At 38.6% G+C, this 72,089-nt stretch overlaps 1 protein-coding gene and 1 long non-coding RNA gene across 2 annotated transcripts; one reads left to right on the forward strand and one right to left on the reverse strand.

Annotated features, from left to right (window-relative positions):
• Positions 1–2,062: 2,062 nt before the first annotated feature.
• On the forward strand, positions 2,063–23,953 carry LOC116595381. The gene is made up of 4 exons (XR_004287649.1): positions 2,063–2,144; positions 6,006–6,012; positions 8,131–8,135; positions 23,941–23,953. It is a non-coding gene; the product is annotated as an uncharacterized LOC116595381 (long non-coding RNA).
• Positions 23,954–49,001: 25,048 nt separating this feature from the next.
• LOC116596350 (ubiquitin-60S ribosomal protein L40-like) lies at positions 49,002–49,511 on the reverse strand. Its single transcript, XM_032353679.1, has one exon. The coding sequence runs from the start codon at positions 49,446–49,448 to the stop codon at positions 49,002–49,004; it is 447 nt and encodes a 148-aa protein (XP_032209570.1). The 5' UTR covers positions 49,449–49,511.
• Positions 49,512–72,089: the final 22,578 nt, after the last annotated feature.

Consider the following 72,089-nt stretch of genomic DNA (forward strand, 5'->3'; position numbering starts at 1 on the left):
GTGTTCTGGGCATGGTACTGAGGGACTGGTTGGGTCCAGTTCAGTGCCTCTCTATCTCTCAGCCTCCTTGAAGGAGGACATGTTCTAGTAGTGATGGCCGGATGTGAGAGTACATTTTAAGCCTTTGCTTGCATCATGTGTACTTACACACTATTGGCCAAACCCAAACTCCCATCTCTAGTAAGAGTGCTTGTTACAATTCCACATGGTCACTGATCAAATATAGGGAGAAGTGAAGACTCAGGAACTCATAATAGAATCTACTACAGATGGTGGGGAACCCGTAATACAATCTACTAGTCATGATTGGGAACCCATGATACAGTCTGGTATAGAAGGTCACATCATGCTCCGTTAAATGACCTCTATCTTATGATCATGGAATTTCAAGAAATGTGTCTGTAAACAAAATCAATTATGTTTCATTCCTGTAGAATGAACTTTTAGTCTGGAGAAGGGGGAAAGTTTTGTGATTCTCCAAAACAGGGAGGTGGATTTTTATACAATATTTCTTACATTTGGGATATAGATGCCCCTTCTCTGCATCACTGCAGGAAAGGATCTACAAAGTGAGGGTTGTGTGCTGATATTCAAGACCATTGGTGTGGAATGAAAGTCATGTCATTACAACAGTCCACATATGTGTTCCATGTCATTTTTTGGTAGCTGTTGTTGGACCACTAATTCAGCTCACTCAGCCAGGACTTAGACTGTGAGAGAGGACAACTTTACAGATGGCTGAATGACTCTACAAATGCCCTGAACCCCAAAATCAGGTCATGATCTGGAATGCTATCACTTGCACCTCTCACTTCTATTCCACCAGTATCCACAGTGCTGTCTCTTATCTACATTTTTAAATAGCTTATTTCTCTGCTTAAAAGTTGTTTTAAGATAAAAACAGAGAGGAAGGCAAACCATAAGAGACTCTAAACGACAGGAAACAAACTGAGAATTAATGGAAGGGTTTGGGGAGTTGGGGTAATTGGGTAATGGACATTAGGGAGGGCACTTGATGTAATGACCACTGGGTGTTATAGACAACTGATGAATTACTAAATTCTACTTCTCAAACTAGTAATACACCATATGTTAACTAAATTTAATTTAACTAAAAATAAATAAATACACATAAAAGTTGTTTTTGAGGGATGCCTTGGTGGCTCAGTTGGTTAAGCAGCTGCCTTCGGCTCAGGTCATGATCCCAGCGTCCTAGGATTGAGTTCCGAATCGGGCTCCTTGCTCCGCAGGAAGCCTGCTTCTCCCTCTGCCACTCTGTCTGCCTGTGCTCTCTCTCTCTCTCTCTCTCTCTGAGACAAATAAATAAATAAAATTAAAAAAAATAAAATTGTTTTTGTCCTCATTGTTCATGGCCCTGCTGTCACCATGCACTGTCCCTCCTCCAGTATGACAATTTCCACAATGAAGTCTCTGTATGTTCCTAGATACTGTGCTCTCTCTGGCCTGCTTTCTTGTCCTGGGTCTGGAATAGCACCTGAGTCTGGAATGAGTCTCTTTCTCATCATATGCCCTAGCCTAGGATTGCAGCACAGGTGGGATCACCTGCAGACAGGTAATCCTCCTGAGCTAGGGTAGGTGTCTACTCTGTGGCCCCCGCCATAAGGAAATCTCAGGTCCTTGTAATCACTTCTGTCTGTCTTTAGCCTCCCCAAAGCTGTGCCTGGCACACAGTAGGTAAGATTTCTTGGAAGAGGATATGAACTGATGGCCAAGAGGTGGGACAGAAAAGAGATTGTGCCTAGTGTTTATTTTGCATCATTACTATTGGTTTATGTATATATTTTAATATCAGGTATGACAGGTATTTTCTAAATGTTCTTAAGTATTTCTGTTTATTCTTCTGAATGACTTATCATCTTGAAAATGGTTAAATGCCCTTTGAATGGAACAATTTGAAACAAGTTAACATCTTTACCATATTTCTCCTTCTCATAAAAATACTGTGAAGCTGTAGTTATATAAATCACATTATCTTTCTTCTCAATAAAGTTTTCTTGTTCTTCATAAAGAACTCACATGTTTTTTTAAAAATTTTTTATAGTAAATTACACATAGCATAAAGTTTTCCATTTCAACCATTTTTAAGTGTCCAGTTCAATGGCATTAATTACATTCACACTGTTGTACAACCATCACTACCATCCTTTCCTAGAGCTATTTTATTTTTCCATCCTGAAACTGGATATCCAGTAAACACTAACTCCCCGTTCCCCCTTAATCCACCTCCTCCATCCCCTGGCATGCAACATTCCACTTTTTGTCTCCATGAATTGGACTACTCTAGCCATCTCATATAAGTGGAATCATACTGTATTCATCATTTTCTGTTTGACTTATTTCAGCATAATACTTCATCCATGCCATAGCTTATCTCAGAACTCCATTCCTTTTTCAGGCTGAATAATATTCCAATGTACAAATAGACATGTACGTATATGCTCATGTGCTCATCTGCTTGTGGACATCTGGGTTGCTCTTGCCTTTTAGCATATTATGAACTATACTGCTATGCATATTTCTGTGCAAGGCAGATTTATTTTTAAGGATATTTCTAGGCATCTTGTTGACACTTAAAAGTAGATTTTTTTTTTTTATAGATTCTAATTGGGTTTTGCTAGTGTCTAGGAAAGGTATTGTGATGTTTGGATTTTTGCTATTGATTCAGCCTTGTTACACAACACCTATATTGATTCTCATAATTTTTGATTTTTCTGAGCTTCATAGACTTATAAGAAAATCTTCTAAGATAATGATCATCTGTCTTTTCCTTTCCCATATTTGTAGCTAACTGGGTTATAGATCTGTTTGCATTTGCAGGAGGCCATGACTTGTGTGTCTATTCTAGGACTCAAAACAGTACAAGACAAGTAGAGTCAGTTAACAAGCATTCACGGAGTAACTCTGTGCCTCACATAGGGGCATGTTAAATGCCTTGTGATGCTAATTTTATTTCCTTTGTCATAAGCATTTTTAATCAACATAAATTAAATAATATCTTTGGTAATCAATTCCATTTTTCACAAACATTCTTTCATTTACTTCATTTATTTCTAAATAACAATATGCAGTAATAGATTTAAGTCTCCCCATTATACAGAGGAGTTGATGGAGCCTCAGAGAGATGTTATCACTTGCTTTGTCCAGTAGCCCCTGTCTTACACTGTTTCCTGCTCACCGATAGGTCTCCATTTTCTCAGCTGCTGGGAATATGGCTACTGATTACTTACAGATAAATCCTTCTGTGGGCATTAATCTGAGCTGGAGAAAGATGCCTTGCCAGGATCATGCCCTTGCCCTGTCACTACCTTTCTCTGATGAATGGCCTATGTGGGGGAACAAAGCCTGACTCTTGCCTGCACATGTAACAAGTCTGGGCGGCATGTCCCTCAGAGTTCCAGACTCTTCCTGGGGCTAGTGGTGGCCCCTGTGGAGCTGTATCCCTGTGTCCCTGAATCTGGAGAACACTCTGCCATCAGCCTCCTGCATGTGGATCTCCACCCTGAAGTATGTCTCTAGAGAACCCTTGGGCCCAAACCATGTCCCACAACCCTTTTAAGTACAGTGTGTGTTTGGTCACCTTGGAAGACAAGGTAACTCTTGTCTAGGCCATCCCATATTTCCTTTCTAGGGATGATAGGTGTAATTATTCAAATGTTCTCACACCTGAGACTTGCTCAAGGGAAAATGCCTCATCTGGGAAGCTACTTATTTTCAAAAATCTTTCACTCATCCTGGTTGTTTACCCCTTTTATATCTTCTGTAAAATAATAACCAAAGCTTCAATCTGCCTTGGACTTTGCAGATATCTTCACTCACTCAATCTCATTTGACCCATGAAATGAGGAAGGCTGATCTGGTACCTTGAAAACCTTTCACTCATGAGGAAATAAGTGGAAGGGAGGTTAAGGTAGGGCCTATGATTTTCTTTAAGGCACCCCTCACTCACTGCACAGTAAGCGTCAATGAATTCTCTGGCACTGGAACAGTAAAGTAGGGTGTGTCACCTCCATCTCTCATAGTAATGTCTTGACTGACAGGGGCAGAAATCCTAGAAAAACTGACCCCCCTCCCCATGAGGATACTGGTCATTGGCCAACAACCCAGAGGAATGTGGTAGCCTTAGAGCTTAGCAGATGGGGCAATGTGGTCAGCAGGGTTCCAGGCTGTTTCCTTCCATCACCTCCATTCTGCTCCTGGCATAATGCACATGGCTGAAAGTTGGCTGCCATAGGCCTAGGCATCCTGTACACACTGTAGCTTCCACAGGCCAGGAGGAGTAGGAGGTAATCACGTGGGGCAGAAGAAATGAATAGAAAAAGCCTTTCCCCAAGGTCTCTCTCTTCATCCAGAATAGATACTTTCTTAGAAGATTCTCAGTAGACTTCCTAGGTATCATTGGCTGGAGTTGGATCCTAGGTTCCCAGGGGTGACGAAGGGAAGAAATCAATATTTTGGTACTGTTAGCTTTTGCACTGGGGGATGGGCATGGAGAAGGAAATTGGGAATTTTTGGCTTGGTTTGCATACCAGAGTTTCTTAGTATTACAATCCATAGAGGGCATTTAGAAATACCAGTGAGCTCTGAAAATTTTGAATGTGTGTTTGCACATACATACATATACACACAATACACACATGCACACACACATATGCACACATACCCACACACATATATACATATATGCACACACACACATATTTCCAGAGATGACGTCCCACAGCTTTAACTGGATTTCCTGATAGGATCAGTGACAGCAAACTATGACCACTTTTTAGTAGCAGTACTGAAATGTAAATGTAACACCTTGAGATTGCCCTGAAATTAAATGCAGGCCATCATCTAGAGACATATATCCTTTATTTCAAATGCACTGAGCAGCAGGTGATTTCCTTTTTAACATTCATCAGGAATAAAAATAAGAGGATGAAATTGAACACTGTGGAGCCACACAAGAGGCCACCTGCTAATCCCAGCCATTTAGCCAGCAACAGTGATGTGCTCTTGCTGAGATGGGTAATGTGGGGACTGTGAACAGGTTCCCTGTCCCCCAGGGACACACTATATCACTGGGAAAGGACATACCCTAAAACATTCAGTGCCACTAAAAACTAGGGGAGACATATTGAACACTAAGTGAATGCCATAATTCAAGGAGCATATGTAGATACTTTATGTTAAAAACCATCTCACGGGTTAATTTCTACTTAATTTAAGACACCATTAAACATATAAAGCATATAAACCACAAAACATTCAGCTGTAACATTTGTTAGTTTGTAAGATACAGATATACAGAGGGGTGCCTGGGTAGCTCAGTGGGTTAAAGCCTCTCCCTTCAGCTCAGGTCATGATCTCAGAGTCCTGGGATTGAGCCCTGCATCAGGCTGTCTGCTCAGCAGGGAGCCTGCTTCCACCCCCACCGCCCCCCCCCCGCCAGCCTCTCTGCCTACTTGTGATCTCTGTGTGTCAAATAAATAAATAAATAAATAATCTTTTTTAAAAAAGATACAGATATACAGAGAAGAAGATGAACAATAACCTATAATGTCATCACCCAAACACCGTTGGCTGAATTAAAAACACTTAAGCATTGCTCTAAATTTCAAATAAGACCAAAAGGTGAAATTTTTAAAAAGAAGACAAACAAATGGCTAACAGACAAGTGGAAAAAATGTTCATCATCATTAGTCATCAAGGGACTTCAAATCAAATCCACATTGAGATATCATCTTTCACCAGTTAGAATGGCAAAAATTGACGAGGTAAAAAACAACAAATGTTGGTGAGGATGTGGGGAAAGGGAACCCTCTTACACTGTTGGTGGGAAAGCAAGTTGGTACAGCCACTTTGGAAAACAGTGTGGAGGTTCCTCAAAAAGTTAAAAATAGAGCTATTCTATGTCCTAGAAATTGCACTACTGGGTATTTACCCCAAAGATACAGATGTAGTGAAAAGAAGGGCCACATGCATGCCAGTGTTCATAGCAGCAATGTCCTCAGTAGCCAAACTGTGGAAGGAGCTGAGATCCCTTCAACAGGTGAATGAATAAAGGAGATGTGGTCCATATATACAATGGACCATCCTCTTGTGACAATACCAGGGACAGACTCCATGATGTTGCAAGAGCAGGGTGGGCAGTGGTAATACAAGTGATGATACATATCCACCAGCCACAAAAGTGGGAAAAGGCCTGAGGAAGAAGTAAGGGTAGGAGAAAACCTTGCAGGAGAGAAGTTCACAGGCAACAGACAAGGCGAGAGGCATTCGGGATGCTTGTAAAAGAAAGCTTATGTGCTTCCAGCCCCTAAATTAACCACTGTTAGGAATAAAATCATAGATATGATCACCAACACTCAGTAACATGAGTAGATCAAGACTGCAGTATTATCATAAACTGATGTTATCACTGGGGCCAGGTTAAAGAAATGAAAGTTCACACATATGATAGAACTGTACACAGCCAGAGAAAGAAGTAGATAAGTTGTATAAAACTGGAAGAACTGTTAAATAATTTACTGAAGCAAGGCATATAGAAAGTGTTAATATAATGTAACCAAGAAAATGGGCTGGGGAAGGGGTGGTAAACTAGCATTTCTCATTTCCTAGAAGAAAGCAAATGGAATTATTAAAGGCACATACATTTGAAAACAGGTAGAGTGGTAGAAGAATGGGTAGTAAGATTTTTTTAACTTACATTATGTTAGTCACCATACAGTACGTCATTTGTTTTTGATGTAGTGTTCCATGATTCATTGTTTGTGTATAACACCCAGTGCTCCATGCAATACGTGCCCTCCTTAATAACCATTACTGGACTAACCCATCCCCGAACACCCCTCCCTTCTGAAACCCTCAGTTTGTTTCCTGGAGTCCATAGTCTCTCATGGTTCATCTCCCCTCTGACACCCCTCCTTCAATTTTCCCTTCCTTCTCCTAATGTCCTCCTTGCTATTCCTTATGTTCCACATATAGTAAAACCATATGATAATTGACTTTCTCTGCTTGATTTATTTCACTCGGCATAATCTCCTCCAGTCCCATCCATGTAGTTGCAAATGGTGGCTATTCATCTTTCTTGATGGTGGAGTAATATTCCACAGTGTAGAATGTCCTCCAGACACAACACTGCCCTCTACTTGGGTTTTGACCCAAAGGAACAGGGTCAGAAGGTGGATCATGGTTAGGAAGTGTCTTATAGCACCGCATCAGGGAAGTATAGGCTTCCCTGCTATGGGAAAGCAGAGGATTGCTGCAGAAACTTTTGTACACTGAAAAGGTATAAGATAAAGAAGCACTTGACATTGACTTATATGGAAAAAGATTTGAGCATTCCCAGAGCCAACAAAGAACCTCTCTTCGGCTTTTCTGATACCTCAGGACACACCTTGCTAAAAGATGCACAAGATAAATCAAGACAAAACACTGATGCTCACAGGCAAAGTTTAAAGCTATGGCAGCTCAGTGCTGAGGTGCTGATCGTGGTTCAGAAGTAATGGATCATAGCAGAGCAAAAGCCAAACATGATTTTTTCTTTCTGCCATTTTCATGAAAACAAAATCCACTTAGGATTTCTATCAGTTAGTGAAAACAGGCTCGAATGTAGGTCTTTTGTAGATGTGAAATGGTATGCATTACATGGAGCCCTGGGTGTGGTGCATAAGCAATGAATCTTGGAACACTGAAAAATAAAAAGTGAAATGGTATAACTTGAACTTTCAAAGTGGAAGGGATACCTGTATGTGATTAGTGGAGAGAACAAAGTTTGAAATGCATGAAACAAGAAGCTGGTGTGTGGAAAGTTCTTCCCGTCCCAAAACATGTAAACTTAGGAGTGGAAGATTTAGTCCTTTTTGATGCCTGGTCAAAAATGTATTTTCTCTTATGTAAATATATGCACTAATTATGGCATATACAATCATTTACGTATCTTGCATTTTAAATTTTTTCATGGTAATTAGATGAAGTAGAATTTCTCAGACTTCCTCACTGTAGGGTGCAGACCTGTAGAGTGTAACCATCCACAGCAAGGATATGTGTGTGTGAAGTGGCATAGATCCAATATTTGGGGTTTGTCTTCTCACATCCCCTTCTCCTAGGGAATTCTGGCAGTTCCAGTCAGGGCAGGTGTAAAGTCATAACCTTCACAGACAGATGTCCTGAAGAAATGCTTGTATCACTACAAAATCATCTTGCAGATCCACTAAACTAATCAGCACAGTGTCAGATTTTGTAACTACATAATTCTGATACTCAAGACAATGTGACAATTTAAAAATGCCGTGTTTAGTGAGCTTTGTCAATATAGAGTGTCTTTAAGATTTACCAGTTTGAAGTAAAAAAAAAAAAAAAAACAACAAACAAACCTTAGGAAGTTCTAGAATCTTAGAGCTCGCATATCTAAGAAAACTGACAGAAGCTTGTCCCCCTCAATCATATGTGATATTACCCATTATGAATTTTGAAGAAGAAAGAAAACATTATATACCATCAATTTTTAAAAACTGATCAACCATGTTGTGGAAACATTGGTTTAGCTTTCCCTTATAGTTATAGTAAACAATGTTACAAAATCAAGGTCATATGATGAGGCAATCCATTAGTCATTAATTAACTGAGAGTGGAAATGTAAATTTTAAAGAGTTGTGTCAAGAAGTTACTTAATAAAATATTTTGTAAGAAGGTAAAAACAGCATGGTTCAAGGAAAAATCTACCCTTTCATCTACAGCATGGGTGAATGGGTAAAAGGAAAAGTCATTGGCAACAATAACAGGAAGTAGTGATTTTCCCATCTGCAGTTTTAAAATATCAAAACAATGTCTTCTTACTCAATGAAAGACCTTGTGCTCTAGACTCAGGGACTTTTAGAAATTTCTGTTATCAGTAAGAAAACATCCCACTACCAGGAGTACCTAGTCAATTCCACCTGAAAAAGTAGCCTGCACACTCAGATGCACAGAATATCAGAAAATAGTTCTGGACAAAATGCCCCCCATCTGACTGCACTTGATGGTTTCCTAGAAGATAGGAGCTGGGTGCATTTTGCACTGCAGACCTAACATTGGCACTTTTACACACAGCTGTGCTTTATTATGTGTCTTTCAAAATATTCCTTCAAAGTCCCTTTCCCAAAGCCTGTAATAACTCTTTTCTGTGCTTGGTGAGGTACTCCAAGTTGCTCTGGTATGACTTCATTCCATTATTGTGCAACCTTAATAATTGTAACTTTGTTGACTCTAGGCTGGATGGGGAGCTGACTGTGTTACAACATATGTTACTTTTTTGGATATGGTGAGGTTTGTAGTATTTATGAGCATTTTAGAATTTGTAATATATCATGATTTATCTTCTATTATAAATTTATATAACTTCTGTCCTTAGTTTTATATTGGTAATATTGTGGCTTTTTCTTTCCTTTTCTTTTCTTTTCATCTTTTCTTTTCTCTTTTCTCTTTTCTTTTCTTTTTTTTTCTCTCTCTCTCTCTTTCTTTCTTTTTTTTTTTTGTATATTTTTTTAAATTTTTTATTTTTTATAAACATATATTTTTATCCCCAGGGGTACAGGTCTGTGAATCACCAGGTTTACACACTTCACAGCACTCACCAAAGCACATACCCTCCCCAATGTCCATAATCCCACCCCCTTCTCCCAAACCCCCTCCCCCCAGCAACCCTCAGTTTGTTTTGTGAGATTAAGAGTCACTTATGGTTTGTCTCCCTCCCAATCCCATCTTGTTTCATTGATTCTTCTCCTACCCACTTAAGCCCCCATGTTGCATCACCACTTCCTCATATCAGGGAGATCATATGATAGTTGTCTTTCTCTGCTTGACTTATTTCGCTAAGCATGATACGCTCTAGTTCCATCCATGTTGTCGCAAATGGCAAGATTTCATTTCTTTTGATGGCTGCATAGTATTCCATTGTGTATATATACCACATCTTCTTGATCCATTCATCTGTTGATGGACATCTAGGTTCTTTCCATAGTTTGGCTATTGTGGACATTGCTGCTATAAACATTCGGGTGCACGTGCCCCTTTGGATCACCACGTTTGTATCTTTAGGGTAAATGCCCAATAGTGCAATTGCTGGGTCATAGGGCAGTTCTATTTTCAACATTTTGAGGAACCTCCATGCTGTTTTCCAGAGTGGCTGCACCAGCTTGCATTCCCACCAACAGTGGAGGAGGGTTCCCCTTTCTCCGCATCCTCGCCAGCATCTGTCATTTCCTGACTTGTTGATTTTAGCCATTCTGACTGGTGTGAGGTGATATCTCATTGTGGTTTTGATTTGTATTTCCCTGATGCCGAGTGATATGGAGCACTTTTTCATGTGTCTGTTGGCCATCTGGATGTCTTCTTTGCAGAAATGTCTGTTCATGTCCTCTGCCCATTTCTTGATTGGATTATTTGTTCTTTGGGTGTTGAGTTTGCTAAGTTCTTTATAGATTCTGGACACTAGTCCTTTATCTGATATGTCGTTTGCAAATATCTTCTCCCATACTGTCAGTTGTCTTTTGATTTTGTTAACTGTTTCCTTTGCTGTGCAAAAGCTTTTGATCTTGATGAAATCCCAATAGTTCATTTTTGCCCTTGCTTCCCTTGCCTTTGGCATTGTTCCTAGGAAGATGTTGCTGCGGCTGAGGTCGAAGAGATTGCTGCCTGTGTTCTCCTCAAGGATTTTGATGGATTCCTTTCGCACATTGAGGTCCTTCATCCATTTTGAGTCTATTTTTGTGTGTGGTGTAAGGAAATGGTCCAATTTCATTTTTATGCATGTGGCTGTCCAATTTTCCCAGCACCATTTATTGAAGAGGCTTTCTTTTTTCCATTGGACATTCTTTCCTGCTTTGTCGAAGATTAGCTGACTGTAGAGTTGAGGGTCTATTTCTGGGCTCTCTATTCTGTTTCATTGATCTATGTGTCTGTTTTTGTGCCAGTACCATGCTGTCTTGATGACGACAGCTTTGTAATAGAGCTGGAAGTCCGGAATTGTGATGCCACCAACTTTGGCTTTCTTTTTCAATATCCCTTTGGCTATTCGAGGTCTTTTGTGGTTCCATATAAATTTTAGAATTATTTGTTCCATTTCTTTGAAAAAGATGGATGGCACTTTGATAGGAATTGCATTAAATGTGTAGATTGCTTTAGGTAGCATAGACATTTTCACAATATTTATTCTTCCAATCCAGGAGCATGGAACATTTTTCCATTTCTTTGTGTCTTCCTCAATTTCTTTCATGAGTACTTTATAGTTTTCTGAGTATAGATTCTGTGCCTCTTTGGTTAGGTTTATTCCTAGGTATCTTATGATTTGGGGTGCAATTGTAAATGGGATTGACTCCTTAATTTCTCTTTCTTCTGTCTTGCTGTTGGTGTAGAGAAATGCAACTGATTTCTGTGCATTGATTTTATATCCTGACACTTTACTGAATTCCTGTACAAGTTCTAGCAGTTTTGGAGTGGAATCTTTTGGGTTTTCCACATATAGTATCATATCATCTGCGAAGAGTGATAATTTGACTTCTTCTTTGCCAATTTGGATGCCTTTAATTTCCTTTTGTTGTCTGATTGCTGAGGCTAGGACTTCTAGTACTGTGTTGAATAGCAGTGGTGATAATGGACATCCCTGCCATGTTCCTGACCTTAGCGGAAAAGCTTTCAGTTTTTCTCCATTGAGAATGATATTTGCAGTGGGTTTTTCATAGATGGCTTTGATGATATTGAGGTATGTGCCCTCTATCCCTACACTTTGAAGAGTTTTGATCAGGAAGGGATGCTGATCAGCATCTATTGAGAGTATCATATGGTTCTTGTTCTTTCTTTTATTGATGTGTTGTATCATATTGACTGATTTGCGGATGTTGAACCAACCTTGCAGCCCTGGAATAAATCTCACTTGGTCGTGGTGAATAATCCTTTTAATGTACTGTTGAATCCTATTGGCTAGTATTTTGTTGAGTATTTTCGCATCTGTGTTTATCAAGGATATTGGTCTATAGCTCTCTTTTTTGATGGGATCCTTGTCTGGTTTTGGGATCAAGGTGATGCTGGCCTCATAAAATGAGTTTGGAAGTTTTCCTTCCATTTCTATTTTTTGGAACAGTTTCAGGAGAATAGGAATTAGTTCTTCTTTAAATGTTTGGTAGAATTCCCCCGGGAAGCCGTCTGGCCCTGGGCTTTTGTTTGTTTGGAGATTTTTAATGACTGTTTCAATCTCCTTACTGGTTATGGGTCTGTTCAGGCTTTCTATTTCTTCCTAGTTCAGTTGTGGTAGTTTATATGCTTCTAGGAATGCATCCATTTCTTCCAGATTGTCATATTTATTGGCGTAGAGTTGCTCATAGTATGTTCTTATAATAGTTTGTATTTCTTTGGTGTTAGTTGTGATCTCTCCTCTTTCGTTCATGATTTTATTTATTTGGGTCCTTTCTCTTTTCTTTTTGATAAGTCGGGCCAGGGGTTTATCAATTTTATTAATTCTTTCAAAGAACCAGCTCCTAGTTTCGTTGATTTGTTCTATTGTTTTTTTTGGTTTCTATTTCATTGATTTCTGCTCTGATCTTTATGATTTCTCTTCTCCTGCTGGGCTTAGGGTTTCTTTCTTGTTCTTTCTCCAGCTCCTTTAGGTGTAGGGTTAGGTTGTGTACCTGAGACCTTTCTTGTTTCTTGAGAAAGGCTTGTACCGCTATATATTTTCCTCTCAGTACTGCCTTTGTTGTGTCCCACAGATTTTGAACCGTTGTATTTTCATTATCATTTGTTGCCATGATTTTTTTCAATTCTTCTTTAATTTCCTGGTTGACCCATTCATTCTTTAGAAGGATGCTGTTTAGTCTCCATGTATTTGGGTTCTTTTCAAACTTTCTTTTGTGGTTGAGTTCTAGCTTTAGAGCAGTGTGGTCTGAAAATATGCAGGGAATGATCCCAATCTTTTGATACCGGTTGAGTCCTGATTTAGGACCGAGGATGTGATCTATTCTGGAGAATGTTCCATGTGCACTAGAGAAGAATGTGTATTCTGTTGCTTTGGGATGAAATATTCTGAATATATCTGTGATGTCCATCTGGTCCAGTGTGTCGTTTAAGGCCTTTATTTCCTTGCTGATCTTTTGCTTGGATGATCTGTCCATTTCAGTGAGGGGAGTGTTAAAGTCCCCTACTATTATTGTATTATTGTTGATGTGTTTCTTTGATTTTGTTATTAATTGGTTTATATAGTTGGCTGCTCCCACGTTGGGGGCATAGATATTTAAAATTGTTAAATCTTCTTGTTGGACAGACCCTTTGAGTATGATATAGTGTCCTTCCTCATCTCTTATTATAGTCTTTGGCTTAAAATGTAATTGATCTGATATAAGGATTGCCACTCCTGCTTTCTTCTGATGTCCATTAGCATGGTAAATTCTTTTCCACCCCCTCACTTTAAATCTGGAGGTGTCTTCGGGCTTAAAATGAGTTTCTTGGAGGCAACATATAGATGGGTTTTGTTTTTTTATCCATTCTGATAGCCTGTGTCTTTTGACAGGGGCATTTAGCCCATTAACATTCAGGGTAACTATTGAGAGATATGAATTTAGTGCCATTGTATTGCCTCTCTGTCTTTCTTTCTTTTTAAATAAAGACTGACTTGTTCATGCTTCAGGTCCCACAACACCTGGCCTGCCTTTGGCCATCACACCCATGTCCACCTACCCAAGGAAGGATCACATCTGCTTGTGTTCCCATCCTGCAGGGAACTCATGCCACCTTTGCCAGGGACTTGTGTGAATTGAAAGCATTTTAACCTCTTGAGTTTCAAATTTTTACAATTGACTTATGACATTATTTTTGCTCAAGGAATTCTAAGAAGAGGCATGATATTTCAAAAATGTTGACCAGATGGTTTCTCCCTTACATTACTCAAAAGACTTGATGATTCCAGAAGGCAGCTAAGCATGTGTAACCTTATAGGCCTGATGAAAGTTGCTTACCCTTTGGCCTCCCCTACCTCTTACTCCCCTCAGAGATCACAGCCCTGGGCCTCAGCCATGGGGCATTGCAGGCAACCTCCCAAACCTGCCATTACAGGTCTCTGCCTCTGCTGTATCATTTGTTTGGGGCATTGCAGGCAACCTCCCAAACCTGCCATTAGAGGTCTCTGCCTCTGCTGTATCATTTGTTTGGATTGATCTTGCTATCCGGGTAAGATTGCCTCTGTGTTGAAGAGCATCTTGGTTCTTGAGAGTCTTGGTTCTCATGAGAGACTATGGACTCTGAAAAACAATCTGAGGGTTTTGAAGGGGCAGGGGGTGGAAGGTTGGGGGAACCAGGTGGTGGGTATTAGAGAGGGCACATATTGCATGGAGCACTGGGTGTGGTGCAAAAACAATGAATACTGTTACGCTGAAAAGAAATTTTAAAAAATTTAAAAAAAAAACCTTATCACAATTAAGCCCTTGACATCTTCATCCCTGTCCATGTATGTTGCTTTCTTGTCCTGGTAACATTCTCAATTAATTAATGATTGTTTAATATCAGTTAATAACTCCACGATGGCTTAGTATTTCAACAACAGTTTCTGAATTCCTTGCATGGATGTAGAAGAAGGCACTAGATGGAAGTCAATGACATAGATATCCACCTGACTCAGCATGATACTGAGAAAAGCCGATTCCATGATTGCACAGCAGAGAGTTTACCTGAATTTAAAAGTCATTTCCAAGTCTTGATATTCTCTAATTCTTATGAACTCCAAAGATGTGTGAGATAATGTGCTTGGCTTCTGCAAGCAGAAACAGAATAGGAAAAATAATACCAGCCCTTGAGCAGGTTCAGCTAATGGATCCAATGCAATGCTCAGTGCTCTGCATCCAACACCTCATCTATTCCTCTTGGTGAGGTGGATGACATCATTGCTCCTGTTTATGGACACAGAAGCCAAGTCTTAAAATTATCCAGCTATCTGAGTTCAGCATCAACTTTCAGAGTCCAGGTCTTCACCTCCCCCCACCCTACCTTATAAAGAATTTGTCCCACAAGGAGTGAGGGGAAGTTATGATGATGACAATATTAATATTATTATCTACAATAATATTACCACCAGAGGAACAGAGTGAATCCCAATTTAATAATATGGATTTTTTAAAAATTGATAAAGGAAATTCAATTTTTCACAAATTGCACAAGGACTGTTGCTGTTTCTCTTTTTACTGAGTCTGACTCCCCAATATCTAATTGGCTCCTTGATACTTTCAACTAATAATGGTCTTAATAAATTTGATGCTAAAATAGTACCTTTTAGGACTAGGACTAAGTATTCCAGGCTATGAAAGAAGAGAAATGTAAGCAACTATCCCAATTTGGTGTAGGTTTGAAATGCTGCTTGACAAAAACAGATCATGTTCTAGCGTTTCTTAGACCTCCCAAGGTCACACAGAAGCAATCTTTTTTTTTTTTTTTTTAGTTCTTTAATTCACATGAGTTTATTTATTGATTGATTATTCTTTTGTTTTGGGGTTTTTAAAATAAATTAATTAATTTATTTTCAGAAAAACAGTATTCATTATTTTTTCACCACACCCAGTGTTTCATGCAATCCGTGCCCTCCATAATACTCACCACCCGGTACCCCAACCTCCCAGCCCCCCCCCCCCCCCCGCCACTTCAAACCCCTCAGATTGTTTTTCGGAGTCCATAGCCTCTCATGGTTCACCTCCCCTTCCAATTTCTCCTGTCAGAGGCAGGCCCCTGGCCAGGGCGGCCTCCGCCATTAAAAGATGGCGCCTGGCTAGTTGCCAGGTTAGGATTGTCTCGTGAGACTAAGCGGAACGCCCAAAGAGGAAGTAAACAGCATTGGTTGCTAGCGAAGTTGTTCATTTAGCCCCGCCACTTCAAACCCCTCAGATTGTTTTTCGGAGTCCATAGCCTCTCATGGTTCACCTCCCCTTCCAATTTCTCCCAACTCCATTCTCCTCTCTAACACCCCTTGTCCTCCATGCTATTTGTTATGCTCCACAAATAAGTGAGACTATATGATAATTGACTCTCTCTGCTTGACTTATTTCACTCAGCATCATCTCTTCCAGTTCCTTCCATGTTGCTACAAAAGTTGGGTATTCATCCTTTCTGATGGAGGCATAATGCTCCATAGTGTATATGGACCACATCTTCCTTATCCATTCGTCCATTGAAGGGCATCTTGGTTCTTTCCACAGTTTGGTGACCGTGGCCATTGCTGCTATAAACATCGGGGTACAGATGGCCCTTTTTTTTCACTCCATCTGTATCTTTGGAGTAAATACCCAGAAGTGCACTTGCAGGGTAATAGGGAAGCTCTATTTTTAATTTCTTGAAGAATCTCCACACTGTTCTCCAAAGTGGCTGCACCAACTTGCATTCCCACCAACAGTGTAACAGGGTTCCCCTTTCTCCACATCTTCTCCAACATATGTTGTTTCCCGTCTTACTAATTTTGGCCATTCTAACTGGTGTAAGGTGATATCTCAATGTGGTTTTAATTTGAATCTCCCTGAGGGCTAGTGATGATGAACATTTTTTTATGTGTCTGATAACCATTTGTATATCTTCATTGGAGAAGTGTCTGTTCATATTTTCTGCCCATTTTTTTTTATATGACTGTCTGTTTTGTGTGTGTTGAGTTTGAGAAGTTCTTTATAGATCCTGGATATCAACCTTTTGTCTGTACTGTCATTTGCAAATATCTTCTCCCATTCCGTGGGTTGCCTCTTTGTTTTCTTGACTGTTTCCTTTGCTGTGCTTTTGATCTTGAGGAAGTTCCAAAAGTTTATTTTCGCTTTTGTTTCCTTTGCCTTTGGAGACATATCTTGAAAGAAGTTTCTGTGGCTAATATCGAAGAGATTACTGCCTCTGTTCTCCTCTAGGATTCTGATGGATTCCTGTCTCACGTTGAGGTCTTTTATCCATTTTGAGTTTATCTTTGTGTACGGTGTAAGAGAATGGTCGAGTTTCATTCTTCTGCACACAGCTGTCCAGTTTTCCCAGCACCATTCATTGAAGAAATTGTCTTTTTCCCACTGTATATTTTTTCCTGTTTTGTCGAAGATTATTTACCCATAGAGTTGAGGGTCCATATCTGGGTCTCTACTCTGTTCCACGGTCTATGTGTCTGTTTTTATGCCAGTACTATACTGTCTTGGTGATCACAGCTTTGTAGTAAAGCTTGAAATCAGGTAACGTGATGCCCCCAGTTTTGTTTTTGTTTTTCAACATTTCCTTAGCAATTCGGGGTCTCTTCTGATTCCATACAAATTTTTGGATCATTTGCTCCAGCTCTTTGAAAAATACTGGTAGAATTTTGATTGGAATGGCATTAAAAGTATAGATTGCTCTAGGCAGTAGGAACATTTTAACAATGTTTATTCTTCTGACCCAAGAGCATGGAATGGTCTTCCATCTTTTTGTGTCTTATTCAATTTCTTTCATGAGTGTTCTGTAGTTCCTCGAGTAAAGATCCTCTACCTCTTTGGTTAAGGTTATTCCCAGGTATCTTATGGTTCTTGGTGCTATAGTAAATGGAATCTATTCTCTCATTTTCCTTTCTGTATTTTCATTGTTAGTGTATAAGAAAGCCACTGATTTCTGTAAATTGACTTTGTATCCTGCAACATTGCTGAATTGCTGTATGAGTTCTTAGTAGTTTGGGGGTGGAGCTTTTTGGGTTTTCCATATAAAGAATCATGTCATCTGCAAAGAGAGAGAGTTTTACTTCTTCATTTCCAATTTGGATACCTTTTATTTCTCTTTGTTGTCTGATTGCTGTTGCTAGGACTTCTAATACTATGTTGAACAGGAGTGGTGAGAGTGGGCATCCTTGTCTTGTTCCTGATCTCAACGGGAATGCTGAAGGCCTTTTCCCATTGAGGATGATATTTGCTGTGGGTCTTTCATAGATAGATTTGATGAAGTTCAGGAATGTTCCCTCTATTCCTATACTTTGAAGCGTTTTAATCAGGAATGGATGCTGGAATTTGTCAAATGCTTTTTCTGCATCAATTGAGAGGACCATGTGGTTCTTCTCTCTTCTCTTATTAATTTAATCTATCACATTGATTGATTTGTGAATGTTGAACCATCCTTGTAGCCCAGGGATGAATCCCACCTGGTCATGGTGGATAATATTTTTAATGTGCTGTTGGATCCTGTTTGCTAGGATCTTGTTTAGAATCTTAGCATCCATATTCATCAGTGATATTGGTCTGAAATTCTCCTTTTTGGTAGGGTCTTTGCCTGGTTTCAGGACCAAGGAAATGCTGGCTTCATAGAAAGTCTGGAAGTTTTCCTTCTGCTTCAATTTTTTGAAACAGCTTCAGGAGAATAGATGTTATTTCTTCTTTGAAAGTTTGGTAGAATTCCCCCAGGGAATTCATCAGGTCTTGGGCTCTTGTTTTTGGGGAGGTTTTTGATTACTGCTTCAATATCATTACTAGATATCAGTCTATTCAGGTTGTCAGTTTCTTCCTGGTTCAATTTTGGGAGTTTATAGTTTTCCAGGAATGCATTCATTTCATCTAGGTTGCTTAGCTTATTGGCATATAACTGTTGATAATAACTTCTGATGATTGTTTCTACTTCCTTGGTGTTAGTTGTGATCTCTCCCTTTTCATTCATAATTTTATGAATTTGGGCTCTCTCTCTTTCCTTTTGGATTAGTGTGGCCAATGGTTTATTGATCTTTTTGATTGTTTCAAAGAACCAGCTTCTAGTTTCATTGATATGTTCTACTCTATCTCTGGTCTACCTCATTGATCTCTGCTCTAATATTGATTATTTCCCTTCTTACATGTGGAGTTGGTTTGGTTTGTTGTTGATTCTCCAGTTCCTTAAGGTGTAGAGACAGCTGGTGTATTCTGGATTTTTCAATTTTTTTGAGGGATGCTTGGATGGCTATGTATTTCCCCCTTAGGATGAAATTTGCTGTATCCCATAGGTTTTGGATCAAAATGTCTTCATTCTCATTGGTTTCCATGAATTGTTTCAGTTCTTCTTTGATCTCCTGGTTGATACAAGCATTCTTAAGCAAGGTAGTCTTTAGCTTCCAGGTGTTTGAGTTCCTTCTGAACTTTTCCTTGTGATTGAGCTCCAGTTTCAAAGCAATCTGAGAATATGCCGGGAATAATCTCAGTCTTTTGGTATAGGTTGAGTACTGACTTCTGACCCAGTATGTGGTCTATTCTTGAGAAGGTTCCATGTGCACTTGAGAAGAATGAGTATTCTGTTGTTTTAGGATGGAATGTTCTGTATATATCTATGAGGTCCATCTGGTCCAATGTGTCATTCAATGCTCTTGTTTCTTTATTGATTTTCTCCTTTGATGATCTATTTCTGAGAGAGGCATGTGAAGATCTCCTACTATTAATGTATTCATATCAATATGACTCTTTATCTTGATTAATAGTTTTCTTAAGTAATTGGCTGCTCCCATATTGGGGGCATAACTATTTACAATTGTTAGATTATCTTGGTGGATAGTCCCTTTAAGAATTATGTAGTGTCCTTCTGTATCTCTGACTACAGTCTTTAAAATCTAATTTGTCTGATATGAGAATCGCTACCCTGGCCTTCTTTTGAGGCCCATTGGCATGAAAGATGCTTCTCCATCCCTTCACTTTCAGTCTGGGTGTATCTTTAGGTTCAAAATGGGTCTCTTGTAGACAACATATGGATGGATCCTGTCGTTTTGTCCAATCTGCAACCCTGTGCTATTTTATGGGTGCATTTAGGTCATTCACATTGAGAGTAATTATTGATAGATACGTTTAAAGACATCGTGTTACCTTTGAAGTCTTTCTTCCTGTAAATTGTCTCTATATTTCTGTTCAATGCTATTCTTGGGATTTTTCCTCTTTTATAGAACCCCCCTTAATATTTCCTGCAGTGTCAGCTTGGTGGTTGCATAGTCTTTTAAGCCTTGCCAATCTTGGAAACTCTTTATCTTCATCCATTTTGAATGTCAGTCTTGCTGGATAAAGTATTCTTGGCTGCATGTTCTTCTCATTTAGTGCCCTGAATATATCTTGCCAGCCCTTTCTGGCTTGCCAGGTCTCTGTGGACAGGTCGGACATTATTATGATGGGCTTTCCTCTGTATGTAAGGAGCCTCTTTGTCCTAGTGGCTTTCAAGAGATTGTATCTACAATTATGATTCCTCAATTTGACTACAAGGTGCCTTGATGTTTTTTTGGAATCTATAATCTTGGGTGGAGATCGTTCGGCCTCTAGTACATGAACACTGGTTCCATTTGCGAGATTGGGAAAATTTTCATGAAGAACTTGTTCCACTATATCTTCTAGACTTCTTTCTTTCTCTTCCCCTTCAGGGATTCCAATAATTTTGACGTTGGAACGTTTCCTGGCATCATTTATTTCCCTGATTCTGTTTTCGTGGCTTCTAAGCTGTTTGTTCCAGGCTTCCTCCTGATCCTTTCTCTCTGTTTGTCCTCCAGATCACTAATTCTATCTTCTGTCTCAGTTACCCTAGCTTTTAGAGAATTTAGATTAGATTGGAACTCATTGAGAGCATTGTGAACCTCATCCCTGGTGGCTTTCAGTTATGTCCTAACATGGTGAACACCATCCCTGGTGGCTTTCAGTTCTGCCCTAATCAATTCCATTTGGTCATCCATGGCTTTCTCCAACCTAGCTATTACCTGGATAATTGTTCTCCTGAATTCTCTTTCCAACATATTATCTATGTTGATAGCCATTAGCTCTGTTGCAGAAGGTCCATCCTCTGTATTTTTTTTCTGTTGGGCATTCCTCCTCCTAGTCATTTTGGTGAGAGATGACTGAATGGGTGTAGCTGGATGTATCGACCATAGTGCAGTCAAGGTGCATCCTGGAACACTTCTGAGCAATCAGGATTCCCCACCCAAGTGAGAGAAAAAAGAAAAGAAAAAGAAAAGAGAGAGAGAAAGAGAGAGAGAGAGACAGGGAAAAAAGGGAAGATAAAAGAGAAGGTTCAGCCCAAATGGGCCATAAGGTAAGATTTATGTAGTATACAAACAAAAACAAACAAAAAGACTGATAAAAGTATATGACAAGAGAAAAAAATATATATATAAGCAAAAAAAGGAAGAACCTCGTCAAAAGAACCCCAAGTATAAGATTTATATATTATCAGGACTAACACAAATACACAGAAACTCTGGCGGAAAAAAAAGATGGGAGAGTGGTTATGGTTATAAATTCTCAGTGTGGGTGAGGAAAGTTATTTTGATTCTTCCTGGATGTATGTTGATATCTTTGTTAAAGGACTCAACTTTCCTCAGATAAAGCATGATTAAAAATTGGTTTACCTATAGGGGTAGCATTAATTGGGGAAAAGGGATTACCTTGAAGTTTAACTCTATATGAATATTAGAAAATAAAAATAAAAAAGGAATAAACTAGACTAAACTAAACTAAAATTTAAAAAAATTTTAAAAAATAGAAATGCAAAAGAAAAACACAGGTGTATGTATCGAAACGTTCAGGTTAGAAGGTTATTATGGAATTTGATGTACTGGACATCTCACTGTGATGGTAAATAGGTTAAAAAATTACCTATATAAAAAATGAACTAGAAGAGTGGGAACGAGTTAAAAGTAAAAGTTGTATCTATGAAGTTGTATCATGGTTGTTCTCTTGTAGTCTTTTTTTTTTTTTTTTTCTTTCCTGGTTGGTTTTCTGGGGGAGGGGCCTGCCACATGGGTTTTCAGTCAGTGATGTTCCCTGAGTTAAGTCCTCTTGCCTCAAGGGGGTGGGCTCTGAGGAAACCGTTTTTTTTTTTTTTTTTCCAGGTTTTTGTTCTCTGGAGGTTTTTATGTCTGTTCACTTCTTTTCTCTTGCCTTGACTGCTTTTGATGGTTTTTGGAGGTGTAGAGGAAAGCAAACTGCACCCTGACCTCCCTCTCAGAGAGAAGCCTCAGTCTGCTCCAGTGTGGGTGCTGCAGAGCCCATATAAATTCCCCTTTGGCTGCTGGCAGAGCAGGTTCTGAGTCACAGACCCTGGGGACACAGGATCTTCTGCTTGTACCCAAAACCATGGCAGTGGCGGCTGTCTGGGCAGCTCCAGACTGCCAGAGAGGTTCCAAGCAGTGATCGCACACTGAGATTTTCCCGCTGGCCTGGGCTGGGAGTGCCTGGTCTTTCTGGGTCTAAGAGCCCTGGGCTTGCATGCACCTCTCTCAGGGGAATGTGTGGGTCACGTGTATCTCAGGCTCTGATACCAGTGCGTGGGTCTGAGAGCACCAGACTGGGCCTTTGCACACCTCTCTCAGGGGAGGGTGTGGGGCAGGTGTATGTCTCAGGCTCTGGTAGTATGGCACGGGTCTGAGAATGCCGGGCTGGGTCTTTGCGCACCTCTCTCATAAGAGGGTGAGGGGCTTGCGCGTCTCAGGCTCTGTTAGCTCGGCTCCTGCTCGGTGTTTTGCCATCTGGCAAGGCTCCCAGCCCCTCACAGGAGCCGGACCCCATGCGTTCTTGGGTGCGCTGGTGGCTCAGGGACCAAGACCTGGTTTCTCTGCTGCACTCTCTCTGGCTCAGAGCCAGGGGAGGCTGTCCTAGGTCTGGGGACTTAAGCTCCTGTCCCTAGCCACCCTGATTCCCACAATTTCCCCCTATGATCCTTTGCTCTTTTGAGTGCTTTCAACCAGAATCCAAGTTAATGCTGGTCCCCAGATGCAGGGCACTCTCGTATTGGGGTTTTACTTTCCAATAGGTCACCTCTGGTGGCTCCCTCCCCCTTTTGTTTATCTTCTGATATCAGTCCGGCATTCCCACTCCGCTTTACCTGCCCACTGGCATCTTCTGTCCCCATAGAGATCCAGACGTGTATAATTCTGATCTCAGGCTGATTTCATGGGTGATCGGAGTTCTTTGGTAGGTATTCAGCTCACTTTAGGGTACAGGTTGAAACAATGCCTCCTCCTACTTCCCCACCATCTTGTCTCCCTGTGATAAGGTTTTGATTTCAGCATGATGGTGGTACTTAGCTGGATGATCCTGGAGGATGCACACCTGCAATGCCATCATCCTACCAACAAAGTGTCATGTTCAGATATTTGAGTTTTCAATTTCCAGACCAGGAAGATCTGATTAAAAACTGGTGCTGTCACAAGTATTAAGGTTGAACAATATGGTGTCTTATTTTCATTCATCTGTAATCCAGCAGTACCTTGACTTCAGTATCAACATCTAATTTGTAAAATTTAAGAAAGGAAGGAGGAAAATTCTTGCCATCAGTCGTTCCAGAGAATCTTTCTCAAGGAGGCAAAATCATAAATTACGTGTTTCATTGTATTTAGTCATCAAAACAACCATAGATAAGTTCTATTAATAATCGACTTCCCCTCCCTTCCCCCAACACACGCAGAACAATTAAATAAGGCTCTCTCATGGAGGCTGGGTCTGAACCCCAGCCACCTGACTTTAGAGGTTATGTTATAAAACATTATTGAGTGTATAATTCTCTCAATTACTGTGCTTTTTAGACTTGACTTTTTTATGACTCCCTGGCCATAACCCCCTGTTCCTCAAAGTGCTCTGTCCTGTCAGGCCCTACCCTGTTCACTCCATCCCAAAGTTTTGTCAAAATGACTCCTAGCCATTGCTGAGACCCTGATTCCACCTGTCTTCATAACCCCTACTTTGTTCTTATGGAATTGTATATAATTATGCAATAATATTTATTCATTTTTTTAAAAGTACAGACTGATGATGCACTATGTGGATAAATATCAAATGTATGATGTCTAGTGAAAGAAGCCAGACTCCAGGCTCCATACTGTGTAGCTCCATTTACATGCCATTTTGGAAAAGCTAAAACTACATGGAAGAAAAACAGATCAGTGGTTTCAGAAACTGATGTGAGGAGGTCAGGATGACTGAGAAGCCCCTGAGGGAGTTTTTGGAGGTGGAGGAACTGTTCTTCATTGTGGTGATTTTATCACTGTGTATGGTCATTAAAACTAGAATAGTAGGCATCCATGTTAATGCACATAGTGGGTATTCATCCCTTCTGATGGCTGAGTAAAATTCCATTGTATATTTGTACCACATGTTTTTCTTTTTTATCCATTCATCTGTTCAAGGGATCTCAGCTCCTTCTACAGTTTGGCTGTTGTGGACATTGCTGCTATGAACACTGGGGTGCATGTGGCCCTTCTTTTCACTACATATTTGGGGTAAATGTCTAGCAGTGCAATTGCTGGGTCATAGAATAGCTCTATTTTTAACTTTTGAGGAACATCCATACTGTTTTCCAGAGTGGCTGTACCAGTTTGCATTCCCACCAACAGTACAGGAGGGTTTCCTTTTCTCCACATTCTCAACAACATTTGTTGTTCCCTGTCTTGTTAATCTTTTTGCCATTCTAATTGGTGTAAGTTTGTATCAAATTGTGGTTTTTGATTTGTATTTTCCTAGTGCTTAATGATATAGAACATTTTTTCATGTGTCCGTTACCCATTTGTATGTCTTCTTTAAAGAAGTGTCTGTTCATGTCTTCTGCTCACTTATTGACTGGATTATTTTTTTTGGGGTGTGTGTGTTGAGTTTGATAAGCTGATAATGAGATCAGTTTGATAAGCTGATACAGTCCTTTACCTGTAATGTCATTTGCATATATCTTCTCCCATTCTGTGAGTTGCCTATTAGTTTTGTTGACTGTTTTCTTTGCTGTGCAGAAGATTTTTATCTTTTCATCTTGATGAAGTCTCAAAAGTTCATTTTTTCTTTTGTTTCCCTTCTCTTTGGAGACCTGTCTTGAAAGAAGTTGCCATGGCCAATTTTAAAGAGGTTACTGTCTATGTTCTCCTCTAGGATTTTGATAGATTCCTATCTCACATTGAGATCTTTCATCCATTTTGAGTTTTTCTTTGTGTATGGTCTAAGAGAATGATCCAGTTTCATTCTTCTGCATGTGGCTATCCAATTATGTCAGCACCATTTGCTGTAGATAAAGTGTACTCAGAAACAACTTTTTCTCCCAGCTTACATTTCATTTTTTATTGTTTCTTTCAGAGTCTTTCTTAGTATAAAAACAATAAAGAAAATTGCAAACAATTGTCAGTGGCATTAACTTATGAAAGTGTTTTTGAAAATATTTGCAAAACATGACAGTTTCTATACGTGACTGTTTCTACATCTGAAGAGGTCATAAGAATCAATTAAGAAGAAACACTAACAACATAATGAAAAACATAAATGGAGGTCATGAATGTGGACTATCATTTCAAAAATGTCAGTAGTCAAATGTTTTGATCAGTTATATATTGTAATTAAACTTTTTACTTTTTATACTTTACTTTTAAACTTTTTATATACTTTACTTTTAAACTTTTTATATTGAGATAATTATAAATTAACATGCTGCTATAGGAAATAATAAGAGAACCAACAGGTCATCTTGACCTGTTGTGCTTATAGAACAGTATTACAACTAAGATACTAATAGCACTATGGTCAAAGTACAGAAGATTTCCATCACCCCAAGGATCCCTCTTGTAGTTTTCCCATAGAAACACTGACTTCCCTCAGTCCTCTATCTCCTTGTTAATTTAACACTTGCAACTTTTATTCCATTCTCTGTTTCTATAATTTATCATTTCAAAAATGTTATATCAAGAGAAAAGCTGTATTTTATACAATACGTCATCTTTGGTGATTGGCTTTTTTTTTTTCATGCAGTATAATTCCCTTGGGAATTCATTGGCATTGTTGCATATGTCAGTAATTGTTCCTTTTCATTTTTGAGTATGAATTCATCATATGTTTAAACATTCACCTATTAAAGGACAGATATTTAATTACTTCAGTTTGAGTGTATTGTGAGTAAGGTAGGTTGCTGCAAACATTCATCTACAGATTTATCTGTGAGCATAAATTTTCATCTTTCTGGTATAAGTGCCCAAGAGTGAAACTGTTGGATCATATGTAAGTTGTGTGTTTGGTTTGATAATAAGCTTCCCAATTGTTTTTGAGAGTGGTTGTATCATTTTTCTATTTCTACCAGCAATTCATGAGTGATCCAGTTCTCATGAACCTTGGTCAGCACTTATTAGTGACACTAATTTTTATTTCAGTTGTGAACAGTGTGTAGTAATATCTCATTGCATTTTTAATGGGCATTTTCTTATGGTTAAAAATTCTGAGCATCTTTTCATGTGTATTTTGGTTTCTATACATATCTTTTATGAAATGTTTGTTTATATATTTTGCCCATACTTTCATTGGATGTTTTAGTTTTTTACTGAGTTTTGAAAGGTCTCCTTATATTGTAGATGCTAGTTCTTTGCAGGGAAATGTGGGTAATTCACCTTGTCATCCTCTTAACAGAGTCATTCACAGCACAAATGCTTTTATTTTCCATATAGTTCATATTTTTCCCTTGTCATAATCATACATTTTTGGCAAGTCTAAGAAGTCTTAGACTAGCTCTACTTCTCAAAGATATACTCCTATGTCTTTTTTTCTATAACCTTTAGAGTTGTATGTTTATATTTAAGTCTGTGATTCATTTGGAGTTAATTTTTGTATATGATATGAGGTTTAGATTAAAGGTTTTTTTTCTTTTCTCTTTTGGCTTTTGGATATCAATTCCAACACTACTTATTGAAAAGGCTGTATTTCTTCTATGAGGTAGCTTTAGCACCTCAGCACCTTAGCCATCAGTTGGATATATTTGATGGATCTTTTTCTGGCTTCTCTATAATGTTCTACTGATCCATGAATCTATCCCTCAGCCAAACCTATCTTGCATGCCATACATATAGATTAGGCCTTAATATTGTGTCGAGTCTCCTTTTCACTTTGATATTACTTGTCAAGGGATGCCTGGGTGGCTCAGGTGGTTAAGCAGCTGCCTTCGGCTCAGGTCATAATCCTAGCATCCTAGGATCAAGTCCCACATCGGGCTCTCTGCTCAGCGGGGAGCCTGCTTCTCCCTCTGCTTCTGCCTGCCACTCTGTCTGCCTGTGCTCACTCTCTTTCTCTCTCTGACCAATAGATAAATAAAATCTTTAAAAAATATTGCTAGTCAAGATTTTCTTAGTTATTCTAGAGCCTTTGCTATTTCATACAAATTTTTAACAAGATTCTCTGTGTTTGCAAACAACCTTACTGAAGCTAGATTAACCAAAACAATCTTTGAAAAAGAAGAGCAAAATTGTAGCTCCCAGTTTTGAAAGTTACTACAAAACTACAGCATTAAGTCAGCATGGTAGTGGTAGAAAGGTATACGTACAGGTCAAAGGAATAGAATTAAATCTAGAAATAATACATTCTCTTACTTTCTGGTCTGTTGATTTTTGACTAGGGTGCCAAGATAATCCAGGGGTGAAAGAACAATGTTTTCAACAATTACTGCCAGAAAGACTGAATAATCATGGAAAAGAATAATGCTTATATTATATACAAAAATTGACACAAAATAAATCATAAACTTAACCATAGCAAAATCTATGACATTCTTAGAAGAAAAAAACATACCAGCAAATTTTTGTGACTTGGGTAAAGATATTTTAAAAAATATGACATCAAAAACACACACAACAAAAGTTAAAATATATAAACTGGCCTTCGTTAAATTAAACATTGTTTTTTCTGCAAACAAAAACAACAAGAAAGTGAAAAGACAACCCACAGAATTAAGGAGAGTGAATACAGAATATATAAATAACTTGTATTATGCAATAATAAAAATATAAATAATCCAATTAAATGTATGGAAGTGTTGAATCACTACATTGCACATCTGAAACTAATATTACACTATATGTTAATTGACTGGAATTGAAAAAAAACTTAAAAAATAAAAAAAATTGGGGCGCCTGGGTGGCTCAGTGGATTAAAGCCTCTGCCTTCGGCTCAGGTCATGATCCCAGGGTCCTGGGATCGAGCCCCGCATCGGGCTCTCTGCTCAGCGGGGAGCCTGCTTCCCTTCCTCTCTCTCTGCATGCCTCTCTGCCTACTTGTGTCTACTACTACTGTCTGTCCAATGGATAAATAAAATCTTTAAAAAAATAAAATAAAAAAATTAAGCATGATATTTGAATAGACATTTTTCCCAAAGATATATGCAAATTGCCAGTAAGCACATAAAAAGGTACTCAACATCATTAGCCAGTAAGAAAATGAAAACCAAGATTAAGATACTGTGTTTGTCAAGGGGTCACAAAAAGATGGCAGTGGAGTAGGAGGACCTTAGGAGTGTCTCATCCCATGAACACAACTAGATAACTATCAAATCATCCTAAATAGCCCAGAAATCAACTTCAAGACTGAAAGAACAAACTCCAGAACTAAAGGGAGAAAGGAGGCTACATCAAAGGAAGTAGGGAGTGTAGAGACATGGTTTGGGGGAGAAATGGATTATAGGTGCTATGGAAGGGAGGGAGCCATGGTCATGACAAAAAAGCAAGAGAAAGCAAAACATACAAGGGAATGCACAAGAGAACCTTTCACAAAGCCATTGGCTGGGAAATCAAGAGGGGCTGAATTTCATGAGTTATTGCAACCAGTGGGGCTTAAAGCCTAGAATTTTAAATGTCAGCAAGCTTGGCTGAGATAGAACCTGGAGTGCACTGTACTGCTCCTGGAGAGAAGGGGGGCAAACAACCTGGGAGAACATGGCATGGAAACAGTGATCTGAAGACTGTCTGGGCCACAAAGTGAGGAGATTATTAACTCTTCTTGGAGCATGTCCCTGAGAGACAGTATTCATGAAGATGCCTCTCTGGGGACAATGAAGCTGCATGGCACCATTTGATCCCCTGCCCCTCCACATAAAGAAAGAACCACTGCAGGAAATAGCACAATGCTGATACAGGCTGCCTTACTTACTTTCACCAAGTCCTATTCCCCTGTGCTCTGGCAAGACTTTCCTTTTCAGTCAAGCTTGCTTCAGTCCCAGTTCTGTTGACTCTTCCCCCAGAAGAACAGCAGAAAACCCTGCTCACATCATGTCTCCTGACAATTGAGCTCTGCGTGGCTTCAGCTCAAGTGAAAGTAGTATCAGATCTCATTTCACAAGCAGGCCAGAGTACATATAGTTAAAACTTGCCATGTTCTGGCCAAGGACCAACTGCTGGCCATTATAGGCAAGGAGGGGTTCTGAAGATGACTGGCTTGAAGGACAGAGCATCCAAAACACAGCAGCAGAGTACATCAGGCCCTGGATAGTACATAACCTCTTCATCATAAAACCATTTTTCTTAGGAGCAGGAAACATAACTGGCTTTCTTAACACACAAAGAAGAGACTTAGACAAAATGCCAAGATGGTGGAGCAAAATGATATAAGTAACATGCCTGATGGAGAAATTAATCATAAGGATACTCCCTGGGCTTGAGAAAAGAATGGAAGACTATAAGGAGGATCTTACCACAGAGATAAAAGAGTTAAAAAAGAATCAGACAGAAATGAAGAATGCAATAACAGATTGGAAACAGGTTTGATGCAATGAACAGCAGGCTGAAAGAAGCCAAGGAACAAATAAGTGATACAGAAGACAAAATAATAGGAAATAATAAAGCTGAACAAAAGAAATAATTTTGCAACACAAGAATAGACTTAGGGAATTCAGCGAATCCATCAAATACGATAATTCACAGTAGAGGAGTCCCAGAAGGAGAGGAGAGGGAAAAGCGTGCAGAAAATTTATTTGAGGAAATAATAGATGAAAAATTCACTAATCTGGGGGAGGTGAAAAAACATCCAGATCTGGGAGGCACAGAGAACTCCCATCAAAATCAACAAAAGCAGGGCAACACCAAGAGCATAATAATATAATATAATAATAACATAACAACCATATGTTATTATGGTAACATAATTACCATATTGTAATTAAATTTGCAAAATAAAGTGATAAAGAAAAAAATCTTAAATGTAGCTAGATAAAAGAAGCCCTTAACTTAAAAGGGAAGATCCATAAGGCTAACTGCAGATTTTGACACAGAAACTTAACAAGTCAAAAGAGTGTGGCATGCTATATTCAACGTGCTGAGTGGAAAAATTCTGGAGCCAAGAATACTCTATCCAGCAAGCTATAGTACAGGAAATAAAATGTTTCCCAGACAAATAAAAACTAAAGGAATTTCTGACTACTAAACCAGCCCTGCAAGAAATATTAAAGGAGACTGTTTGAGTGCAAAGAAAAGAAACTAAATGTGACAAAGACAAGAAAGGAACAGAGAGAATCTCCAGAAATACTGACAAAATAAGTCATAAAATGACCATGAATACATATCTATCAATAACCACTCTGAATGTAAATTAACTAAATGCTCCAATCAAAAGATATCGGGTGTCAGAATGGGTTAAAAAACAAGACCCACCTATATGCTGTCTACAAGAGACTCATTTTAGACCCAAAGACACCTGCAGTTTGATAGTTAGGCGATGTAAAATAATTTGTCATACAAACGAACATCAGAAGAAAACCAGAGAAGTAATACTTATGTTGGGCAAATTAGCCTGTAAAACAAAGACTGTAAAAAGATATGAGGAAAGGTGCTATATCATCATAAAGGGACAATCCAATAAGAAGATTTAACAATTGTAATATTTATGCACCCAATATGGGAGTATCCAGATATATAAAACAATTAATAAAAAAATGAAAGAAATATTTGATAATAGTACAATGATACTAGGGGACCTTGACACCCCACTTACATCTATGGACAGATCATCTAAACAGAAAATCAACAAGGAAACAATGTCTTTGAATGACACAGTGGACCAGATAGACTTAACAGATATATTCAGAACAATCCATCCTAAAACAGCAGAATACACATTCTTTTATAGTGCACATAGGACTTCCTTCAGAATAGATTACATAATAGGGCACAAATCAGGCCTCAACAAATAAAAAAAGAATGAGATCATACTATGCCTTTTTTTCTGACCACAACTCTATGAAACTTGAAGTCAATCACACAAAAAAATTTGGAAAAACTACAAATGCATGGACAATATGGTAGTAAATAATGAATGTTCAACCAGAAAATCAAAGAATAAATTAAAAAATACATGGACTGAGCATGACAATAACCCCCCCAATAAAAATAAAATGAAAATGAAATCACAATAGTCCAAAACCTTTGAGAGGCAGCAAAAGTGGTCCTAAAAGGGAAGTATATAGCAATATAGGCCTATTTTAAAAACAAAAAAAATCTCAAATTAAAAAACCTAAGGAGCTAGGTAAAGAACAACAAATGAAGCCTAAAACTAGCAGAAGGAAGGGAATAATAATAATTAGAGAAGAAATAGGTGATATAGAAACTAAAGAAACAAAACCAATAGAACATATCAATGGAACCAGGAGGTATTTTTTTTAAATTAATAAAACTGATAAACCTGTAGCCAGAATTATCAAAAAAGAAAAGATAAAGGACTCCAAAAAACAAATCATAAATGAGTGAAGAGACATAACAACCAACACCACAGAAATAAAAATAATTAGGAGAGAATATTAGGGAAAAATATATCCCAACAAACTGGACAACTTGGAGGAAATGGATAAATTCCTAGAAACATATAAAGTACTAAAACTGAAACAGGAAGAAATAGAAAATGTGAACAGACCAATAAGCAGAAAAGAAATTGAATCAATAATTAAAACAAAATCTTTCAAGAAACAAGAGTGCAGGGCCAGGTGGATTTATAGGAGAATTCTACCAAACATTTACAGAAGAATTAATATCTGTACTTCTCAAACTATTCCAAAAACTGGAAAAGGAAGGATAGCTTCCAAATTCATTTTATGAAGTCAGCATTACCCTGATACCAAAACCAGATAAAGACTCCACTAAACAGGAGAACCTCAAACCAATATCCCTGATGAATATTGATGCAAAAATTGTCAATAAAATATTAGCAAACCAGTGGCACCTGGGTGGCTCAGTCTGTTAAGTGTCAGACTCTTGATTTCTGCTCAGGTCATGATCTTGGGGTTGTGAGATCAAACATCATGCAGGGTCTGTGCTTAATATGGTATCTTCTTGAGATTCTCTCTCACTCCCTCTCTCTCTCCCCTCTCCACCCATGTGCTCTTTCTATCTCAAATAAATCTTTAAGAAGTATTAGTAAGAGGAGGAGTCCATAATGGCAGAGGAGTGGAAGACCTTAATTTCATTTGGTCCCAGGAATTCAGCTAGATAGCTATCAAACCATTCTTAATATCTGTGAATTCAACTGGAGATTAGAAAAGAATGGCTTCAATTCTATGAACAGAAAAGTGACCACGTTCTGCAAGGTAAGAGGTGCATAAGTGAATCCAAGGAGATATATAGGAAGTCAGACTGTAGGGGGAGGGAGAGTCTGTCAGCTGGCTACCAGCAATTGATAGAGCAGGGGAACACAAAATTGGAACTATTAGAAGTCTGCTCTGCTGAGGAATGTCACTCAGGCATCAAAGCAAGAGGTGGAATACTTGCTGGAAGAGTGTGGTCTCAGGATCCTGGGAGGTTATAGGAAAACTAGGGGTGCAAGAGTGTGGCAGAGATCTCAGGTATCAGAACAGGGAAGCTGGCCACAAAAAGTGAGCACAGGAGTGGGTTCTCAGCTAGGGGTTGCCATAAACAATGATCCATGGCACAGGTGGGCCCCTGCTTGAAGAGCAGGGGCCCCACACGTGGTAAAACCCCCTTCCTCTCCCCAGAGGAGTGACATGGGAGCATGCACTGAATGTGGCTAGAGAGTGCACAGAAGTGATTGAATGCTTTTCTCTGAAGGCTCACAGAGGAGTGGGGTCCCAAACTCTTGGGTCTGGGCCAGAGACTGGGAGGCCACCATTTTTATTCTAATAATGGAATGCTGTGCAGAAAGCCTTCAGGGAACAAAAGCCACAAAGAGCATAAGGGAGCAGGTTACTTAGCCTAGTCCCAGGCAAGGGTGGAACAATTCTGCCAAGGGCAAAGACATTTGAGAATCAATGCAACAGGCCCCTCCCCCAGAAGATGTGCAAGTCTGTAGACTTTGGTACAAGCAGAGCTGGAGACCGAATGACCTCGCTGATCTGTTGAGGGGGATTGACTGTGACATTGCAGCTCTGGGCTGGAGATTCCCAAATAACCATGTTTGCTCCGACCCTCTAAAGAGAAGAAAACGACTCCAGGGAACAAAATCCCCACTGCCAATCAGCTCATATTAAGCCCATTCCCCTGACAAAAAGTGAGACAACTCCACCCAGGCAAAGACACCTGAGAAGCCCAGCAACAGGCCCTTCCCCCAGAAGACAGACTGGAAGAACAGGTGAATAAGCTTAAGCTTATTGCCAACAGGACTGTAAAACTATAACACCAGGGGAAAATAATATAGGGAGCTCCAGGTGTTTCCTCATGACTGGCTTATAATTCAGATTAAGATTTTATATTTCTTTATTTGTTGATTTTCTTATTCTTTTTTTTTAAACCCTGCTTCTCTTTCAAATAGATTCATATTTCCCAAACTATGTATTTAAGTCACTTTGTAACTTTTCTTTTACACATGCATGTCTTATAGAATTATACCACATACTGCACGATTTTCACTCTATTCAATTTTATCTTGATATATATGTAAGTTCTGATTTATTTGCCGTTTTGGGATATAGTGTCTTCTAACACACAGATCAAAAATCAAGCAGGAACAGGCAGATCGCCTTATATGTATACCCTGAGAGATTATAATCTCTTTCCCCATCTCTGCCCTCCCCCCCTTTTTTCTCTTTTCTCTTTTATTATTATTATTATTATTATTATTACTATTGTCGGAGCATATTGGCTTTGATGGTGTATGTGTGGTACTTTTTGACCATTTTGGATTTTTTTTTTAGGCACATTTTTCTCCAGTCATGGTTGATGTTTTGGACTCTGTATATTCCCTCAACCATACCTCAAACAGAATGACTAGGAGGAGGAATTCCCAACAAAGAAAAGAACCAGAGATCATGGTCTTTGCCACAGATCTAATGTACATGAATATAAGCAAGATGTTAGAGATAGACTTCAAGGTAACAATTATGAAGTCAATATCTAGGCTTGAGAAAAAGCATTGCCAACAATCCAGAATCTCTAAACACAGAAATGAGAGCTAATCAAGCCAAATTTAAAAATGTTATGAATGAGATATATTCTCAACTGGATACACTAACATCCAGGGTAAATGAGGCAGAGGAATAAATTAGTGAATTAGAAGTTAAGATGATAGAAAAGAAGGAAGTCAAGGAGTATAGGGATAAGCAGCTAGAAGCCCATGAGAACAGATTTAGAGACATGAATGACTCCATGAAATGTTCCAGTGTCAGAATTTGGGATCACCACTAGAAAGTATATTTGAGCAAATCATAGCTGACAACTGGCCTAATCTGGGGAAGGAAACAAGCATTCTTGTCCAAGAGGCAGAGAGGACCCCTCCCAGGATTCAATAAAAATAGACCAGCACCATGGCATATAATAGTGAAGCTTGCAAATCTTATAGCCAAGGAAGCTACCCTGAGAGCAGCTAGGGGGAAGTGATGTATTACATATAGGGAAGAACGTCAGAATAACATCAGACCTATATACAAAGACCAGGCAAGCCAGAAAAGGATGGAAAGACATATTCAGCGTGCTGAATGAGAAGAACATGCAGCCAAGAATACTTTATCTGGCAAGGCTGTCATTCAGAATGGATGGAGAGATAAAGAGCTTCCAGGATCAGCAGAAACTGAATGAATATGTGACCACCAAGCCAGCCAGGCAAGAAATATTAAGGTTGATTCTGTAAAAGAAGAAAGACCTCAAGCATAATATATACTAGAAATCTACAGAGTCAAACTATAAAAACAAGGACTTTATAAGCAATATGATGGCACTAAATTCATATCTTTCAATAGTTATGCTCAATGTGAGTGCCCTAAATGCTCCCATGAAATGGCACAGGATTGGATAAAAAGACATGACCCACCCATATGCTATCTACAAGAGATTCATTTTGAACATAAAGACACCTCCAGATGGAAAGTGAGGGTATTATTCTTTCCTTTATGTAACTTTCTCTCCCCCATTAATATTTCTTGTAGTGCCAGCTTTTAAACCATGCTGGTCTTGGAAGTTCTTTATCTCTCCATCCATTTTGAATGTCAGCCTTGCTGAATAAAGTATTCTTGGCTGCATGTTTTTCTCATTTATTGCCCTGAATATGTCCTTCCAGCCCTTTCTGGCTTGCCAGGTTTCTGTGGACAGGTCTGATGTTATTCTTTTTTTTTTTTTTAATTTTATTTGTTTATTTCAGAGAGAGAAAGTGAGAGGGAGCATGAGAGGCGAGAAGGTCAGAGGGAGAAACAGACTCCCAATGGAGCTGGGAGCCTGATGCAGAACTCAATTCCAGGGTTCCGGGATCATGACCTGAGCTGAAGGCAGTAGCCCAGCCAACTGAGAAATTCAGGCGCCCAGGTCTGACGTTATTCTGATGGATCTTCCTCTGTACGTTAGGAATCTCTTTCCCCTAGCTGCTTTCAAAAGCTCTTATCTAAAGTTATAATTCATCAGTCTCACAATCAAGTATCACATGGACAGGACTGGAGGAGATTATGCTGAGTGAAATTAGTCAAGCAGAGAAAGTGAATTATTATATAATTTCACTTACTTGTGGAACATGAGGAACAACATGGAGGATATTAGGAGAAGGAAAGGAATAGTGAGTTGGGAGAAACTGGACGGGGAGGAACCATGAAAGACTGTGGGCTCTGAGAAACAAACTGAGGGTTTTGGAAAGTAGGGGATTGGCGTGATGGGTGAGCCCAGTGGTCGGTATTAAGAAGGGCACGTATTGCATGGAACATTGGGTGTGGTGCATAAACAATGAAACGTAGAACACTGAAAAAATAAAAAAAAAGAATTAATTAGATTGATATTAAGACTCTGTCAATACTTATCCAAAAGAAAACAGAAAGAATCCAAATCAATAAAATCATGAATGAAAGGGAATAGATCATGACCAACACCAAGGAAATTGAAACAATTATTACCAGCAACTATGTACCAACAAATTAAGAAGAAATGGAAGACGAAATGGATGTCTTCTGGAAAACCTATAGACTACCCAGACTGAAACAGATAGAAATAGACAACCTGAACAGACCAATAACCAGTAACAAAATTGAAGCAGTAATTAAAAACCTCCCAAAACACAAGGGCCCAGGGCCAGATAGTTTCTCAGGGGAGTTCTACCAAACATTTAAAGAAGAAATAATACCTACTTTTCTGAAGCTGTTTCAAAAAATAGAAATAGAAAGAAAACTTCCAAACTCATTCTGTGAGGCCAACATTACCCTGATCCAAAACCAGGTGAAGACTCCATCTAAACGGAGAATTAAAGACCAATATAATATCCCTGATGAACATGGATGCCAAAATACTCAACAAGTTCCTAGCCAAAGGGATCCAACAGTACGTTAAAAGGATTATCCATCACTACCAAGTAGGATTTATTCTTGGGATTCATGGTGGTTCAACATTTGCAAATCAATCAACATGATAGAACACATTAACAAAAGTAAAGACAAGAACTATATGATCCTCTCAAATGATGAAGAAAAAGCATTTAGCAAAACACAGCATCCTTTCCATATTAAAACTCTTCAGAATGTACCAATAGAGGGAACATACCTCAATACCATAAAAGCCATCTATGAAAAGCATACAGTGAATATCATTCTCAATGGGGCAAAAATGAGAACTTTTCTTTTAAGGTCAATAACATGACGGGAATGTCCACTTTTCACCAGTTTTGTTCACCATAGTACTAGAAGTCCTAGCCTCAGTAATCAGACAACAAAAAGAGATAAAATGCATTCAAATTCACAAAGAAGTCAAACTCTCTCTATTCAGTTACAACTTGATACTTTACATGGAAAACCCAAAAGACTCCACCCCCAAGTTACTAGAACTCATGAAACAATTCAGCAACATGGCAAGATAAAAAAAATCAATGCACAGAAATCAGTTGCATTTCTACACACTAACAATGTGATTGAAAAAAGAGAAATTAAGGAATTTATTTCACTCCCAATAGCTCCCATAACCATAAGATACATAGGTATAAACCTAACCAAAGATGTAAAGGATCTATACTCTAGTAACTGTAGAATACTTATGGAAGAAATGGAGTAAGACGTAAAATGATGGGAAAACATTCCATGCTAAAGTATTGAAAGAATAGACATTGTGAAAATGTCTATGCTGCCCAGAGTAATCTACACTTTCAATACAATCCCTATCAAAATACACTGACATTTTTCTCAGAGCTGGAACAAACAATCCTAAAATTTGTATGGAACTAGATAAGATCCTGAATTGTCAGGGAATTGTTGAGAAAGGAAACCAAAGCTGGGGGCATCACAATGCCTGACTTCAAAGCTGTGATCATCAAGACAGCATGGTATTGGCACAAAACAGACACATAGATTAACGGACCTGAATAGAGAGCCCAGATATAGACCCTCAGCTCTATGGTCAACTAACTAATCTTTGACAAATCAAGAAAGAATATACAATGGAAAAAAGGCACTTTCTTCAATAAATGGTGTTGGGAAAACTGGAGAGCTACATGCAAAAGAATGAAATTAGACCATTCTCTTACACCATACACAAAAATAAACTCAAAATGGGTGAAAGACCTTAATGTGAGACAAGAATATATCAAATCCTAGAGAAGAACATAAGCAGTAATGTCTTTGAAATTGGCCATAGCAAGACAGGTCTCCAAAGAAAAAGGGGGGGAAGCAAAAATGAACTTTTGGTACTTCATCAAGATAAAAAGCTTCTGCACAGCAAAGAAAGCAGTCAATGAAAGAGGCAACCCATAGAATGGGAGAAGATATTTGCAAATGACATTATAGGTAAAGGGCTGGTATCCAAGATCTATAATGAGCTTATCAAACTCAACACCCAAAACCCCCAAATAATCCAGTCAATAAATAGGCACAAAACATGAGCAGACACTTCTTCAAAGAATACATACAAATGGATAACAGAGACATGAGAAAATGTTCTATATCATTAACCATTATGGAAATACAAATCAAAGCCACAATTTGATACCACCTTACACCAATTAGAATGGCAAAAAAATTAACAAGACAGGGAATGACAAATGGTGAAGATGTGGAGAAAGGGGAACCCTCTCACACTGTTGGTGGGAATGCAAACTGGTACAGACACTCTGGAAAACAGTATGGATGTTCCTCAAAAAGTTATAAATAGAGCTACCTTATGACCCAGAAATTGCACTGTTAGGCATTTACCCCAAAGATACATATGTAGTGAAAAGAAGGGCCACATGCACCCCAATGTTCATAGCAGCAATGGCCATGGTCGCTAAACTGTGGAAGGAGCTGGGTTCCTTTCAACAAATGAATAGATAAAGAAGATGTGGTTCAGATATACAATGGAATATACTCAGCCATCAGAAAGGATGAATACCTACTATTTGCATCTACATAGATGGAACTGGGGGGGATTATGCTCAGTGAAATAAGTCAAGCAGAGAGAGACAAATATTGTATGGTTTCACTCATACATGGAACAGAAGGAATAGTTCAGGAGACCAGAGGGGAAGGGAGGAAAAACTCAATGGGAAGAAATTAGAGAGGGAGACAAACCACGAGAGAGTCTGGACTCTGAGACAAAAAAACTGAGGGTTACAGAAGGGAGGAGGATGGAGGAATGGGGAACAGTGTGATGGGTATTAAGGAGGGAACATGTTGTGGTGAGCATGGGGTGTTATACTTAAGTAATGAATCATTGAACACTACATCAGAAACTAATTATGTACTATACAGTGGCTAACTGAACATAATAAAATAATTTAAAAACTAATAATGTACTATATGTTGGCTAAGTGAATGTAATAAAAATAAAATAAAAATAAAAACAACATAAAATATGATTGTGTACCACTACTTACACTAATTATGTCAGTTATTGTAAAAAATACATAAACTAAGTGTTGGCAAGGTGTGGAAGTATTAGAATCCTGGTGTATATTATTGGTGGGAATTTAAAAATGTGCAGTTGCATTGGAAATGGGTTGGGCAGGTTCTCAAAAATTTCAACATATGGTTATTATATGACCCAGAAAAAAATGCATTGTTTTCATGCAATGAGATATTTTTCAGCTAAAAAAAGAAATGAAGTTCTGATACAAGATAGAGCCTGGATAAACCATGAAAACCTTGTGGTAAGCTAATAAAGACCATTCACCAAAGACCACATTTTGCATGATTTCATACATTTGAAAAGTTCAAAATAGTCAAGTTCAGAGTGATAAAAAACAGATTAGGGCTTGGGAGTGGAGAAGGGGAATGGAAAGTAATGGGTTCTAGGTTTTCTTTTCAGGTGATCAAGTATGTCTTAAAATTAGACTGTTGTGTTAATGGTAAAATTCTGCACCAGAAATTATTGAACTATATATGTAGTAATTGAATTACATATCAATAAGTCTACTTAAAAATGTGCTGGGATTTTGATAGGAATTACATTAAAAGTATAGGTTGATTTGGTGAAAACTGACATCTTCACTGTGTCAAGTCTTTCAATACATGCTTGTGACATATATCTTCATTTAAGTCTTATTTTTATTAATTTCTTTCATAACAATTTTGTGGTTTTCAGATGACACGTCCTAAATGTATTTAGTTATGTTTGTATCTACATTTTCTTTTTCTTTTTTAAAGATTTTATTTATTTGTTTGACAGAGAGATTACAGGTAGGCAGAGAAGCAGGTAGAGAGAGAGGAGGAAGCAGGCTCCCTGCTTAGCAGAGAGCCTGATGCGGGGCTTGATCCCAGGACCCCGAGATCATGACCTGAGCCTAAAGCAGAGGCTTAACCCACTGAGCCACCTAGGTGCCCTATATCTACACTTTCTATTCTTTTGAAGTGATTGTTAATGGCATTGTTTGTCATTTTGGTTTGCATATACTTCTTGTTAGCATTTAATTTTTGTGTGTCGATCTTGAATTTTGCAAACTTGCTGTACTACCTTGTTATCTTTAGTTTGTTTATATACATATATATATATATGTATACACACATGTATATCTAAATATATATATATTATAGATATACAGATTATATATCTATATATAGGTATATAGATTATAGACATATAGATTATATATAGATATATAGATTATGTAGATAAATATCTATATCTATATATTTGTTTCTTGATTCCTTGAGATTTTTTAAATAGACATTTACATTATCTGCAAATAAGGGTATTTTTTTCTCTTTCTAATTTGTGTGCATTTTACTTCTTTTCCTGACTTACTGCAGTAGCTGCAATTTCCATTTCTGTGATGGCTAATTATTGTTAGAGCAGATACTTTTGCTCTGTCCCAACACGGAAGAAACAATTCAGTCTCTCACTTTTCAGCATGATGTTAGCTGTAAATTTTTAATAGATGCTTTTTATCCAGTTAAGGAAGTTTCTACTTGTTTGCTGAGAGAATTTCTTATGAAACACTGTTATATTTTGTCAATTTTTTTGCATCAGTTGATATGATCACATAATTTTTGTTTGTTAACCTGTTGATACAATGTATTATGCTGATTAATTTTCAAATGTTCAATCACTTTGCATCTCAGGGATTAGTCCCATTTGTTCAAGGTGAATATTTTTTTCCACATTGTTGAGTAAAATATGCTAATATGGGCATACCTTACAGATGTGGGTTCAGTTCTAGACTATTACAATAAAGTTAGTAATGCAACAAGGTGAGTCAAGAAATATTTTTGTTTGTTTCCCAGTGCTTATAAAATTATACTTACACCACACTGGTATTTATAAATGTGCAATGGCATTATGTCTAGGAAGAAAATATACATGCTTTAATCAAAAATATTTTGCTCCTAAAAATTGTTAACCATCAAATGAGTTTTAAGTGAGTCATAATCTTTTCGATGATGAAGAGTTTTGCCTTGATGTTGATAGTTGCTGACTGATCAGGGTGGTGGTTTCTGAAGGCTAGGGGGCTGTGGCATTTATTAAAAATAAAATAATAATCATTTGTCAATTTATTTGATTCTTTTTAAAATAAAGTTTCTCCATAATGTGTGGTGTTGTTTGATAACATAACACACAGTAGAAAAATCTTTCAAAATTGGAAACAATCCTCTCTAACTCTGCTATTTTTTTTTATCAACTAAGTCTATGCACTATTCTAAACCCTTTGTTTTCATTCCAACAATCTTCACAGCAGGATTCCATCTCAAGAAACCATTTTCTCTGCTTATCCATAAAAAGTAACTTCTCATCCATCCAAATTTTATCATGAAATTGTATAATTCATTCAATATTTAGGCTCCACTTTTAATGTTTTAATTCTCTTATTATTTTACCCACATGTGAAATTACTTCACCCACTGAAGTCTTGAACCCCTCAAAGTCATCCAGAAGGGTTGGAATCAACTTCTAAACTCCTTTTCATGTTTGTATTTTAACCTCTTCCCATGAATCATAAATTTTCTTAATGACATCTAGAGCAGTAAAGCTTTCCAGGAGATTTTCAATTTACTTTGCCTAGACCCATCAGAGAAATTACTATCTATGGTAGTATAATAAAATGAAATATTCATCAAATAATAAAATTAAAAAGTTGAAATTACCCCTTGATGAATGGGCTACAGAGTAGTTGTTGCATTAGCAGGCATGAAAATAACATTAATATCATTGTACATCTCTATCAGGGCTCCTGGATAGTCTGGTTAATTTTCAGTGATCAGTCATATTTTGAGAAGAATCTTTTTTTCTTCTGGCAGTTGGTATCTACAGTGAACTTAAAATATCCAGTAAACCAAGATATTAATAGACATGCAGTTATTCATGCTTTGTTATTCCACATGGAGAGCATGGACTGAATAGTTTTAGCATAATTCTGAAAGTCCCAGGATTTTCAGAATGGTAAATAAACATTGACTTTATTCTTAAAAAGATTTTATTTATTTATTTAAGAGAGAGAGAGAGAGAGTGCATGAGTGGGGAGGGGGAAAGGAGCAGAGAGAAGCATACTCCTCACTGTGCAGTGAGCCCAAAGAGGGGCTGAATCCAGACTCCAGGATCATGACCTGAGCCAAAGACAGATACTCAACTAACTGAGACACCCAGGTGCCCCACATTGACTTCATTTTAAGGTCACCAGCTGCATTAGCCACCACGGAAGTGTCCACTTGTTTTGAAACTTTGAAGCTGGACACTAACTTCTCCTTTCTAGTTATGAAAGTCCTTTTTGGCATCTCCTTCCAATGTAGGATTCTTTTATTTATATTCAAAATCTGTTGTTGAGTGTAGTCACCTCCATTAATTATCATTTTTTTTTTAAGATTTCATTTATTTGACAGACAAAGATCACAAGTAGGCAGAGAGACAGGCAGAGAGAGAGGGAGTGGGAAGCAAGCTCCCTGCTAAGCAGAGAGCCCAATGCGGGACTCTATCCCAGGACCCTGAGATCATGACCTGAGCCGAAGCAGAGGCTTAACCCACTGAGCCACCCAGGCACCCCCTCCATTAATTATCTTAATTCAATCTTCTGGAAATGTGCTGCACCTTTTACATCACCACTTGCTGCTTCACCTTGTACTTTTATGTTATGAGGTTGGTTTCTTTCCTTAAACCTCTTGGACGTACCTCTGCAGCTTCAAACTTTTCTCTTGTGGCTTCCTCACCTCTCTGAGCCTTCCCAGAATTGAAGAGCTAAGAGCTCGCTCTGGATTAGACTTTTTGCTTTAAGTGAATGTTGTGGCTGGTTTGATATTCTATCCAGACTGCTGAAACTTTATCCACATCAGCAAAAAGGTGTTTTGCTTTCTTATCATTTGTATGTTTAGTGGAGTAGCACTTTTGAATTCCTTCAAGAAATTTTTTTTTTTTTTGCATTGGCAACTTGACTTTTCACACAAGAGGCCTAGCTTTCAGTCTATTTCAGGTTTTCTCATGCCATTTTCACGGAGATTAATTGTGGAGAGCCATGCAGCAGGAGCAGGGAGTCACGTACTAAGCGAGGCCTGAAGAGTGGGAGGAGTGAGAGATTAACCCAAGGACTGTGAGTGCATTCGCGGGTGACGTTTGATAGATACCAGGAGTCAAGGGAAAGGCGCATGATCTGTAGAACAAAGAAAACCTATGGAGTCACGTACGTGCTCACGAGCACGATGCGTGCACATAGATAGTCCTTCTGATTGGTAGTTTTGTTAGTCGTGGTATACTCTGATTGGATATAGTTCGCACTTGGTGGAGATATACTTGGGGGTCTTAACTGGGGGGGGGGTCCCCGGCTGAAGATTGTGAATAAAGAAGTTTGCCACTCACCTCGCCTACGGGTCGTTCTTGCGGGTCGAGAGCGACAATTAATAATTTTATCTTTTAATTTAAAGCAAGAAGCATGGGATTTTCCCTTTCAGTTGAATACTAGAAGTCATTGTAAGGTTATCAACAGACATAATTTCAGTATTATTCTGTCTCAGGTAATAGGGAAGCCTGAGGAGAGGGATGGAGATGGGAATGGCTTGATGGTAGAGCAGCCAGAACACACAAAACATTTATTGATGAAGTTTGCCATCCTAGAACAGACACAGTTCATGGTGCCACAAAACATTTATTGATGAAGTTTGCCATCCTAGAACAGACACAGTTCATGGTGCCACAAAACAGTTATGATAGTAATATCAAGATCACTGAATACAGATCACTAGAGCCAATAAAATACCAATGAAAAGTTTGAAATGGTGTGAGAATGTTAAACATGTGATAGAGATACAAAGTGAGCATGTGCTTTTGGAAAATGGTTCTGATAAACTTGCTACACACATGGTTGCTACAAACCTTCAATTTGTAAGAAACCAAAAAACCCACATATAGACTACAAATTTTGTAAAGAGGAATAAAGCAAAGCACAATAAGAGGGGGTATGTTCTGTACTCTATGGAAGAGTTTTGTATCTAAGGTAGTGAAAGTTATTGGTCTGTGGTTTCTTACTTTGTACTGTCCTTGTATTTGTGTAAAGTTACTATTCATTCTTCTTCAGATATTTGTTATGATAGTCCAGTAAATCAGTCTTAATCTACAGATCTCCTAAAGGGAGGTTTATATTATAATTTTAATCTCTTTAATTGTTTTCTGTTTTATGTTGGTGGAGTTTTGCTAGTTTTGGTAGTTAGTGGTTTTAGCAGAATTGGTCCATTTCTTCTAAATTGTGAAATTTATGAGCATAAATTCATTCATAAAATTCTGTTACAATCCCTTTTTTATATATATTTTTTTATTCTGTTAGTCACCATACAGTACATTATTAGTTTTTGATGTAGTGTTCCAAGATTGTTGTTTGTGTGTAACACCCAGTGCTCCATGCAATACATTCCTTCCTTAATACACATCATTGGGCCAACCCATCCCATGACCCACCTTCCCTCTAAAACCCTCAGTTTGTTTCTTAGAATCCATAGTCTCTCATAGCTTGTCTCCCCCTCAACTTCCCCCAATTCATTTTTCCTTTCCTTCTCCTAATATCTTCCATGTTATTTCTTATGTTCCACAAATAAGTGAATGGATATAATAATTGACTCTCTCTGCTTGATTTATTTCACTCAGCATAATCTCCAGTCCCATCAATGTTGATGCAAATGCTTGTTATTCACCCTTTCTGATGGCTGAGCAATATTCTGTTGTATATATGGACCACATCTTTACCTGTTCATCTGTTGAAGGGCATCTTGGCTCTTTCCACAGTTTGGCTATTGTGGACATTGTTGCTATGAACATTGGGATGTATATGGCCCTTCTTTTCCCTATGTCTGTATCTTTGGGGTAAATGCCCAGTAATGCAATTCCTGGATCATACTGTAGTTCTATTTTTAACTTTTTGAGGAACCTTCACACTTTTTTCCAAAGTGGCTATACCAGTTTGCATTCCCACCAACAGTGTTAGAGGGTTCCCCTTTCTCCACATCCTCACCAATATTTGTTGTTTCTTGCCTTGTTAATTTTTGCCATTCTAACTTGAGTAAGGTGGTATCTCAATGTGGTTTTGATTTGAATTTTCCTGATGGCTAATAATGATGAACATCATGTTGCCTGAATTCAGTTATATTACAAAGATTTGATCAACAAGACAGCATGGTACTGGCACAAAACAGACACATAGACCAATGCAACAGAATAGAGAGCCCAGATATGGACCCTCAACTCTATGGTCAAGTAATCTTTGACAAAGCAGGAAAAAATATCCAGTGGGGGGGAAATAGTCTCTTCAATAAACGGTGCTGGGAAAATTGGAGAGCTATATACAAAAGAATGAGACTAGACCATTCACTTATACTATTTACAAAGATAAACTCGAAATGAATGAAAGACCTCAATGTGAGAAAGGAATCCATCAAAATCCTGGAGGAGAGCATAGGCAGTAATCTCTTCAAAATTGGCCAAAGCAACTTCTTTCAAGAAGGGTCTCCAAAGGGGGGCACCTGGGTGGCTCAGTGGGTTAAAGCCTCTGCCTTCGGCTGAGGTCGTGATCCCAGGGTCCTGGGATCGAGCCCCACATCGGGCTCTCTGCTCAGCGGGGAGCCTGCTTCCTCTTTGTTCTCTGCCTCCTCTCTGCCTACTTGTGATCTCTCTCTGTCAAATAAATAAAATTTAAAAAAAAAAAAAAAAAAGAAAGGTCTCCAAAGGCAAGGGAAACAAGTGAAAATGAACTTTTGGTACTTCATCAAGATAAAAAGCTTCTGTACGGCAAAGGAAATAGTCAACAAAATGAAGAGGAAACCCACGGAATGAGAGAAGATATTTGGAAATGACATTACAAATAAAGGGCTGATATCCAAGATCTATAAAGAACTTCTCAAACTTAACACCTCCAAAACAGATAATCAAGTCAAAAAATGGACAGAAGACATCAACAGACACTTCTCTAAAGAAGACATGGAAATAGTAACAGACATGAAAAAAATATTTACAATTTCCTTAAAAAAAAAAAAAAAAAAGGAAAGAAAGAAGGAAGCAGACTCCCTGCTGGGCAGGAAGCCAGATATGGAACTCAAGTTCAGGACCCTGAGATCATGACCTAAGCCAAAGGAACCTGTTTTAATCAACTGAGGTACCAGGAGCCCCTGTTAGAATTCTTTTAATGGATTAGGTCTGTAGGGATATCTACTACTTGATTCCGGGGTATTTGTGATTTGTGTCTCTTCTGTGTTTTTTTTTTTTTCTCTTTGTTTTGTTAGAGATTTACCAATATTATTGATTTTTCATTGCTTTTCTCTATTCTTTTCTTATTTTCAATTCCACTAATTTCAATTTTTGTCTTTAATACTTTCTTTCTTTGGGTTCATTTTGCTCTTATTTTTCTAGTTTATTTATTTTTTATTTTTTAAAAGATTTTATTTATTTATTTGACAGAGATAGAGATCACAAGTAGTGATAGAGGCAGGCAGAGGGGGAGGGGTAAGCAGGTTCCCTGCTGAGCAGAGAACCTGATGCTAGAGTTGATCCCAGGACCCTGAGATCATGACCTGAGCTGAAGGCACTGAGCCACCCAGGCACCCAAAGATTGGAATTTTAGCCTTAAACCAGACTGGTAGCTCTCAGTATTTGTTTGTTTGTTTGTTTGTTTTAAATAATTTTATTTATTTATTAAGTAGGCTCCATGCCCAACATGGGGCTTGAATTCATGACCCTGAGATCAAGAGTCACATGCTCTACCAATTGAGCCAGGCAGGATCCCCTAATTTTTCTAGGTTATTAAGTAATAACTTATTGATCTAAAATTTTATTCTTTTGTAATTTAATAAAAATTTCTTCTCAGCATTTTTTCTTAGACATATATTTTGATACACTGTATTTTTATTTTATTTAGTTATATATTTTAAAATTTCCTTTAACATTGCTTCTTTGGCTTTTTTTGACTTTTGCAAAGTGTGCCATTTAATGTTCAAGTATTTAGAAATTTTTAAATTTTTTTTCTGTTATTAATTTCTGGTTTCATTTTTATTATGACCTGAAAATATATGAGATTATCTCCAATTTGTTGAGCTTGGTTTTGGGCTCAGTAAATGCCCTATTCTGGTGACTGTTCCACAGGTGCTTGAAAAGCTGTAGATTCTAGAGCTGTTGCACACAGTGTTGTATATATGTCTGTTACATCCTGCTGGTTGTCTGTCTTGTTTATATCTTCTGAATCTTTGTTGATTTTCTGTTTAATACCTCTATCAGTAGTTAAGATATATATAATTCTAGGTTTGTGTTTTCTCCCTTTCAGCTGTACCAGATTTTGTTTTATTTAATGTATTTTGAGGCTCTGTTTTTGGTGCATCTATATTTAGTATTATTGTGTCTTACTGGTTTTGGATTGATTATATTTTGATATTTATATCACTAGATTTCCATAAAATTATGTCTATTTTGTTTATTGTTTTACTCTTTGTACCTAGAGGAAGGCTTGCACTGAAGAGGAGCTGCTATTTATTAAATAGATTAATACATATATTGAATGTAAAAGATGATCTTGATGAACTATTCATTTTACAGTGAAGAAAATTTAGATATGTATACGTTATTTAAATTGTTTATGCTCTCAGAAGTAAATAGAGAACAGGGGGTAGACTAAAACAGTTGGACCTAGATTTACATGTTAGAAAATAGTCAGTGTTATGTCTGTATGTACACATTCCATGTCTATTTTGATCAAGATCATGAAAAAAAAAAGAGAGAGAGAAAGATCCTAGGCCCTAAAATGTAATTGGTATCTCCTACTTGTGTTTCATTACACTTTAACATTCTGTCCATTGCATGATGTTGCACATAAAAAGTACTTAAAAGTTAACTATGTAACATCGTCCTTCACTTCCTTTTGGGTAAAATTTATTGGAAAACTCCTGTGTTAATCAGAAAGCATATTGCTCCTTCCAGAGGTTAGTACTTTAAGCTTGAGGCTGCATTCAAAGAGCTTTCAAAAGAGCTGGTGTATTTTTACACAAGGTCCCATGGCTTCAGGAGACTATGACAGAGGTCCTATTGAAGTCTCAACCCTCATTAATTGGCTCACTTATATAAGCAGATTTCCAGACAATAGTCCTTTGTGTTCTTCAGAAAACAGCTCATTGAATAATGTGTTAAACCTGCAGCTGGGCCATAGTCATGTCCTTGTCCAATCAGTGATGTTCAGGACAAATTCTCAAAGCAAGCTATCAAATCTGAAGTCCAAGGTGCTCTGTCCATAGATGTCCTGATGTCCATAGATGTCCTGACATGTCCTGGAAATTTCACTTTGGGAGCAGTGTTGTATCCATGGTACATGCAGTCACCCAATGACAGTGGGGTCTTTATCAAGGTAAGTGCCTGCTATGTGCTAACTAAGACTTGTTTTAGGTACATTCATTCAGAAGCTACTAGCTATAACAGACATGATACTGCCGTCTAGAAGCTGAAAATGGAAGAGGAAAATGGAACAAGTAGAGACGAGCTTTTAAAACCTTTATATCTTATTTGTAGTTCAGACCAGGGATGCAAGAGCTTGCTGAGGGTGGGGCTGTGGGTATCAGCCTGCTACCTGGAACATCAAGTTTGGTAGGCAGAGCTAAACCTCAAGACAGCAGAGGATGTTTATGGTGATGCCAGAATGGTCAGTTCCTCACCATGATAGCCACACTACCCGGAGGAATGCCCTAGTCATGTCCTTCAAGACAAGCTTGAAATCTTCTGCTTCACATGTTCTACCAGTTCTTTCATTGAGATCCTTGGATCCATATTTTTCGTTTTTAGATGGCACCAATTATTCTATTTTCTTTCCTAGTTAGGCTGCCATGACATAGCAGAAAGAGTGGGACTCTGACAGGGAGAATAGCCAATGATGTCAGCCAAAATTGTTTATCTTGTTCAACCTTAGTTTATTCATCTAACAAATGGGAATCATAGTCATGCTGCTCTTCAATGCTTGCATAATATCATGATAATTACCCTCTCAACCCCAATGAAAGGGAAATTTTATTGGGGCCCTTGGGGCTCGGGCAGGAGGCTCCCCTGCGGACAAAGGAAGAGCTGGTGGAGGGGTCTTATTTAATCTTTTGGGGCGCAGGTTGTTGGTGTGGCCGCACTTCTTGTGGCAGATGACGGCGCAGGGATGCAGGCGAGCATAACGCTTGCAGCAGATCATCTTGTCGTAGTTGTATTTCTGGGCCAGCTGGCGGAGGGAAGGCTCAATGATGCCACCCCAGAGGCGAAGCACCAAGTGCAGGCTGGACTCTTTCCGGATATTGTAATCTGACAGAGTGCGGCCATCTTCTCGCTGTTTGCCCGCAAAAATCAGATGCTGCTGGTCAGGGGGATCCCCTCCTTGTCTTGGATTTTTGGCTTTGACATTCTCAGTGGTGTCGCTGGGGTCAAACTCGAGGGTGATGGTCCTGCCCATCAGGGTTTTCACGAAGATCTTCTTCTCTGCGTCTGGTGTGAATCCACAAGGTCACCACCACCAAACTGCTCAGTCACCTCCTTGAAGAGAAAGAGCCATGATAATTATCCTTACTGATATGTGGAATAACATGGCCATAATTCTCCACTTACTGTGCTATCCTGTGTGACTTGCCTTCAGAGATATGGTAGTGTTTCTCATCACAGGTGTGAGCCCCATTTCTTTTCTTTCATCTTTCCTGTGCTCTTAGGGTGAAGAAAGTAATAGTTATCATGAGAGACTATGGACTCTGAAAAACAATCTGAGGGATTTGAAGTGGCGGGTGCGGGGGGCGGGGAGGTTGGGGTACCAGGTGGTGGGTATTATAGAGGGCACGGATTGCATGGAGCACTGGGTGTGGTGAAAAAGTAATGAATACTGTTTTTCTGAAAATAAATAAATTGTCTATGGCCATACCACCCTGAACGCGCCCGATCTCGTCTGAAAATAAATAAATTGAAAAAAAAAGTAATAGTTACTTTTAGATTAACTAACAATGAAAGCAGACATAAGTATCATTAAGAGGAAAGACTGAGTCAGAAAAAAAAACTGTTGAAAATTCTTAGTCACATCTTTAAAGGTGGATAAGATCTTGCCAGCTCTATTAAAGGTCAAGATAAATCCTCTAAGCCCATGAAAGCTTAATTCCATCACTGTCTGCAAAATCCAGTTTGTAGGAGACCAAATGGTGGCATTTTTGACAATCAAGTTTAAATTTCCTTTTTCTGATGCGTATTTTCCTTCAATGTTCATCTTGTTTACAGAAGTTACTTTACTTCATATGTTGCCTCATCACATAGACTCCAGTTCACAGTGGGGTGTTAAGGAACAAGTGGAATGATTAATGAAATTGATGAAGTAAATGGAAATATTAATCCTTAGTAAGAAGACACCATTCTATTTTCAAATGCCCAGAAATTTTATTAAGGAAACTTGAAGTCAGTTATTCAACATGGGCTTGATAAAAGGAAATATATTTACTTAATTTATTATTACATTTTTCCTTATGCAACTTAAGCTGTTTACCATTTGGAAGAAAGGAGGCATTTATCCAGTCTGTTCTGAGAAACATCCCTTGCTTCTCACTCCAAAAACACCTTTATTTAAATATACAAAAGTATTTCTGCCTTGATTTATTCAGTAGACTCTTTTAATTGAAAACCTGAGGATATTCCAAGTCTGTGTTATGTAATGCTGACTAAACCATATGCAATTGTGAAATGTCATTTCTGTGCTACTTGGATCCTTGATTGAAGCCTCATGAGAAAGCCTTTGTTAGGATCACCCACCTAAGCCATTTCTGTATTCCTGACACTCTAGAACAATTTGTTGTCTTAAGGTAATACGCATTGGGCTAATTTTTTATACAGCAATACATAACTAACACAGATTTTGCTAATCGGTAATGGGAACTCACCATAAAAGACAACATAAAATGTGGGTTTGGCTCTGGAACTGTGAAATAAGTGAACATTCTCAGAGTTTGCGGAGATCATCAGTGGAAGGATGATATTTACTGGCACTAGGGTTTTAGATTTTGAAGCAACTGTCAGTGAGAACCAAAAACAAAAAGAGGAAAACCTTATTGGAAACTAGAGGGAGGGAAATCCTTGTCCTGCAAGGGCAGAAAGTTGAGAAACACGAAACCTGCATTGATGTGAATGTTGAAGATATTTCTAGCAAACTGATGATTTTGCTGAAGAGACTTCCAGCCAGAATGTTGAAAGTGAAATCTGTTTTCTTTCTGCTTGTAATAATACATAAACTATGGGAAGGAACAAAAAAGTCATGGCATCACTGGTTGTGAAGATTTGCAGCCTATCAAATGGAAAATGATGCTAAAATTAAGACCTGTCTTCCAAGCAAAGGTCAGACTCAGGACAGTATCAGAAAAGCATATTGTGAGATGAGGCCAAGGAGGTAACCAAAAAATTTCTTATTAAAACATCAGGAGAGGGTGCCAGTGTTTCAGTCAGTTAAGTGTCTACCTTCAGTTTGGATCATAATCTCAGTGTCCTAGGATGGAGCCCTGCATCAGGATCTGTGCTCAGTCAAGAGTCTGCTTCTCTATCTGCCCTCTACTCTCACAGCTTGTGTGCTCTCTCTCTCTCTTTCTCCCTGTCAAATAAATAAATAAATTCTTAAAAATAAAATGTTAGGGAAGACTAAAATTGGTTCCTCAGGGTGCTACTCATTCAGTTCCTATTGGTAGTTAGTGGTGTGTGTCTCTTACAGTCCCTCTTAATCAACCAAGAGCATTTCTAAGAAGTATAAGATATTATCTCTCAGCAGAAGCCCAAGGTAGAGAAAGGTTTATTTCAAATAGATTTTAGGTGTGAATTTTGTCTAACAAGATGGATGCAAACAAGATTTGTAAAATTTAAAAGAACTCTATTAGGTGAAACACTGTCTGCATGGACTGAAGAGGATGGAGATGGTACCAAAGAGTAGTCTGTTTCTCCTCACAAATTCTACCAGCAGGAAGTCAGCAAAGAAAACCACTCAGTTTCAAATGCATGTTAATTTTCATGGAAAAAGAAGGAGGTCTTAGAGTTTGGACCCAGGACCCACAAGGCAGAGCCTGTAGACATGGACAGTAACACCTGGAAAGAGTAAGATTGAGCACAAAGCAATGAGCTTTCAGTATTATCCCAGCAGGAAGTTAGAACTCGTATGCCCAATGGTTTGTCTGTTCCTCCCATTTCCTTCCTTTTTTCCTTCCTACCTTCCACTTCTCTCCTTCCTTCCTTCCTTCCTTCCTTCCTTCCGAATAGAAGTGCTGATGGTGACTACCCTATGCCTGTCCATGGTATGTTATAGGTGTGTGAGGGCAGATAACTCACCTCTTCAGTTCACAGGTTGAGAGAAGCTACACTAGATGAGTCTCATCAGCACCTGAACATAGACATGTGGGCTGTCTCCAACTTGGCACAGTTTAAAGAATAAAATGGTGGTTTGGATGGGGTCATTCTTATGAAGGTCTTGGAAGGGGATGAGTTACTTTGTATGCCTGAGCAATGTGAAATACTGAGACATCACAGAGGTGAAGCTGTCGTATAGATCATTTTCCCCCGTGGTGTTTGCTTCTTAATGTTTATATTCCTGAACAGTTTCCTCCCACATAGTCCTAGAGTTGAGAGGGCAGAAGTGATGGTGTATACTTCTGATATTAGGTAGTGAGGGATACTGAGGTTCCCCTGATGTTGATAGCTCTCTCTCTTCCAGATCACTCTTTCTTGGGAAAGCTAACTGTTCAACTGGGAGCTGTGCCATGGAGAGACCACATTGTGAGGGATAGAGGCCTTCTGCCCGTAGTCACCTAAAAGCACTTAGAAGAAGATCCTCTTGGCCCAGTCCAGCCTCAGAGGACTGCAGCCCTGAGTGACATGTGATTACAGAATTGTGAGAGATCCTAAGCTAAAATCCACCAGCTAAGGTACTCTTGGATTCCTGACCCATAGCTCTGAGAGACCAGGAATGTTTAAGTCTCCATGTTTTAGGGTAATTTGTTACCCACTAGTGCATAACTAGTACACAGGGTCACCTTGTGTAGCCATGAGACAGACTCTAGAAGTTGTAGTAAGGGCCTTGATCTATATTCTATGGTGCTGAGGAAGTTCATCTGTGGAAAAGGCTGAACACCACCTGAGAAGGTAGTGATTCCCTCAACACTACCTATAAAAGTAGGAGTCCACACTGTGGTCACTGTATCTATACTACCACCAGGGAATGACCACTAGAGAGCCCTTTCTGGAGAATAAAGATTGAGACCCCAGTACTGAACCAAGTTGATGGATGTTGCACTTGCTGAGAGTTCCTGCATAGAATGAGATGCTCTGGTAGCACCTGCTGACAAGAGTGGCCTTGGAGCTTGGAGAGTGTCTGTCTGCTGGGTTACATTTCTGTTTTCCACAAGGCAGGAATTTTAGTGAGTTACCATCATATTCTTAATGGGTAGCAAGTAAATAGATAGTTTTCAGATTTGTCGTCTTGTAGAATTTACTCCTGAAATCTCTGGGATGTAGGCATGTATCTTAACTTACATTTTTAGTGGTTTGTTTGTTTGGTTATAAATTTAAACTTGTAGGGGTTTTGCCCCAAGAGTAGTACAAGGATCTCCATTATATATATATTTTTAAAGATTTTATTTATTTATTTGACAGACAGAGATCACAAGTAAGCAGAAAGGCAGGAAGAGAGATAGGAGGAAGCAGGCTCCCTGCTGACCAGAGAGCCCGATGCGGGGCTCGATCCCAGGACCCTGAGATTATGACCTGAGCTGAAGGCAGAGGCTTTAACCCACTGAGCCATCCAGGCGCCCCTCTCCATTATATTTTTATTTAGATTCACCTAATATTTCAATTTGTTGCTTTTGTAATCTTTCTATCTATTTGAGAGGAAATTTGAGACATTGTGTCCCTTTGTCATTATTAAAGAAGAGAAATAATCTATTACACAACCATAGTACAATTATAAAAGAATATAATTTAATATCGATATAATACCATTATCTAATTCACAGTTCATATTCAAATTTTATCAGTTGTTCCCTAAATTTCCTGTGTAACTATTCTTTTTTGCTACATATCCCATTTAATTGATGTATCTTGTTATTCCCTCTCAATGTCAATAGGTTCACAGACTTTCTTTAGACTTCTTGCCTCAATATTTGCTAAAATAAAAATGGATTTTTTTGTTTCATTTATTCTTCTCCTACCCACTTAAGCCCCCATGTTGCATCACCACTTCCTCATATCAAGGAGATCATATGATAGTTGTCTTTCTCTGCTTGACTTATTTCGCTAAGCATGATACGCTCTAGTTCCATCCATGTTGTCGCAAATGGCAAGATTTCATTTCTTTTGATGGCTGCATAGTATTCCATTGTGTATATATACCACATCTTCTTGATCCATTCATCTGTTGATGGACATCTAGGTTCTTTCCATAGTTTGGCTATTGTGGACATTGCTGCTATAAACATTCGGGTGCATGTGCCCCTTTGGATCACTACGTTTGTATCCTTAGGGTAAATACCCAATAGTGCAATTGCTGGGTCATAGGGCAGTTCTATTTTCAACATTTTGAGGAACCTCCATGCTGTTTTCCAGAGTGGCTGCACCAGCTTGCATTCCCACCAACAGTGTAGGAGGGTTCCCCTTTCTCCGCATCCTCGCCAGCATCTGTCATTTCCTGACTTGTTGATTTTAGCCATTCTGACTGGTGTGAGGTGATATCTCATTGGGAGGGAGACAAACCATAAGTGACTTTTAATCTCACAAAACAAACTGAGGGTTGCTGGGGGGAGGGGGTTTGGGAGAAGGGGGTGGGATTATGGACTTTGGGGAGGGTATGTGCTTTGGTGAGTGCTGTGAAGTGTGTAAACCTGGTGATTCACAGACCTGTACCCCTGGGGATAGAGTATTATGCCTCCATCAGAAAGGATGAATACCCAACTTTTGTAGCAACATGGACGGGACTGGAAGAGATTATGCTGAGTGAAATAAGTCAAGCAGAGAGAGTCAATTATCATATGATTTCACTTATTTGTGGAGCATAACAAATAGCATGGAGGACATGGGGACTTAGAGTGGAGAAGGGAGTTGGGGGAAATTGGAAGGGGAGGTGAACCATGAGAGACTATGGACTCTGAAAAACAATCTGAGGGTTTTGAAGGGACGGGGGGTGGGAGGTTGGGGTACCAGGTGGTGGGTATTATAGAGGGCACGGATTGCATGGAGCACGGGGTGTGGTGCAAAAATAATGAATACTGTTATGCTGGAAATAAAAAAATAAAAAAAAATAAAAAAAAATAAAAAAGAGCAAAAAAAAAAAAAAAAGGATTTTTTTGTAGAATGTCCTCAACATGTTTTTTGTTTGTTTGTCTCACAATTAGAATCAAATTGTGCATTTTTTAGCAAAAATGCCAGAGGTGATGTACAGTCATTGCAATCCATCAGGAGATGTGGGATGATGGTCTGTTTCCACCTTGACAATGTTAACCTGTTACTTGGTTTTGATGGCGATTGCCATATTTCTCCAATGAAACATTGCCACTGTCATCTTTGTAATTAGTATATAAACAACAGGGAGATAACTTTAGACTATATAAATAGCCCATCACCAAGCTTTAACCCAGAAAATTTTAGTGTCCTTTGATGATGTAACCTTATTATATCTACATTTATTTTTTTCATTTTTTTTCTGTTTTTTAAATTTTTAAATTATGTTATGTTAGTCATCATATAGTATGTCATTATTTATTTTTTATATCATTTTTATTTATTTATTTATTTACTTAGGGTCCCTGCCGGGCTTTATATTAACATATAATATATTATTTGTTTCAGAGGTACAGTCTTTGAATCATCAGTCTTATACAATTCCAACACTCACCACAGCACATACCCCCTCCAGTGTCTATCCAGTCACCCCATCCCTCCCAACCCCCTCCTCCCCAGCAACCCTCAGTTTGTTTCCTGAGATTAAGAGTCTCTTGTGGTTTGTCTCCCTCTCTGGTTTCATCTTGTTTCATTTTGCCCTCTCTTCCCCTATGCTCCTCTGTCTTGTTTCCCAGATTCTGCATGAGTGAAATCATAATATAATTGTCTTTCTCTGATTGACTTATTTTGCTTACAAAATACCCTCTAGTTCCATCCATGTCACTGAAAATGACAAGATTTCATTTTTGATGGCTGAATAATATTCCACTGTATATATGAACCACATATTATTTATCCATTCATCTGTTGATGGTCTTCTAGGCTCTTTCCATAGTTTGGCTATTGTGGACCTTGCTGCTATAAACATTTGGGTGCACATGCCCCTTTGGATCACTACATTTGTATCTTTAGGGTAAATACCCAGTAGTGCAATTGCTGGGTCATAGGGTAGCTCTATTTTCAACTTTTTGAGGAACCTTCATACTGTTTTCAAGAGTGGCTGCTCCAGCTTGCATTCCCACCAACAGTGTAGGAGGGTTCCCCTTTCTCCACATCCCCGCCAGCACCTGCCATTTCCTGACTTGTTAATTTTAGCTATTCTGACTTGTGTGAGGTGGTATCTCACTGTGGTTTTGATTTGTCTTTCCCTGATGCCAAATGATGTTGAGCACTTTCTCATGTGTTTGTTGGCCATCTGGATGTCTCCTTCACAGAAATGTCTGTTCATGTATTCTGCCCATTTCTTGATTGGATTATTTGTTCTTTGGGTATTGAATTTGATAAGTTCTTTATAGATTTTGGATACTAGCCCTTTATCTGATAGGTCATTTGCAAATATCTTCTCCCATTCTGTCGGTTGTCCTTTGGTTTATGTCATTAATTTTTGATGTAGTGTTCCAAGATTCATTGTTTGCATATAACAGCCAGTGCTCCATGCAGTATGTGCCCTCTTTAATATCCATCACCAGGCTAACCCATCCCCCAATCCCCTCCCCTCTAAAACCCTCAGTTTGTTTCTCAGAGTCCATAGTCTCTCATGGTTCATCTCCCCCTTTAATTACTCCCCTTCATTTTCTCCTTCCTTCTCCTAATGTCCTCCATGCTATTCCTTATGTTCCACATGTAAGTGAAACAATATGATAATTGACTTTTTCTGCTTGACTTATTTCACTCAACATTGTCTCCTCCAGTCCCATCTATGCTGATGCAAAATCTGGGTAATCATCCTTTTTGATGGCTGAGTATTATGTGATTATTAATCTGGACCACATCTTTACCTATTCATCTGTTTTTGTTCATATTCTTATTAGACAACAGTCTTTCTTTCATTTGTTTATCTATTTTTAATGACACAAATCTATTGATGGTTATTTTATTCAATGTGTTATAATTTCTGACTATAAAAATTCATTTTCTGTTCAAATTGTCCCAGATTTGCTCACTGGGAACCCCTTCACACTGCCTCCTGTATCCTTTGCCCTCATGATTTTTTGAGAACTTAATTATTTTATGGCACCAGATTTTCTGGTTCCAACTCATTACTGCTTGAGAGAAAAATATTAATTTCTTACCTGACTCCTAGTGGAATTGGTAGTCTACAATGAACTGTATAGACACCTTGAATTATATCCTCAGGTGCTGGGATTCTTGATATACTTAAAACAATAAGACATAAATTCCCTGTCCTGAGAATTCCCTGCCTTTGTGAGAAATAGCTTTGAGGTATGAAAATCTTTACCTCAAATGATCAGCTTGTTAAGAGACAGCATTGGAGAGACACTGCTTGAATCATAAACACATTTATGTTGTTTCCAGTTGTCTATAAATAGTTGAATGAGCTTTGCCCTTTAATACCCCAAAGACTTTCCTTAAATGCTCTTCAGATTATTCCTGTGAGTCATGTTTTCTGATGTCTGGTGAGTTATGACAGTACCTTAACAAAAACGGAACCTTGAGAGACTGTGGACTCTGAGAAAAAAGCTGAGGGTTTTGGAGGGGAGGAGAGTGGGGGTTTGGGTGAGCCTGGTGGTTGGTATTAAGGAGGTCATGTTTTTCATGGAGCACTGGGTGTGGTGCATAAACAATGAATCTTGGAACACTGAAAAGAAATTAAATTAAAAAAAGGTTCTATAGGGGCACCTGGGTGGCTCAATGGATTAAGCCCCTGCCTTCGGCTCAAGTCATGATCTCAGTGTCCTGGAATTGAGCCCCGCATCGGGCTCTCTGCTCAGCAGGGAGCCTGCTTCCCCTTCTCTCTCTGCCTAACTCTCTGCCTACTTGTGATCTCTCTCTGTCAAATAAACAAATAAAATCTTAAAAAAAAAAAAGGTTCTATATTAGCCAAGGTTTTCTGGAAAAATGGAACAAACAGGATATAGATAGATACATTAATTTATGTATATCTTAACTAAACTGCCCCTCTTTCCTCCCCTCCCTCTGCCTGCCTCTCTCATGGAATTGGCTCACATGGTTATGGAGACTAACAAATGTCTAGATCTATAGATGGCAAGCTAGAATCCAGGAGAGCTGATGGTGTAAGTTCCGGTCTGAAAGCTGACAGACTCAAAACCCAAGAAGAACTGATTTTAAAGTTTGAGTTTGAAAACAGGAAAAGACCTATATGCTAGCTGTAAATAAGTCAGGAAAGAGGAGAAAGCATTTCTCCTTACTCATGAGAGGGTCAGCCTTTTTATTTTAGTCACGCCTTCAACTAGCTGGGTGAGGCTTACTTACCTGGGGAGGACCAAAAACTGTTGCTCAGTCTAACAATTCAAATATTAATTTCATTCAGAAATGCCCTCACAGAACATACTCAGAATAATATTTGACCAAATGTCTGGGTATCCTGTGTCCCAGTCAAGTTGACACATAAAATTAACCTCATGACATCTCATCCCACCTGGTACAAAGGGAGTGCCATGGGACTTTCTGGCACAACATCTGTTCCTCTCTTCTGTGGATATGAGGTTACAGTGATCAAAGGTCCTTTTAAGTGGCAAAGGCTTGGTTGGAAGGACACGAATTTTAAATTTATGGATAATTATGTTATAATTTTTTGTTGTTACAGAAATTTCAAACAATTGTGTTTGATAAAGGAAGATCTTTTCTACAGGAAAAAGAGGGTCATATGTTGATTCCCAACAGCCATGGAATAATCCTATAGAATATGTGTAAAATTGTCTCTGAGATTGAATTTACTTGTGAAGTAGAGTAAGAAAATGGAATAGAAGCCATCTCACCTTGAATTTGCTGTTTAGTACATTAGAGATGGATGAAAAGATTTGTTTTAAGGTCTTCATAAATGGTGCTTATATTCTCTTATTTGTAGGTGCTTACATATGCTCCATTTTTTGATGATTAAAAATATGCATGAAATGAATGACTCAAGTTAAAATAAATCAGGAAAAATGGAACATGAGAATAATCCATGTACTGTGTGGTGCCTAAAATAACATAATTTAAAAAAAATTAAACACACACACATACACAACTGTTGCTATCATCACAAAGACCACCCACCTCCTTCAATCCTTGACTGAAGTGGTGATAATCTTTCTGGTCTATTCTGGAGACTATACTCAAGGTTGGGTGAAAATGGCCCCTGACAAGGTGAAAAAACACTTCAATTTCAGGGAAGGAGAAAGAGGGACATTAAAACAATTTGAACTAATAGGTCTGGAAGTCCTTGGCTTTGCCTCAGAAACATGTTTTGAATTTTTGGTGTCCTGGGATGAAGAAGAATCAAAAGGCACAGCACTCTGTCTCTTAAGAGATTGGCTTGGGCCAGAGGGCAGGTCCTTTTCATGAAAGATATTGCATAGTTTATTCATGGAAGACTTACCAACTCTATCTCCTTCCCATGTCCACAGTGTGCATGTTAGCATTTTCAAGGTCCTGAAAATTTTGCATCAAGAACCCTGGCTCCCTTTGCTTAACACTGTGTCTTCTAAACTTACTTGGACTAAATACTCTATATCAGTTAGTGGATATCAGAAAGTTATGGCCCTAGCAGGCTGCCAATTGCATTGAACTCTGGTGAAGGCTGTGTGCAGTCTGGACCAAACTCCTCCTCAGAAGTCTTTCCAATACATACAAGGGTTGGCATGTCTGCAAAGATGCACTGACATTCAGAGGGCAAAGGAGAGTGAGCAAGGGCATGGACTCAAGCCAGATTGCCCTTCTGCCATGTACTGCTAATGGGAAAGTTATATACCTTCTCTGTGCTTCAGTTTCTTCTTCTGTAAAGGGGTGTAGTAATAATACATGTGTCTGTGTGGGTTAAATGATTTAATGCATGTAAAGTATTTAGAACAAGGCCTGGAACACAAGGGGTGCTCTGAAGGGTTCACTGTTTTTCTAAGAATTCAGATTCTCTCATTGGCTTTGGCTGGACTTAAACTGTAGACATTCTTTATAGCAAGGGGGGAGTTTTTATTTATTTAAGTTTTTATTACTTCTCTAAGTGGAAATTGTGAGCCCTTGGGATAATTCAGTCATAGTTGATGCCAATTCTCTTCTTCTTTTTGAATGCAAGTTCTCTTTATCTGTGCATGAACAGCAGGATTTTAAACAAAGTGCCATTTGCTGAGGTGGGGAAGACTGTGGATGAAGCATATTTCTGGGGGACATCTGGGAGACTGGTTTTAGATTTGTTAAATTTGAAATGTCTGTTAGATATCAATATGAAAATGAGTATGTACTTGGGGACTATGAACCTGGAATTTAGGGCTGAGGTGAGGAGGAGAGTTACAAGTTTAAAGTCATCAGTGAGTAAATAGTACTGAAAACCAAGAGTCTGGAGCATTTCCCCATGGTCAATGAGTGGAGGTAGAAGACAAGACCAAAAACTGAGCCCCTGGAATCTTAAAATTGTAGATGTCTAAGCTAAATTATGGATTGTGAAGGGAAACTGTCAACTGTGAGGATGAAAGTGAATTGAAAGGGAGTTGAAGTTAGTCTTAAAGCCTAGGCTTCCAGGAACATAAAAGGTACTCGGCAATGCAATGAGCTAGGGCAAGGAATCCTAGAAGTACTCTACTGACTGGTATGAGTAAATGGTGTTCCTTTAGTGTCCAGAAGCTTGAAAGTTCTACAAAACTTCCATTCTGAGGTCACTGTCCATGGTTGCCAAGAGATGCTGCCCTCCCAGTTCAGGTTCTCTCACAATGGCTCTGGGGATCCACGTGCTAGTCAACATCTGGGTTCGCTGCTGGTGACGATTTTTGCTACAGGTGTGGAGAAGGACAACAGAGGTAGGATTGATCTGGGTCAGAATTGAATACTGCACATTTTGTGAAGAATTCAAACTTTCTTCCATTTTATTTAAAATTATTTTCTATATTGGGGCAACCAAAAAAATATTTCAAGTACAAATAGTATTTTAGCTAAAGTAGAATATAACTTAAATTACTGATTCTATTTTAAAGCATGAATCTTCTCAACTACAGTAGCCATTGCAGCAGTTCTTTGTTTTTTTTTCCCCCTAGTTCAAGGAAGATCACAGTCCTGAGTCCTATGACTCCCTAAGTTAAAAGATAAAATAGTCTAGACTCTATACTTCAGGGAGACTATTGCCTGGATTTGTTTCCATTTAATTCCATTTGTTTCCATTTCATGCTCTCTTTCTGAGTGACCAATGACTTCTACTTTGTGTCTGAGGAGAAACTTTTTGGAGCAGAAGCCTGGGACTTTCACACATAAATGGGAAGTTCTTTAATTTCAAAATTCTGATATTTCATGTATCCATTTAGCCATCCATCCATCCATCCATGTATCCATCCATCCATCCAACCATTCATCCATCCATCACCATTAGCTGTGCATCTGTTGAGTGTGATGAGCTCTGCTGGGGGCTTGGTGTGATCCTATGGGGAGGTAGGTGAGTAGAGACACAATTATAATATAGAAATGTAAGTAGAAGACACACAGGTAGAGGGATAGGAGAAAGCTTTTCAAGGGAAGTATCACTTAAGCCTAGCTCAGTTCTAACTACAGGTGATTTGCCTCCTAGGAGACATTTGGAAATATTTGGAGACATTTTATTGTGACTAAAGCAGTGCAACTGGCAGTTAGTAGGTTGAGGCCATATACTACAATGCACATGACAGCTCTATGGCAAAAAATTATCTGGTCCAACATGTCCATAACTCTGAGGTGGAAAACCCTGATCTGGAGTGATAGATGAGTGGTTAGTCAGGGGGAGAAAGGGTAGAGTGGATGTGAGCTCTGTGAAATGTGCAGTGTGTGCAGAACACTGTGTCCTACATGGCAGGAGTCACGGAGAGTGAAGAGATGAGGCTTCCTGTGTGTCAAGATTCTTAACTGTCTTAAAGGCAATTGAGACATGTGAATTATTTTAAGTAGACAGGAATGTGATCAGATTCATTTTTTCAAATATGAACTGCTCTGGCAATGATGTGAGGGGGTGGTTTGAAGCAAAAGGTAGAGGGGCCGCTACTGGAGTCATGAAGGGACAGGGGGCACAGATGATTTCTTCTGCATTGTGATAAGTGTGATCCTCATGGACCATGAGCCTGGTACACATTTCATCTCATTTTTGAATATTTGGCACATTTTTCTTTTGAGGTATTTTAGTAATTCTTTTTCCCAAAGTTTCCTTCCTTCCTTCCTTCCTTCCTTCCTTCCTTCCTTCCTTCCTTCCTTTTTTCTTTTCTTTTCTTTCTTTTCTTTTCTTTCTCTTTCTTTCTTTCTTTCTTTCTTTCTTTCTTTCTTTCTTTCTTTCTTTCTTTTTAAATTTTACAAGCCAGATGAAATAACAAAGGCCTTAGTTTGTGTTGTTGTTTGAGATAGAGTGTCTGTTAGTAGGGGTCAGATTGTGGCTGGACTCTACCTGACATCACAAACATTTCTACAATCATACTATAGCCAGAGATCAAATCATGATGGTGCCTGAGAAACCAGGAGCAACTAGAAGCACACTACAATAACTCCCCTAGACAATAAAATTCTAGGCTAGCCCACTTTTCTGCCCTCAGCTCTGACTAAACAAATGAAAGATTTAATTGCACCCAAAGAAAAATCAATTTCCCCTTTTAATTTTAATTGGATCTTTCAGCTGGCAAGAACACTGAAAAATGAACTTCATTTCCTGTTTGTAATATTAAAGGGAAAATTAATGTAATTTAATAACAACCACTCTACATTGTTCTGAAATTTCCCCTCTGAATTATTCACATGGGCAATGCTGCCCCTCAGTGGCCACATTATGGCATTGGTACTATGTTATAGGTATTTTCATTTTTTGCCACTCTTTTGCAGCCACTTTTCTTTAAAATATTTACCTTGATTGACTTTGCTTATCTATAATAGGTACTGTTGGGAATTAATTTTATTGTTGCTGCCAACCCTGGGATTAAATGACATCCCCTCCCCAACAGAGTCCTCTCATTTCCACTTTTAAAAATTAAAGAGTGAAGGTAATGTGTTTCATCATAGCATTCAGTTTGTACTCCAGCATAGAAGACAAATTTCTATCTAAGCTAATACTCTCTGTCCAGATGATTTTTAATGCTATAAAACTGAGCAGGCTTCATAAAGGTACATGGATCTGGCTTGTAAATGAGGTTGCTAGGGTAGTTAAATTGTAAATGATAGAAAAAGTTAATCTTTCTCAGGTTAAAAAAATAATCAATCTCTGTAATTAAGGTGTTTCAATTTTTTTCCTCCCAAGTTCAAATTGGAATTTTATATGAAAAGATGATATCACTTGGGCACACATAAAAATTTATCAGAACTAGCTGTGTGAGAATCATCAAAAAGATATTAAGCAGCCCAGCAGAGTTATACATTAAGCAAAGATGTTCAGTGAAGTCCTCTTTGGAAATTCCAGAGTATGTGGCTTGTAATTTATAACACACATCTTGTTTTATTTAGGTCGTAACAATTTGAACCTTCCTTTCTAAATATTAAGCAATTTCAAGCAAGGGATCTGGATCATTATCTTTGTTCTCCAGTAACAAATAATATAACGCTAAGTTGGAAAATTCTATTTTATGACTTGAGTTCATACTATCGAATCCTGGAGCCCATTTGTGGTTGATAGAGCTGAAAAAAGAGCCCCTTTGGAGAGATGAGATAGAAGAGGCAAAGTGGCTGACCTCCCCGGTCTAGAAAGACTAGGAATATTGCTGTCATCCCATAAGAGTGGTTGATCATATCTATGCATTTTCTGTGCAAGAACCAAAGAGAAAACTTTTTACTTGGCATCCAAGAGACAAAAGTAAATTTCTGAGAGAAGCACCAAATTTGGACTTCTGGATAATGGTTTGGGATGGAGTAGACAAGGAAGGAAAACAACAGACTCAGGGTTCTTATGATATTTTGCTTCAGTGCTTGGGAGTTCCTTCAGGTTCTAACAGAGTAAGAAGAATTTTCATTGTTATATATTTCCCAGGACGTGTTCCTTAAAGGCATTTTCCATCATATTTCTGATAGGAAACTAATAAAAACAGAAAAAAAGATAAAAGGCTGATGAAGAACTCATTTCCAAAATTTGGGAGGAATTTCCACCAATATAAAGTAAGATTGAATTGGATTAACTGCAGCTTTGGTTAAATGTTTGTGCTCTTTTTTTTTTTTTTTTTTTTTTACTTTTTAAAATTTATTTTCAGCATAACAGTATTCGTTGTTTTTGCACCACACCCAGCGCTCCATGCAATCCATGCCCTCTCCAATACCTACCACCTGGTTCCCCCAACCTTCCACCCCACCCCCCGCCCCTTCAAAACCCTCAGATTGTTTTTCCAAGTCCATAGTCTCTCATGGTTCACCTCCGCTTTCAATTTCCCTCAACTCCCTTCTCCTCTCCAACTCCCCTTGTCTTTTGCCTCAATGGACATACTCTTGTGCACCCTGAATGAGGCATGTAGTTGCATTGTGTGTGTTCCACAGCCTGCTCTGAGCTCAGGCTGCAGAGCTAGCCAGCAAAAAGCAGCACAGGATATATTCCTTGTGTAAGCACTTCTCCCAATATGTCCACTTAGAAATTACAGCCACACAGAAACAAAATGTGGTGGAATGGGCAAATTATTACCTTGTGGTGGCACATGAAATGTTGAAAGTGTTGGGTCTATAAGCAAATCACCCCGGGTCAGGGAACTAAAAGGATATGCTCATGAAGTAGAGTGTCTGGTAATTCAAGATTTTCTTTCATTCCTTTGAACTGAAAGTGTTAAAACATGAGATGGGCATGGATGAAGCTCTTGTGTCTAAATGATTCCAGCTCATGGATGAATTGCCTATCAACTTGTTCTCCATCTTATCTGCTGGGAAGAACTGAAAAGAAGACATGCAGGTCCTACCATTTGGAGAAATACAAGGTTAACTCAACATCCCTTAGAAGATGAGTAAATAGGGAAAATATGATATTGACTACACCATCCTTTGCCCAAGAAAACACATTTCAAATGTAGGGAAATGAGATGTCATAGATATGCACATTAAGAGCATACATTGAAGGTTGTTTCCTTGTTTAGAAAACTAACGTCCCTAATTGCATATAAATGGATATGACTCTCTAAGCTCAGAGCAGAAAATGACAAGGAGAAGAAAACTTGAGATGAAATGATAGCAGGTGGTAGAAAAAGACAATAGAGTAAGATGTAAAGGCACTGCAATGAGATTAAAGATTACTTAGTTGAAGTAAAGATTTAATAGTATGGTTATGTTAGTGTATGTAGTGCTATGTTACATTGTTAGTGTATAAAAATGAAACTGATTTCTGTGCATTGATTTTTGTATCCTGCCACATTACTGAATTTCTGTATGAGTTGTAGTATAATTTGGGGGTGGAATCTTTGGGTTTTCCACATAAAGTATCATGTCATCTGCAAAGAGAAAGAGTTTGACTTCTTTGCCAATTTGAATACTTTTATTTCTTTTTGTTGTCTGATTGCTGATGCTAGAACTTCTAGTACTATGTTGAACAATAGTGGCAAGAATGGGCATTCTTGTCGTGATACTGATCTTAAGGAAAAGGTTCTCAGATTTTTAATGATGTTCACTGTATGCTTTTCATAGATGGTTTATATGATATTGAGGTATGTTCCCTCTATTGGTACACTCTTGAGTTCTATTCAGGAAAGAATGCTGTATTTTGTCAAATGCCTTTTCTGCATTAATTGAGAGGATTATATAGTCATTATCTTTTCTTTTATTATTGTGCTCTATCATGTTGATTGATTTGTGAATGTTGAACCACACTTGTGTCCCAGGAATAAATCCTACCTGGTTGTGATGGATAATCCTTTTAATGTAGTGCTGGATCCGATTAGCTAGGATCTTGTTGAGTATTTTGGCATTCATGTTCATCCAGGAAATTGGTCTGTAATTCTTCTTTTGGATGGGGTCTTTGCCTGGTTTGGTATCACAGTAATGCTGGCATCAAAGAATGAGTCTGGAAGTTTTTCTTCCTTCTTTTTTTAAAAATATTTTTATTTATTTATTTGACACAGAGAGAGGGAGATCACAAGCAGGTAGAGAGACAGAAAGAGGGGGAAGCAGGCTCCCCGCCGAGCAGAGAGCCTGATGTGGGGCTCGATCCCAGGAGCTGGGGATCACAACCTGAGCTGAAGGCAGAGGCTTTAACACACTGAACCACCCAGGCACCCCCTGTTTCTGTTTTTTGAAACAGCTTCCAAAGAATAGGTATTATTTCTTCCTTAAATGATTGGTGGAACTCCCCCTGGGAAACCATCCAGCCCTGGACTCTTGTGTTTGGGGAGGTTTTTGATTATTGCTTCAATTTCATTACTGGTTATTGGTCCATTCAGTTTGTCTATTTCTTTCTGTTTCAGTCTTGGTAGTCTATAAGTTTCCAGGAAGGCATCCATTTCTTCCAGGTTGCTTAATTTGTTAGCAAATAGTTGCTGGTAATAATTTTTTAAATTTAATTTAATTTTTTCAGTGTTCCAATTACATAAGAGGGCAATACATGCCCTCTTTAATACCTACCACCAGTCTCACCCTCCCCCTCCCCAAACCCTCAGTTTGTTTCTCAGAGTCCAGACTCTCATGGTTCATCTCCTCCTCTGATTTCCCCCAACTCACTTCTCTTCTCCTTCCCCCAATGTCCTCTTTGTTATTCTCTATGCTTTACAAGTAAGTGAAGCCATATGATAAAAAACCATATGATAATTGACTTCCTGTCCTTGATTTATTTTACTCAGCATAATCTCCAGTCCCATTTATGTTGATACAAAAGTTGGGTATTCATCTATTCTGATGGAGGCATAATATTCCATTGTATATATGGACCATATCTTCTTTATCTATTTCTCTGTTGGAGAGCATCTTGGCTCATTCCACAGTTTGGTGATTGTGGACATTGCTGCTATAAACATTGGGGTACAGATGGCTCTTCATTTCACTACATCTGTATCTTTGGGGTAAATACCCAGTCATGCAATTGCAGGGTGATGGGGTAGCTCTATTTTTAATTTCTTAAGGAATCTCCACACTGTATTCCAACGTGGCTGCACAAACCTGCATTGCCACCGACAGTGTAAGAGGGTTCCCCTTTCTCCACATCCTCTCCATTGCTTGTTGTTTCTTGTCTTGTTAATTTTAGCTATTCTAACTCTTGTTAATTTTGGCTATTCTAACTGGTATAATGTGGTATCTCAATGTGGTTTTGATTTGAATTTTCCTGATGGCTAATGATGATGAATATATTTTTTTAATTTTTTAATTTTTATAAACATATATTTTTATACCCAGGGGTACAGGTCTGTGAATCACCAGGTTTACACACTTCACAGCACTCACCAAAGCACATACCCTCCCCAATGTCCATAATCCCACCCCCTTCTCCCAAACCCCCTCCCCCCAGCAACCCTCAGTTTGTTTTGTGAGATTAAGAGTCACTTATGGTTTGTCTCCCTCCCAATCCCATCTTGTTTCATTTATTCTTCTCCTACCCACTTAAGCCCCCATGTTGCATCACCACTTCCTCATATCAGGGAGATCATATGATAGTTGTCTTTCTCTGCTTGACTTATTTCGCTAAGCATGATACGCTCTAGTTCCATCCATGTTGTCGCAAATGGCAAGATTTCATTTCTTTTGAAGGCTGCATAGTATTCCATTGTGTATATATACCACATCTTCTTGATCCATTCATCTGTTGATGGACATCTAGGTTCTTTCCATAGTTTGGCTATTGTGGACATTGCTGCTATAAACATTCGGGTGCACGTGCCCCTTTGGATCACCACGTTTGTATCTTTAGGGTAAATGCCCAATAGTGCAATTGCTGGGTCATAGGGCAGTTCTATTTTCAACATTTTGAGGAACCTCCATGCTGTTTTCCAGAGTGGCTGCACCAGCTTGCATTCCCACCAACAGTGTAGGAGGGTTCCCCTTTCTCCGCATCCTCGCTAGCATCTGTCATTTCCTGACTTGTTGATTTTAGACATTCTGACTGGTGTGAGGTGATATCTCATTGTGGTTTTGATTTGTATTTCCCTGATGCCGAGTGATATGGAGCACTTTTTCATGTGTCTGTTGGCCATCTGGATGTCTTCTTTGAAGAAATGTCTGTTCATGTCCTCTGCCCATTTCTTGATTGGATTATTTGTTCTTTGGGTGTTGAGTTTGCTAAGTTCTTTATAGATTCTGGACACTAGTCCTTTATCTGATATGTCGTTTGCAAATATCTTCTCCCATTCTGTCAGTTGTCTTTTGATTTTGTTAACTGTTTCCTTTGCTGTGCAAAAGCTTTTGATCTTGATGAAATCCCAATAGTTCATTTTTGCCCTTGCTTCCCTTGCCTTTGGCATTGTTCCTAGGAAGATGTTGCTGCAGCTGAGGTCGAAGAGGTTGCTGCCTGTGTTCTCCTCAAGGATTTTGATGGATTCCTTTCGCACATTGAGGTCCTTCATCCATTTTGAGTCTATTTTTGTGTGTGGTGTAAGGAAATGGTCCAATTTCATTTTTATGCATGTGGCTGTCCAATTTTCCCAGCACCATTTATTGAAGAGGCTGTCTTTTTGCCATTGGACATTCTTTCCTGCTTTGTCGAAGATTAGTTGACTGTAGAGTTGAGGGTCTATTTCTGGGCTCTCTATTCTGTTCCATTGATCTATGTGTCTGTTTTTGTGCCAGTACCATGCTGTCTTGATGATGACAGCTTTGTAATAGAGCTGGAAGTCCGGAATTGTGATGCCACCAACGTTGGCTTTCTTTTTTAATATCCCGTTGGCTATTCGATGTCTTTTGTGGTTCCATATAAATTTTAGAATTATTTGTTCCATTTCTTTGAAAAAGATGGATGGTACTTTGATAGGAATTGCATTAAATGTGTAGATTGCTTTAGGTAGCATAGACATTTTCACAATATTTATTCTTCCAATCCAGGAGCATGGAACATTTTTCCATTTCTTTGTGTCTTCCTCAATTTCTTTCATGAGTACTTTATAGTTTTCTGAGTATAGATTCTGTGCCTCTTTGGTTAGGTTTATTCCTAGGTATCTTATGGTTTGGGGTGCAATTGTAAATGGGATGGACTCCTTAATTTCTCTTTCTTCTGTCTTGCTGTTGGTGTAGAGAAATGCAACTGATTTCTGTGCATTGATTTTATATCCTGACACTTTACTGAATTCCTGTATAAGTTCTAGCAGTTTTGGAGTGGAGTCTTTTGGGTTTTCCACATACAGTTCATATCATCTGCAAAGAGTGATAATTTGACTTCTTCTTTGCCGATTTGGATGCCTTTAATTTCCTTTTGTTGTCTGATTGCTGAGGCTAGGACCTCTAGTACTATGTTGAATAGCAGTGGTGATAATGGACATCCCTGCCGTGTTCCTGACCTTAGCGGAAAAGCTTTCAGTTTTTCCCCATTGAGAATGATATTTGCAGTGGGTTTTTCATAGATGGCTTTGATGATATTGAGGTATGTGCCCTCTATCCCTACACTTTGAAGAGTTTTGATCAGGAAGGGATGCTGTACTTTGTCAAATGCTTTTTCAGCATCTATTGAGAGTATCATATGGTTCTTCTTCTTTCTTTTATTGATGTGTTGTATCACATTGACTGATTTGCAGATGTTGAACCAACCTTGTAGCCCTGGAATAAATCCCACTTGGTCGTGGTGAATAATCCTTTTAATGTACTGTTGAATCATATTGGCTAGTATTTTGTTGAGTATTTTCGCATCTGTGTTCATCAAGGATATTGGTCTATAGCTCTCTTTTTTGATGGGATCCTTGTCTGGTTTTGGGATCAAGGTGATGCTGGCCTCATAAAATGAGTTTGGAAGTTTTCCTTCCATTTCTATTTTTTGGAACAGTTTCAGGAGAATAGGAATTAGTTCTTCTTTAAATGTTTGGTAGAATTCCCCCGGGAAGCCATCTGGCCCTGGGCTTTTGTTTGTTTGGAGATTTTTAATGACTGTTTCAATCTCCTTACTGGTTATGGGTCTGTTCAGGCTTTCTATTTCTTCCTGGTTCAGTTGTGGTAGTTTATATGTTTCTAGAAATGCATCCATTTCTTCCAGATTGTCAAATTTATTGGCATAGAGTTGCTCATAGTATGTTCTTATAATAGTTTGTATTTCTTTGGTGTTAGTTGTGATCTCTCCTCTTTCGTTCATGATTTTATTTATTTGGGTCCTTTCTCTTTTCTTTTTGATAAGTTGGGCCAGGGGTTTATCAATTTTATTAATTCTTTCAAAGAACCAGCTCCTAGTTTCGTTGATTTGTTCTATTGTTTTTTTGGTTTCTATTTCATTGATTTCTGCTCTGATCTTTATGATTTCTCTTCTCCTGCTGGGCTTAGGGTTTCTTTCTTGTTCTTTCTCCAGCTCCTTTAGGTGTAGGGTTAGGTTGTGTACCTGAGACCCTTCTTGTTTCTTGAGAAAGGCTTGTACCGCTATATATTTTCCTCTCAGGACTGCCTTTGTGGTGTCCCACAGATTTTGAACCGTTGTATTTTCATTATCATTTGTTGCCATGATTTTTTTCAATTCTTCTTTAATTTCCCGGTTGACCCATTCATTCTTTAGAAGGATGCTGTTTAGGGGAGGGAGGAGTCAAGATGGCCGAGAAGTAGCAGGCTGAGACTGCTTCAGCTAGCCGGAGATCAGCTAGATAGCTTATCTAAAGACTGCAAACACCTGAAAATCCATCGGCAGATCGAAGAGAAGAAGAACAGCAATTCTGGAAACAGAAAAACAACCACTTTCTGAAAGGTGTTTTCCTTTTTTTTTTAATTCTTTTCTTTTCTTTTTTCTTTTTTTTTTTATTTTTTCTTTTTTTTTCTTTCTTCCTTTTTGAACCTCTTTTTATCCCCTTTCTCCCCCCTCACGATTTTGGATCTCTTCTAATTTGGTTAAAGCATTTTTTCCTGGAGTTGTTGCCACCCTTTTAGTATTTTACTTGCCCCTTCATATACTCTTATCTGGACAAAATGACAAGACGGAAAAATTCAACACAAAAAAAAGAACAAGAGGCAGTACCGAAGGCTAGGGACCTAATCAATACAGACATTGGTAATATGTCAGATCTAGAGTTCAGAATGACAATTCTCAAGGTTCTAGCCGGGCTCGAAAAAGGCATGGAAGATATTAGAGAAACCCTCTCGAGAGATATAAAAGCCCTTTCTGGAGAAATAAAAGAACTAAAATCTAACCAAGTTGAAATCAAAAAAGCTATTAATGAAGTGCAATCAAAAATGGAGGCTCTCACTGCTAGGATAAATGAGGCAGAAGAAAGAATTAGTGATATAGAAGACCAAATGACAGAGAATAAAGAAGCTGAGCAAAAGAGGGACAAACAGCTACTGGACCACGAGGGGAGAATTCGAGAGATAAGTGACACCATAAGACGAAACAACATTAGAATAATTGGGATTCCAGAAGAAGAAGAAAGAGAGAGGGGAGCAGAAGGTATACTGGAGAGAATTATTGGGGAGAATTTCCCCAATATGGCAAAGGGAACGAGCATCAAAATTCAGGAGGTTCAGAGAACGCCCCTCAAAATCAATAGGAATAGGCCCACACCCCGTCACCTAATAGTAAACTTTACAAGTCTCAATGACAAAGAGAAAATCCTGAAAGCAGCCCGGGAAAAGAAGTCTGTAACATACAATGGTAAAAATATTAGATTGGCAGCTGACTTATCCACAGAGACCTGGCAGGCCAGAA

Source organism: Mustela erminea, chromosome 7, assembly GCF_009829155.1.
Source record: "Mustela erminea isolate mMusErm1 chromosome 7, mMusErm1.Pri, whole genome shotgun sequence".
NCBI classification, from domain to species: Eukaryota; Metazoa; Chordata; class Mammalia; order Carnivora; family Mustelidae; genus Mustela; species Mustela erminea.

What these genes read in the sequence shown, in the direction of transcription:
- LOC116596350 (XM_032353679.1), bottom strand. Translation starts at nt 49,448, where the DNA reads ATGGGCAGGACCATCACCCTCGAGTTTGACCCCAGCGACACCACTGAG.